Source organism: Punica granatum, chromosome 6 (genome assembly GCF_007655135.1).
Source record: "Punica granatum isolate Tunisia-2019 chromosome 6, ASM765513v2, whole genome shotgun sequence".
NCBI classification, from domain to species: Eukaryota; Viridiplantae; Streptophyta; class Magnoliopsida; order Myrtales; family Lythraceae; genus Punica; species Punica granatum.
In genome coordinates, this window is record NC_045132.1 from 17,206,149 (window position 1) to 17,278,237 (window position 72,089).

General features: G+C 37.6%; 4 protein-coding genes across 4 annotated transcripts in view; 3 read left to right on the top strand and 1 right to left on the bottom strand.

The window, feature by feature from the left end:
- The first annotated feature begins 25,490 nt into the window (after positions 1-25,490).
- LOC116212205 (endoglucanase 17) lies at positions 25,491-28,892 on the top strand. Its single transcript, XM_031546775.1, is given in 13 exon segments — positions 25,491-25,602; positions 25,605-25,690; positions 26,014-26,149; positions 26,152-26,219; positions 26,694-26,778; positions 26,781-26,893; positions 27,006-27,098; positions 27,352-27,391; positions 27,394-27,471; positions 27,474-27,511; positions 27,643-27,776; positions 27,872-28,007; positions 28,010-28,892. Coding segments are annotated over 13 exon segments (1,479 nt in total). The 3' UTR covers positions 28,370-28,892.
- Positions 28,893-31,763: 2,871 nt separating this feature from the next.
- On the bottom strand, positions 31,764-39,189 carry LOC116210517 (sucrose synthase 3). The gene is given in 17 exon segments (XM_031544401.1): positions 31,764-32,095; positions 32,367-32,505; positions 33,425-33,473; positions 33,476-33,668; positions 33,768-34,089; positions 34,602-34,826; positions 35,538-35,704; positions 35,801-35,917; positions 36,570-36,743; positions 36,832-36,927; positions 37,088-37,304; positions 37,405-37,523; positions 37,703-37,895; positions 37,995-38,146; positions 38,460-38,592; positions 38,729-38,869; positions 38,946-39,189. Coding segments are annotated over 16 exon segments (2,433 nt in total). The 5' UTR covers positions 38,827-38,869; positions 38,946-39,189; the 3' UTR covers positions 31,764-32,056.
- A 16,440-nt stretch (positions 39,190-55,629) lies between these two features.
- LOC116210518 (exopolygalacturonase-like) lies at positions 55,630-58,694 on the top strand. Its single transcript, XM_031544402.1, has 5 exons — positions 55,630-55,963; positions 56,648-56,956; positions 57,345-57,634; positions 57,730-57,949; positions 58,201-58,694. The coding sequence occupies exons 1-5, from the start codon at positions 55,757-55,759 to the stop codon at positions 58,432-58,434; spliced, it is 1,260 nt and encodes a 419-aa protein (XP_031400262.1). The 5' UTR covers positions 55,630-55,756; the 3' UTR covers positions 58,435-58,694.
- A 10,065-nt stretch (positions 58,695-68,759) lies between these two features.
- The window catches only part of LOC116211161 (putative GTP diphosphokinase RSH1, chloroplastic), an 8,761-nt gene continuing 5,431 nt past the window's right edge, over positions 68,760-72,089 (top strand). The window contains exons 1-9 of the mRNA XM_031545409.1: positions 68,760-69,098; positions 69,497-69,687; positions 70,896-71,075; positions 71,205-71,270; positions 71,361-71,453; positions 71,545-71,676; positions 71,758-71,859; positions 71,939-72,016; position 72,089. The exon at position 72,089 is cut by the window's right edge and continues 71 nt beyond it. Coding sequence (XP_031401269.1) covers positions 69,074-69,098; positions 69,497-69,687; positions 70,896-71,075; positions 71,205-71,270; positions 71,361-71,453; positions 71,545-71,676; positions 71,758-71,859; positions 71,939-72,016; position 72,089 — 868 coding nt within the window. The 5' untranslated portion in view covers positions 68,760-69,073. The remainder of the gene's footprint in view (positions 69,099-69,496; positions 69,688-70,895; positions 71,076-71,204; positions 71,271-71,360; positions 71,454-71,544; positions 71,677-71,757; positions 71,860-71,938; positions 72,017-72,088) is intronic.

Below are 72,089 nucleotides of genomic sequence, written 5' to 3' on the forward strand. Positions count from 1 at the left end.
AAACCCGAAACCGATAGAAACCTACCATAATTGGTAGGTTTTGGGTAGTAATTTGAGGAACCGGTTAGAATCGATTTTGGTTTCAGTTTCAATTTCACTATACTAAGTACCTAGAACTAGTATCCGAAACCTTTTCTTTTTTTTAAAAAATCTTATATATATATATATATATGTTAAGTATTTCTATATTTGGAATCAATTTTCTACAAGATAGGGTCCAGATACTATAAAAAATACAAGGTCTCGGACTCGCACACCCCTATGAACCGTACTCATCATATTGATAAACTAGATGGTATCATCCTTTCCCGATCAGTCGCTAACCTCTACGGATTACAGCGTTTAAGATATGTATAAAATTGATTTACCAAGAGCTATTAGGTTTGAGGATATTATAATTGTGGATAACTTCCATATATATCACCTATAGTTTTATAAATTGCCACCAACGCCCCCTCCTTTTTTGGTAAACTAACACCCCCTCCTTTTACAACTAGGACATCCATCAACCGTACTTCTACTGATGTGGCAGCTAAAAGCATTTCCAATGGAGGCCTCTCCTAGGGCCATGGCGACGTGGCAACTTTTGAGCACCAGCCCCACCCCCATTTGAGAGGCACCCCGAAGAGGGCCTCATCCCTCTGAGTAGGGACGAGTCCCTCTTTAGCCATAGTTGTGGCAGCCTGTTGCACAACAACTTTATGTATATATATACATATATAAATATATATATTATTGACGTGCAAGAGAGCCAATTGTGCCTATCGCTCTCGCTGTGTGGTATGTAGCGGGCCACCCATTTAAAGGCCAACTTCTTTATACACACACATATATATATATATATATATGTATGATATAAAATATTTTTATTATAAAATTAAAAAGTGTAGGATCACAATGGGGACCAACCATTTGAGTAGAGATCCTATTTTTACTAGGCCCTGTGGCACGGTGTGTGCCCTTAACAGGGACCCAAGGAGAGCCTCCTATTGTAGATGCTTTAATGAGTAGGCGATACAGATACAATATTTTGATGTGACACTATATTATTTTTATTTAAAAAAGATCTAAAAAACCTAAAATAAAATAAAATAAATAACTTAATTGGAAAAATTGCTGGTAAAGCTCCCCTACTGACAACTCACCCCCGAGGTTAGGCCATCGAAGATGCCGATGGTCTCTACTGACCCTGGCAAAGAGCTCGCGCCGATGATTTGGCTCCCTTTCTCTCTGCATTATCAGGGAGAGAGAATGGGGAACACCGATAATGGGCCCCCAATCGGCCACCCAGTGCTGAGATGAAGTAACCGGAGGCGTCGGAAAAATCAAAGAAATAAAATCAGTATTATTCCATTCATAAAATAGATGGTATCATTTTAAAAAACATGGTGTAAGATATGTCTAAAATCGATTCCTATCAGTTTCATTTAATTATAAACTTTTGAAACTCTTAATTTACTCCATGTTGATCACTTGTTACTAAGGAAATAAGCTAATAGTTCATTTGTTCGGCGTTGTTGACCCATCTGGTTAATTACCATGAAGTTCGGCCCGTTATAGAACATCCTGTCTCGAGGCATAGCCATATACGTCATGCGAAAGCATGAGCCTACATTATGACACCACCACATTGTCACTGACAGAGTTGCTAAGAAATTGAACAATCCATTTGCCCCATGTGCTATTGACTAATGAACCAAGATCCGGAGAGATGAAGATGGCATAAAACTCGAGATCAAGGACTCTCTAAACCACTCGATCGGGAGGTGCATCTTGTATAGCTAGATTAACCATCACATTGTCATTTTTTTCGATTATAAGGAAGGTCCATACACCTAGTAAAAATATATAAAATTAAACGAAATAAAGGAATACACATGTGTCACTGGCGATAATTAAATTTAAAACCTCTAGATTGTGAGTTGACATTTTGGCCATTGCACTAAAACTTCATCCTCACTGCATTGCCTTTTCTTTGAGCACACTGCCACATACATAATTTCTTTATTTTACACAGCTCACCTCCCTTTCTTGTATAACTAAATTAATCACCACATTGTCAATATATATATTTTTATCATCATGAAGGTTCACAGACCTAATAGAAATTTTAAAAATTAAACGAAATAAAAGGACACATATATCCTATTAATTAGGACTGAAGTTAAGACATTTCGGTCTCCGATCGGCATCTTAACTACTGCATTTTGACCCCTCCCTCCACCGTTTTCCCATTTCTTTGAGCACATTGCCACGTTCATGTTTTCTTTATTTTACATAGCTCCCCTCCCATTTGGAGAACTCATGGCAGACCGGCAAAAGAAGAAAAAAGAAAGATTATGCAAGGAAATGGTTGGTTGGCAGAGAGAAATCAGAGATTTGCTAATCATCCACTGCCACGAGCACGCCTCCTTTTTGGACTTTTAATTTAGTTATACAAGAATAACAACACGCCACCAAAGATCATGATATCTAATAGTTTTTAATTTACTCTTATATGATTTAGTAATTTCAAGAGGTGGTAATCCTTTTCAAGAAGTGTGTGACAGGACTTAAAGGGCCATCAGTTTCTCTGAATTTTCTATTGATGGTGCCAAGTTCACGGAGTCAATGCATGCGCTAATTATTCAATTTATTTAATATATTTGCAATTAGAGGGGAGAGTTAGAATATTTCATAGCGGGGAAGATATAGTCGACGCCGCTGCTGATCTTTTTTACTTAAGAATAACTGCACACACTTCAGAATATAATACACAAGTCCATAGGATTCCTCCTCCTCCTCCTCCTATTGGGTCCATAAAATTAGAGAATAGCCCCAAAAGGAAAAGAAAATAAAGAAAAGGCCATACTGTGTATATGCATGGGAGACTGTGCAACCTTGACCCGAAAACTGAAGCCGCAGAATAATTCTTTGTTTTCCATTTCATGTCATCATATCAAATTATCAATTACTATCTTTCTTTTTCATCATATATAGATATATGTCATTTAATTATCCTACGAACAATTCTTGCTATCAACTTCTTGCGCACAAACCCAAAGTTGAAGTTGAGCAGCATGGATTTATCGAACAGAAAGAGAACTACATATAGGAGTATGGATGATTTCACCAACGAAAATTGACTAAAAACTTTTATTTTTAGGAGAAAATATATCTTAATTATTCTATTAAATCCCTTTTTTCAGAGACTCAAAAGTAAGAAAGTCTAAACTTTTATGCAGGGTTTGGTTTCGAAGTATGATTTTAAAATCAGATTTTGATTTTCAAAAAAAGTGGTATAAATGGTTATGTATGGGTTCACCTTTTGACGTTATATGAGTTATTTTATTTTATTGTGAAAAAAAATGGTATAAATGGAGCCCACCCTTTCATTTTGTATGAGTTTTTTTTTGTTGTTAGTAGAATTAATTAAAGTGAGATTTTAAAATCACACTTTGAAACCAAACAAATTCAGAATATGATATTTCACTCTTTGTAAAAGTTCATTTTATTTTATCTGTAGCCCATATAATCTAGGGTGAGTTGCCTTAAAAATCATGAACTATTGCTTCACTTTTTAGTACTAAGAATCGCCAATTATTGCTTAAGTTTCAAATCTACCACGTGAGCAAAATGGACAAAAAACTTAACATATGACATATTTGAAACTTAAGTAAGTAATAGTTTGTGATTTTTGGTGTTATAAAATAAAGCTCGTGGTAGATTTGAGACTTCATGCATAGTTCATGATTTTGGGTGCAATTTACCCTATAATATATAAATAATACCTATAGCTCGATTTAATTTCCAACTAAGAATTTCCCATTATATATATTTATATATATTGTAGTGAAATGTCTCACATTTGACCAAGGGAACATGTACACTCGACCAATGAAGGAACTGACAAAGACGATGAACGTTTGGGAGCAATCGAGCACCCTAGAAGCAAGTCTATAAGCTGTGCTGCAGCGATGCACTTGGAGTGCTGCAGCACTGGAAGGCTTTTCGGTTCAGTCTGTTTTGGTGGCAATTGTGCTGCAGCAATGCACTCGAAGTGCTGCAGCACTACAAGGCCATCCGTTCCTAATGGCTACGGTGTATGCGGCAGCACAGTGAGGATGGTACTACAGCACTACTCTATTAAGAGTATTTTAGGAAGATTTTGGCCGAGATCTCTTTCCAATTTTATCGAGTCTTGTTTCTGCTGAAGCATGTATCTTATTAAAATAGAGAGATATCAAAGAGAAAAATATATTGTCGTTCAATAGATTGGAAGAAAATGTGAGAGCTTGGGAAACACTCAAGAGCGAGAGAGCTAGATCCTCGGTGTAGTGGTCTTAGGTGGGAGTAGAGTGAGATTGATATCTCTATTACTTGTAATCTCCGTTCTTCATAGTAAATTATTTCTTGAAACTGGCCGTGGAGGTTTACCTTTCCTCGTTGGAAGGGGTTTTACCACGTAGATCGATCATGTCCTACTTTCTCGCTTTTTCTTTGTTTGATCGTTAATCATCGACATCATAGCATATATAGACAACATATATAGACGGGGCATCGAGCTACGCACTTGGAGTCCATTTCTTGATAATGCTCCTATTAATGGGATTTCAATTAGTTGGCAACTCTTGGGAGATATAACTGTCGCCACTTACCCCATCATTGTATTGCTTTAGTTTTGGACTCTAATCCTGTTTTCCAATTAAAAAACTTGGTACATGTCTTGAACTACTCATAGTGGTCATATCTCCGTATGATTTGGGGTTGAACTACAATCTCTTTGAGGCACCTGTGAATAGGAACAATTATTTCATTATAATATTGTTTTAATATAATATAATCTCTGACTGTCTCAATATTGTTTTAATATAATACAATTTGTGACCGTCTCTATATTGTTATCGGTGTACTTGATCTGTTTTACTGACAAAAGTTGTTTTCTCCGTGTACTTTCACCAATAGCCATGATAAATTCCAAGCAATAAAAAAATAAAAAAAGACTTTTAAAAATGCATAGTTCATGGTTTATTTATTTTTTATATGGATTTTAGTATATATAATTCTTCTACCTTTTCCCTCATAATTTATGCATAACGTCATTCTCAGGGAATATGTAATCCTCTCTTATTGACAATTTGGCATTAATTCCATTTGCCATAAAATAAAGCACTGCATTGCATCAAATATTAATTTGAAATGTGTGACATTGTTAATTGATGAGAGCACTCAACTAATCTAGAGAAGAACAAAAACGAGAAAAAAACGAAAAGAAAGTCAATGTCCAAATGCAGAATTATTATACAAAAATATCATTTCAGGTCCATCCATTAGAGGTGGCGAGTGGGTGGGATTTTCCCTCCCGCACCACCTTTTTTTTTACTATTTTAATTAAAAATATAATATTCTAATATGTATTTTATAAAATTTTTATTTTATATTTTGTATGTGTTTTGATTTTTTAATAATGAAACCGATTATTTTCCCATCAATCTAATGAACACCTTACAAGTTCACGATATAATTATATTTCGGCCACACGTTTTTATTTTTATTTTTTAACAACGAAGGATGTTTGAGCGTCGGCCGACTATTTATATTTCCATATTTTTAATAGTGAAAGATGCTCAAATTTCAATCAACTATTTCCCACGATTCTCATGAATACAGTACAAGTTTACATAACAATTGTAACTCAATTACACGCTTCTTTTTTCTTTTAATAATGAAGGGTGTTTGCATTTCGGTGGACTATTCCCCATGGCTTCATGAACACCCTACAAGTTCACGAGACATATTATAATTTAGCCCCATATAAACACAAGGTGCCGAATAAGGAGCATTAATATTTATGATGTATCTAGACATTCTTTTAATCATTATTTTTGCTAATTTTCTCATATTCTTAATTGATTCTTGAAGTATTTTCTCTCTTTTTCATAGGCATATAGGATAATACACACGTGTCATGCGTGATAATATAAAAAATTGTTAAAGATAAATATATCATAATAGTAATTTATAACAAAAAATAACGATTGATTGAACATCACTAGAGCAAGGAAAATTAAGTTATACGTCTATAGAAAGAAAAATGGCTCAATAAGGGGTAATTTCAAGTTTCCTTTTTTCTTTTCATACTGATATCCTAGGCTAATGTGGGTGTTAAGAAAGAGGAACTCTCTTCTTTATTTGGAAATTAATAAATTAAATTGATTTTATATGTGGTTTCTTGAGAGTTAATAAGTGTTTTAAATACAATGGAGATTTGTTGGTAAATTATACATATAGTAATAAATGTTAGAAAGGAATTTTGAGTACCATATACTTTTTTCAATGAGCACCTTCATGATATATCATAATGGTTTCCTTCTTATTAAAAATATCATATAAATTCTTTTAATATATTTTAATAGCCTAACAAATATTAACTGAGAAAATGGCCTAATAAAACAAAACATAACTTAATAACTATTAAAAATAAAATTTAGACAAAGCATAAAGAGATATTAGCTTCTACATCGTGTAACATATATTAATCAATATACCATGTAAGAAATCTAAGATTCTCTTCAACAAAGAAGACTGTTATTATATGTTGAGATTATGTGTTATATTGAGTATTATGTAAATTACAATCACACAATTATTGACCGAATAAATGTTTACCTACTGCAATACGCAGGCACCTGCCCCTAGTTTATGATCAAAATGTGTATAGCTAGGATAAAGTGATTAAGAGTTGATTTTGAAATGCGGTAGCTAGAGGTTGGGTAAGTAAGAGTTTTCTTTATATTTTTTAGCAAAAGAGTTTTTGAAAAATATTTCAGGATCATGGTTTGGGTAATTTTAGTGACTGAAAATGTAATTTTCTTCCGTAGTTTAACAACTATTTATAAAAGCTACTTGTACTTACTCTTGATTTCAAGTATCAATTTCAATTTCAGCGATTTCAAATTTTCAAACATTTTTGCTTATTGTGGAACCAATGCGTATCTTTCAGTAATTATATTTCAACACTTTTACCTCAGCAACAATACTCTCGAACCAAGCTAAGAAAAGCTTTATTATATTTTATTACCCATTTCTTTACAATTTTTTTATTGAAAATATCACCATTCTAAAAGTTTATCTTCCCCAATCCGTTTTTAGTAATTTATTTTTTTTTGGTATAATGATAAGCAAAGAAATGGCACAATTGAAAGAGAAATTCTCAAACTATAATCAAATTCCTTAGTATATATAAGTGTTTGAACGGGAGTAGCAAAGTAAAACAAACAATGGATCCTTGATATTATACGCATTTTAGAAATTTAGCCTCGATACGACTACTTCCGCTAGTGACTTTGGTTTGGTCTTTTGCCTCTATTATCTTTTGGATGATTGACCCCTTTTCTTCCGTTAATTAGTAACCACTAGTACCGTGTTATTCCTATATCATGATCATGTAAGTTTTTCCGATCATAGGTACAACCTTTTTTCGTCAGTTCTGGAAGTCACTAGTCCATGTTCTCTTGACTGTAAATTTCAGAGGAAGAATCAGCCTTTTGTGGCAGTTTCAAGTGTGAATCTCTGACAATTGCAAGAGGATTAAGTTTATATGCTGAAGATCAAGAACATCAGAAAAGACGGGAACTTATATAAAAACAATAATGTGTGTGTATGTGTATATATATATATGTGTGTGTGCGTGTGTACAAAGAATATATTAGAACGTTATCTATATATCACATCAATAATGATAATAATAATAGTAACAATACGAACACTGCTTTTAGCATGTGGGAGAATCTCAGAAGCACATGACTTTTATGACCCAGAAGAAGAAGAAGAAGCCCATCCACTACCTATCGAAAGACAACTTTCTCCCCTAGAAACAAACACAGCTACTCACCGTCAAACCTTGGTCTCATCTTCTCTGTCTTAATGAGTTTCCCGTTTTAACTTTTTAACACAACCTTTTTTTTTTTTTTTAAGACGTAAATGAACAGGTCGGGAATGACTAACGTAGTAACTATGCAACTCTTCAATGCTGAGAGAATTTTATCTCTTTAACGGATCAATTCAACTCGAATTGAATTAGTTTGGAGCCCATTAGATTTCTGGATATTAAGGTACACGCCAAAAAAAGATTCAATTTGAGCCATAACTATACCAAGTTACTTTTAGTGATTGAAGGATCAACGTGGCAAAAATGCGAAAGGTTAATCACAAGAGTAGTAAAACAATAAAGATTTAGGACTAAAATGATAAAAATGTGAAAAGTTGAGGACCAAAAGGATCTCTTTCCCTCGTTTTAACATTAATTATACACTATCCTTCTAACTCGCGCGTTGTGCGGGCATTTGCTATCCATCTTATTTAAAATTAAATTAGAGCAACTGAAGAAGATCCAATAGAGATAACATCTCTGTATTGCTTACTTCCATAATTAAGCTTCTCCTCTACTGTATTAGTGAATTTATAGGTTGTTATACTACATATATTTTAGAATCATGCATATGGATTGCAAAAACACTAAAAGCAGAGATTGGCTCTATTAGGGAATATCATTCGGCATTAGGAAAGTATTTTCCATTCCTATTTTATGTGCTGTAAACATGGCATGTAATTGTATCCTTGTATATCATGATCACTATATATATATATAGAGAGAGAGAGAGTCATGGCTGCCCGATTTTAGGCCAACATTCTCCAGTATTCCCTAATAGGCTTGATGGTTATATTTGACAGAAAGAGGGAGACTTTTACTTGAATGTCACTACCCATACGCGAATCAAAGAACTGCATTAGAATTACCATTTCATCTAAATAATTCAACCTCTATAACTTCTTCTGGAGAAGTATTAGCAGGTACATATGTTCGAGGTCAATCTAGATGTTGCAATGCTAGAAATATTCCGTCAGAGAGACCAATAAACAATGCCGGTAGATCAGCCACCGACTGCACATGCTCCATCATCTTCCCCAGCAGAGGCTTCAACTCTTGAAACCTTTACCTTTGAATCGTGTAACTGCATTACCTGCATGAATAAGCATACTTAGCATGACATACAAAAAACAAACTGAGATTGGCTGGTTAGCTTCGTAGAAGACATTTTGTTATTAAAAAAAAAGAGGACAAGAAAGGAAATAAACAATGCAGACGTGATGATTGCGAATCGGCAAAGGAAATCAGCCATCAGAGGGTGAAACGGCGTGAATGGTCACGAATATATATATATATATATATATATATATATGAACATGCAGAACTCGATATATTCAATCACCTTATTTTTTTCGGTGGATATATTTGATCATCTTTGCCATGTCCGATTTGCGCACTAGTAATACATCCTTCATTACTTCATGAAGAACGACGCTCATATACTTCATTATAATTATCATTCCGCTCCAAATATCACTTTAATTTGATGGAAGCGTACGTTCAAAACTAGGAATATAAAATTGTTAATTAGAATCCTTTGATATAATGTCTTTAATTAATTAGTATTATTAAGAAAAGAATATGATAAAAACAAACAAATATTAATTTTTTAATTTTACTGAACTATTTATATTTGTAAAACTCGAGATTTGATGATAATTTCTTTTGTATGTGTATATATATATATATATATATATTTATATATAATATCATACATAGAAAGAATTAGACACATTAGCCGTGCATGTGTTTATTCTAGTGTTGAATAACTGGTGAAGTTCTAACGTGTAAAACTGGTACAAATGCGTCGATTCTAAATGATTTAATCAATATAAATATGATCGATTTTCATATGACATCTCTTATACATTGTTACGAGATTCAATATAGAAAATAAGAACATAAAAAAGAAGAAATTATGCATGAGTCATATGGACCAGCTGGATACGCCGATGAGCTCGCCAACTAATATTAATTAGGAAGGGTGAGGAACATCGCACTTCAACACTACTATAACCCATATCTCTTTAGCCCTTTTATTAATGAAGTTATTTGTAAAAAAGAAAATAATTGTTTATTATTATTCCTAGTAGTACGGAATTATGGTTCTGTATTGAAATAATGGCCTCGGCGAATCAAAGGCGCATCGGCCATGTTCTTCTTCTTCTTCTGCCCGAGAAAGCCTCCTTTTTCTTTTCACGAGGTCCTCTCTGCTCCTCTTTATACGAGCATACTGTGTTGATTGATTTTTTTTTTTTTCATATAAATAATTTCACGCCTTTGGCCAAAAGAAAAAAATCTATATCTTTTCGTAGTATTCTATGATTAGCATTATCTTAATCAAATTAACTATGAAGTTAATGCTTGCTGGACATCGGAATAAAGCTTAGTGAATTATCAGGTTTTAACATGTGCAGTACATGGTCTGATTGAAGCACCTAAAAAAGATAATAATTATGAATACGTCCGATGATTAATTTTACAACGAAGGATCACAAGGCAAACTCTCTATTTAAATAGGAAGATATATAATAATGAAGGATTTTGCCTTTTTGCTATGGAGATCTCGTGGAGTGTATATATGCATAGAATGAGAAAGAGGGTGTAGTATGCAATGGTAAACTAATATATTCTCTAGCCTCTAAATCAAGAATTTTCAAGTTTCATTCTTGATTTTTGAACTTCATGTACTCTTTTATTTCTCATTTTTCTGGCATTTCTATGAATGTCCCTTGTAACTTATAGTTGCTTTATAACCAAAAATATATGCAAATGGTATCAGAGTGAAACTTTCTCATTCACACTTCATAAACTAAACTTGGTCAATTATTTCAGAAGTTCGGTGCCCTTGACCAGAATCATAGATTTAGTTTAGGGAATATATGATAAGTTTACATTTTCACTATGACCAGCTAGTAGTGTCTATTCTAACTTGATCTTATATAACACTAGAGAAAAAGCCCACGCGGATAAATTTTCTAAAATAATTGTACCTCAAACTTACGTCTACAATATGAATCGATTTCATAATATTATAACTTTCACCTCTTATTATATATGTAATATTATTTCACCAATATTTGTTTATAATTTTACGCATTAAGATTTTGCTATCTTAGGATAAACTACTGTTAAAAAGTTAAAATATGCTCTTGCCGATTAAACATAGAAATTGGGAATTCGATAGTAACATATAAATATCTTACTATCTTTAATAGAAGTTTGAAAAAAGGAGAATTATAGAACATTTATATCGATGAAGATCGTGTTTCGATAAAATCTAATTAATTGAAGGCATACATTGTTCATCTTGTGAACTATTTTGATCTTTTAATGAAGCAAAATTATATCCTCATAATTTAACTTCTCTCTCATGGTTACTGCAATAATGTAGCATTTATAATGGGAAGAACTAAATTAATATAACCTTATTATACATAATTTTGTCCAATCTTGTGTCTATTTGAATTGGAAGAATATCGGTAAGAAAGGACATAGTTATAAAGGTGGTATTAGAGATATGAGGTAGGATTAAGATTTTAGGAGTCAAATTGAGAAAAAGAAATTGGAAGAAATTGAAAACAATATCAATGTTTGGAGAGTAAATTATACAGAAAAGTTGAAAAAAAAAATCAAAAATAAAAAATTTGGTAAAGGGAAGAATGGTCATTGAGCCACTTGTCACCACATGAAGAGTTCCTTTTTGTAACTTTTCTTCAGATTAAGTATATAGATATAGATATGCTTAAAACTCTCCATTACTCGAGCGGTTAATTTTTTTTAATTATACGAAAATTAGGTAAATAACGATAGAGATGTTACTTATGTAGAACAAGGAATTAGATGCGTAAGGACATGCTGTGACGATGCGATGAAAGTCACTTGACGGAAGACATATATATATATATATATTATGCAGATGCCAGTGCCAAAGATCTTGGCAAGATCTTCCTTACCCGTATATATTTCTTGAACCAATGGAAATGAAAGAGTACGTACTGTCATGCGTATGGGCACGAGTTGAACCTTTTCTGAATGTCTTAATGAACTTTCTTTCAAGATCTTTGGCATCAAACTCACCCATGTTAGTGCTGGCCCCCTTTCCTCCGACATGTTGAACACGACTTCTTGGGTCTCTTCCCCCGATCTTTTGAATTTTTCGATGTGTTTCCGAGCACGGCTTGCTGGTTTAGAATGATTCACTGTAATTGCGCTCACTGAGCTATTAGAAGAGGGGGCTTTTCTGTCCTCTACATTCTGTAGAGAATTAGAGGCAAATAGTTTTTGCAGGAAACAGATAGTGAATTAACGATAAGTTGTTTCCTTCATACACCTGATGGAAAATGATCCGTTTATTGTAGATCAACTAAAGGCCACATTTTTCCCTTTGAAAGACCACGAGTATTCTCAATCTGTTGGCCGAAACCAATTGTTCATAGGCATTGGCTTGGCCTTGCTCATGAAGAGTTTCCAATGAAAATTTTGAACCCCTGTTGTATTGTGTGTCTTGAATTTTATGTTTTCGACCGGATTTAAAACCTGGCTCAACTTAAAGTTTAAACAAGGCGATTAGTGGACTTTCAATGAAGGTGGCAGAAGTGAAAGGGCCTTTATTCGGCTTACTAAGAGAGAGAGAGCTTGTAATTTGATTTGGGGCTTGGCTTTTGTTCTTGGGTCTCCACACTTAGTCCTCCAACAATTGTTTCTCATACTTATAAAAAGACAATAATAATAATAATAATAATTTTTAAAAAAAATTTGTTGCTCATTGTGAATTAGACGAATTGCCTCCTTTTGCCCATGGACGTATGGTCAGCACGCCCCTCTAGCCCAAATCACCTATATCATCCGTCCATACTTCTCTCTTCGCTTCATGTTTATTACTCATATTTCATTCCATTTTCAAAACTTGTCATTGAGTCACTTTCTCACAGTTTATAAGGGCTATAAACTGCATTGGATCTTAATATATAATTACAAGTACAGCCCACTATCAGCACCTAATTTCGATCCATTGGCTCCGAGGGGGGGGGCAAATTGTCATTTCTCAATTATCACATTTTCTTAAAAAAATTAATTAAATTAAATTAATTTAAATTAAATTAAATTATATATGTATTAAAAAAAAAAAGATTTCGGGCAGGCCGGGCAGCGCTCGCCGGCTGCCCGAGATCCCCGCCGGCCCAAAACCCCCAAAATCGCGATTTCCGCGATTTCCGCCAAATCGGTCGAAATCTCAACGGAAAAGGGGAAGAAATTGCAATTAAATAAACAGAAATAGAATTCGGATAGAGAGGAACACGACCCAGCAAACGAAATCGGACAATTGGCTCTCGTTTTGAGGAATTTAGCGATCGGGAGAACTCGGAATTTTCGCCGGAAAACCGCAACTTTTCCCCCGATTCCGACTGATTAAACGCCGGTGAGGTCCCGATCGACCACGGCGAAGCATCGGCGGCGCCCAGAGCTATCTCCCGTGCCCATTCCGGCCGTTGTCGCGGTGTCCAGGGGCGAGAACCGCCGCCCAGAAGCCGTCGCCGCCGCTCCCCCCGATCCCGGCCGCCCTTGGCTAACGGGCCTCGGCCCAGTTCTTTTCTTCGCAGGCCCAGCCCAAGCCCATCCAGGCCCAACTTCTCCAGTCCGGTCCAGCGCTTTTCCGAGCGAATTTCTCCTTCGGGCGGTCCGGTCCGGTCCGATCCGATCCGATCCGATTCATCTGGCGATTTTTTTTATTTTTACAGAGAAGCCCCTCAACTTTCCGAACTAGGTAAATTCTCGACTTAGTGGCATGATTAGGGTTCTATTCATGAATATTATTGCTTGCTTGATGGATATAATGTTAAATGAGTGTTCTTGGGTCGCGTGGGTGATCGGATTTGTCCCGAACTCGATTTTACGAACTTTCTATTTTGTCACATTTTAGTCCAGAGGACGTATTTTATTTTTTTAAGACCTGCCCCGAATTCTAAAAATTATTTTCAATCAAGTCTCGGTCATTTTACTATTTTCTAATCAGTCCTTGAATTTTTCAGAATTTTCTAAGCATCCCAAAGAACTTTTCAAGTTGTTTCAGTTTAGTCCCGGGGCCTTTTTCACCCTTTTCAGATCTGTCCCGAATTTCAAAAATTCTTTTCAATAAAGTCCCAGTCATTTTACTATTTTCCAATCAGTCCTGGAATTCCCAGAATTTTTCAACCATCCTAATGAACTTTCCAAGTTGTTTCAGTTTAGTCCTGGAGCCATTTTTTTGTTTCAGATCAGTCCCGATTTTCAAATTCATTTCAAATAAGACATAGGACATTTTCAGTAAATTTTTTACACAGTCCCCATTTTTTAGAATTTTCAGATCAGTCCCCAAGTTTTTATAATTTTCAAATCAATCCCTGCTCTTTTAAAATCGTTCAATTCAGTCCCCTGGACATTTTGTAAAAATATCCGGCCCTTTTCTACTTGGATCACCCACGGACAATGTATGTGCCCTATTTAAATATTTCATTTTTGTAATTATGTGACCATGTCGGAAATTAGAGTTTATCGGGTGGTCAACTAATGGCTATCTCGACGGCTCGAAATCCGTAAATTAAAGCATTCGGCAAATTTTTAATTAACCTAAGATTCTACATACGGGATAATCGGGACGTTAAATTTGGCTAAATTAAAGCACTTGACTTCTTTAAATGGATTGCACGAATTGATTAATAATTTGTAATCGCGTCGACAGTTCAAGAACTGTTAGTCATGCCCTTTTTAAAATTCACAATTTCAAAAGTACCGAGATACGTACGACGTAATCTTGATTTTCATGCACACACATATTTACCGATTTAAGGGCATGATTACTGGTTCTTGTCCTACCGTGATCCTAGCGTAGGTTTGTGCGTAGAATTGGTCAAAACATGGGAAAACAAATTAATCACAAACTCGGCTTAAATCAAACATGGGCAATAGTTGAATAGAGGGTTAGGTTTTGGGTTTTTAGGTGAAAATACTTTTAATCCGTAAAAGTCATATTGTCGCGATACAGAATAATCTAAAAATAACCCACTCATTCGAGACTTGACTATGGACATCATGTCTGTCGGGTCCGTTAAATGATGCCGAATGCTACATACCCTATCCATCATCCTATTTGTTTGTTTTAGGGTAGGATTTGTATGCCAAGATACCCCGGATAATAATTGATTAACTCACGTAAATTCGGCAATAACAAAATCTCATTGTTTGTTTATTTGCGCTTACTTGTTACATTTTTACACTTATTTGTTATGCTGGTCGAGCCCGATCCTTTAGGATACGATTCACTGGGTCCAATGCCCATAACCTTCGATCACGGGGTCCAATGCCCCCATACAACGAGTGCGCATTTAATTTAATTTTCGGTCTTTTCCAAAATCATACGGTGAGCATGAGTGAAATAATGGCCGAACGCGAACCGACCGGGATTCAGTCATTGTTATTTATCATTTATTTGAGAGAACAATATAAGGGTTTTATGATGCATATTTATTCATGTAATAATCCCGGTCGGAGAGTGGACGGTTCAAGTGTCTATTCGAATTTACGGTGTCAAAACGCGTAAGATGAGCGGAACTTAATTAAGCGGTAATTAAATAAAAAATGGCAAGCCTAGACAAGTTAGAGTATCGATAGGGCGTGCGAGATATAAGCTCGCATGTAACAAAACCCCCGAATTCGGAACCTCGGGTTTCGCAGACCATATGCCTTAGCAATTAGGTGTATCCCGTACCCCTAGACCCAGGCAACTCACCGGCCCTCGACCTTCGGGTCGTAAACAGGTAGTGGCGACTCCTTCTCACGTGCGTCCGTCGCGCGTCCCCAGGAAGGTGGACACTCCCAAGCCGCGTTGCATTTAGGCGCGCGCATGCGTGCCCCAATGAGACGAAATTTGGGTGCGCACACCCACAATCATACTTGTTAGAGATGTCTCTCATCAAGCGCGGAAGATTTGAGAGAGCTGAAGCCTCAAAGACCCGAAAACAAGAACGAAGATTAATCAAAGAGAAGAATGAGGAATCTGTAAAGTGTGCTAAGCACAGACCAGAGTGTGCTTAGGCACAATTTCACTGAGGCACCAGAAATTCGGTGCTGAGGTACTGTATTCCATGTTGAGGCACGAATGGCTTAGTGATAGATATTCTCGTGATTCCATTTTCCGTTTTGGTGCGATTTCATTGTAACTCAAAATTTCCTTAGAGATAGATATTTTAGGATATTTTATTGGGGGATATTTAGAGTATATATCTGATAATAGGATTGTGAGTCTTGTCTATAAATATGGGAAGAGCATTGGAAGACAATTTACGTTGGGTGAATCATGTGCAATCTTCTTGAGAAATTCTCAAATTATTCTCTTAGAGGCTCTATGGTTCATAGAGTAAGAGAGTTGTGAGTATTAAGAAAATTGGAGACTCTTCTTGAGTTGAGTCTTATGGGATTGGGAAACAAGAGTGCGATCTCTGTTGTAATCTCTTGTTTTCGATCTAGTGGATACTCTTACATTGTTCTCGGATGTTTTCCTCGCCTTGATGCTTTACCATGTATATTTGAAGTCGTTTATTTTTTGATTTGTCGTTATTCTAATCTCGTTAGGGCATCTTGTTGCAATAAGTGGTATTAGAGCACAGGTCTCGGAGTGGTTGAAGATGTCAGGCATGAGATTCGAGGCGGAGAAATTTGATGGGATGAATAACATCGAATTGTGTAGGATAGAGATGAAGGCTTTAATGGTGGAGCACGACCTTGAAGGAGTACTAGAAGGAGAGAGTAAGCCGCCCGCGACCCTGTCATCGAACGAGAAGATCATGATGGGTCTCACCAACATCAATATCAAGATAAGGGATGAGGATCAAGCCTTGTTAATGTTGAGCATTCTGTCAGAGTCCCATGAGAGGTTTGTCATCACCAAGCTTCATGGGAGAACAAGAATCACCTTCAAGACATCAAGGTGATGTTTAACTCGAAAGAGTTGCGGAAGAAGGAGACCGGTTACCAAGGGAACGACGATGAGAGAACTATTGTGAGAGGCATAACGGATAGTCCAATGCAGAAAGTCCAGGCAACGACAAATATAGGGGTGACCGAGCAAAGCGATGTAAAAGATGATATTCTTAAAGTTGGAGCAAATAGGGGGACAAAAACCCTTACTACATCGGGTCAGCCAAGTACACTATGTGTTTTAGTAGTCATGACTAAGAATTGTTTACTACTTATCGGTAGACAGAAAGTGGTAGAATTTTTATGGCTGGTGAGACATGTGATATTCGAGGTTGGTAGAGTTGAATTTGAGATATATTATGGTAGTAAGGTAACATTGTTAGATGTTAGGCATGTTCCAAGTATAAGGAGAAACTTGATCTTGTTATGGAGTCTTGATGTTACTAGTTGTAAGTACAAGATCCAAGACGGAGTCATGAAAATATGGGAAGATGCTCTCGTATTAATAATAGGGGTGCTGCTGCAAGGACCGTATGTCTTGCAGGATAAAACCGGATCTACGTCAACAATAGAGTGGACTCCTAAAGAAAAGTACTTGAATGTTCTCCGGTACGGAAGGGTGAACTAATGCAAGGAGTGTACGATGGTTGGTAAGTCCTCGGAAGCCCTCTTAAGAAGATATGTTACTTCTGACGAAGCTATCTTGACCAAGCAGTGTAAAAGTGCATCCCCGGTGAAGGTGGAGTCTTGTGCGAATGCGAGACCTTGGAAGAAGATGGAGTTTAAAGACTTGAAAACACAGCCCATGTTGATAGAGAATCTTTAGATTGGAAGATCCAAGAGGAGACATCATTCTCTATTGAGTAGCTCACGAGCAAAAGACGGGCAGGGAAAACAGTCAACATCGCTGAAAAAAATGGGCTTAGGGAATTAGTGGTTTTGGAGAATGTTGAAACCATTGCAAATTTGGCTTGTCTCATGATCGGTAAAAGTTATGCAAAAATTTCAACGAAGCCCAACGCCCCCGAAATATCCATGGGTGGATTGGACTTGAGTGGCACATACAAAAGTGGAGGCGGAGCCCGCAAGGACTGAACCCGTGAGGGCTGTGATGGAGCAGTCCAGTATGTGAAGTTAGATCGTGGTTTTGGCTCAATGCGAGCCATGGTGAAGATTTGTTAGAGACATCTCACATCAAGCCCCAAAGATTCGAATGAATCGAAGACTCGAAAACCCAAAAACGAGAATGGAGATTGGTCAAAGAGAAGGATGAAGAAGCTGTAGAGTATGCCGAGGCAAAGATTAGAGTGTGCCTAGGCAAAGTTTTACTGAGGCACCAGAAATTCAGTGTCGAGGCATAGTTTTCCGTGCTGAAGCACAAATGGCCAAGTAAAAGATATTCTCGTGGTTCCATTTTCCGGTGCGATTTCGTTATAAATTAGAATTTCCTTAGAGATAGATATTCTAGAATATATTCTTTGGGTATTTAGAGTACATATTTGATACTAGGGATATGAGTTTTGTCTATAAATATGGGAAGAATGTTAGAATACAATTTACCTTAAGTGAATCACGTGTAATTTTCTTGAGAAATTCTCGAGTTATTCTCTTAGAGGCTTTAGGGTTCGTAGAGTAAGAGAATTGTGAGTATTAGAGAATTAGAGGCTCTTCTTGAGTTAGGTCTTATAAGGGGTTAGGAAACACAAATGTGAACTCTGTTGTAATCTCATGTTTTCGATCTAGTGTATACTCATGTTCTATCCGTGAATGTTTTGCTCAACTTGATGGTTTTACCACGTATATTTGGTGTCGTTCATTTTTCAATTTCTCATTGTTCTAATATCGTTTGGGTATCTTGTTTCAACAATGCTTGTATTGGTGTTTTTTTTCCAATGAAGATGGAGCTAAAGCCCCGAAAACCAAAAAGAAAAGGATATAAGATACAAAATCGAGTAAAGAGACTCAAGTGATTTGCATAGAACAAGCAATCTAATGTTAAATAGCTGACGCAACGTACACGCAGTAACCCGTCACAGACCCGTTGATTCGCGCACGAATATCGGAACTATGACCTTCTACTACCTGTTGATTCTACGAATACTAGGAAATAGGCATCAAACTCAAATCGACTCCGATATTGGGCAAGAGCACAAAAGCTCTTAATTTTATTCATTGATCAAAAGACAAACGTTTAGCTCTAGGGCTTATAAAACTTAAATAGGGATTAAAAAAATACCTAAATTGCATAAAAAGAAATAAACTTTCCTAAAATTGCAAAAACATCCAAAAAACGATAAAATGCCCGTTTGAGGCCCTAAACGATAAAATTTGCCTTAAATATCGAAAAATCACGGCGAAGTGAATTTTGCTCCGGATGCCGTTTCCCTTGAGATAGAATCATCATAACCTATTTTCTTCCAAGTACCGATTTGCCACTATTTCTGTTGCATCAATAGCGAACAACTGTGGAATTGGGCACCTCAAGGAAGACGCTTTGGTAAGACAATATCAATGGATAGAGACTACAACATGGAACATTGGAGAATTTATGGGGGCATTAAGATGATTCGATAAAAGAGAGACGAGAAGAGCAAATCATAAAATTAACAAGAACTAGGTACCACACATTAAATTGTGCCGAGTCGATCCACCATGTATATCATTATTCATCAACAATGCTCAAAAGTAAATGGAGTTTCCACTATCCACTAAATACTAGATCAACAAAGTATTGTTAAATATTGTCGTGATGTATTATATATTTATTAATGATCATGATATTTTGTGAAAAACTTATGATAAGTAAAATATATAGAATTTTTGCAATTCTTTTTTCCGAAATTGGATTTACTTTTGAAACTGTATCTTGAGTCTTTCTTACCAAATATTTCCATAATCACCTCATTTATACTAACTTTTATCTATTTTTAATATTTCATAATTAACTTTTTAGTCTATTTCATTAAGTAATTTCTGAAATTAAAAAAAAAACAAAGAGGACACAAATGGAGGGAGTGAGAGGCAATGGGGTACAACCCCATTCTTTGTTCACAAATTATCAACGACCTCACCTAGAGCGGCAATGGCAATTAGCATTGGACTTTCATCACCCCTTCTTTGTTGCCTCTCTCATTTCATGTACAGAGAGAAAGCAATAATAGAGTGGGACGATGGCCGGTGGGGGCCTCGTTGCAGTCACTACTACCGCGAGGTTGTTGCCAATCTTTAGCGTAGCCAACAACCTAGATCAGGGTGGTGGCCTAGGTGTCCACTATTGGAGCCCAAACTAGTTACAATCTCCCCCTTCTTGTACTTCTCGTGAATTAAGAGATCGAAGGAAAGTTTCCAAAGGCGAATGGCACAAAGCGACTTCATCGGTTGATCACCAATAGGGCTGGCAATTCGTGTCGTGTCGTGTCTAAACAGGTTCGTGTCATCAAAATTATAACCCGTACACGACATGATTATTACACGGGTCAGGTTTTGGATACACGAACACGACCTGTTTATATTCGTGTCAACCCGGACACAACACGTTTAAGCCTGTTTATCGAACCGTGTCATAATAGGTACACGTATCCGTACACGACACGATTATAACCGATTACTCGACACGTTAACACGACCCGTTTATTCGATTAGTCCGGTTATACAGACACGTTAACACGACCCATTTATCCGATCAACCCGATTACACGGACACGTTAACACGACCCGTTTATTCGACACGTTAACACGACCCGTTCATTTGACACATTAACACGATTACGAACTGTTTATTCCGAACAGAAATTTCTAAAAATTTCTAAAAATTCATGAGAAATTTCTAAAAATTCCGACCATGCTCATTTCATTCATAGAAATGGATCATAATCTAGGAAGTACAAAGATCATGAGATATAAGTCTACTCTTAAGTCTTAAAAAAAGATTACAATAACATGTAATAGCATCATATCATTGATGCTTCCAAAGTAGGCATTCACCATCAGAAGGAGCACAAATACATATAAATATATATGTTCACAATCACCTTCAAAGCTTTTATCTAATCGTCCAGGCATCTTGGAGAGCTTATCGAAATGGGGCTTGCAGTATAACACTTAGTCGTAGGAGGAGTAATTATTCAGCTGCATAACCTGCCCATGGGAAGAAAACTATATAGCAACTATGTGTTCATTTTCTATTTCTTATGTTGTCGGGTAGGAAGAAATGTGTATTTAAGCAATATCTGAATATATACAGATTAATACTCAATACACATATACATGCATATATAGCAGCTGGGGAATATAATATAAATCATACTGCAGATTAAATCTTTTTTCAAGAATGGTACAGCTACCAAGCAAATTAGTGGCGGTAGAGGCAGCAATGAGATATTAGTCAGCTAGGAAATTTCGGAAAACGTCTTGTTTAATTTCGATTTACATGGATACCACAAGACCAATGCCGTCCATCTACACACATGTTCTGATCGAAGAACTTGTATAGCCTTTCCTCTTCTCTGCCATTAAAACATATGAGGGACCTAATAGAGGTCGCATCTTTATTTAATGTCATGGGACCATATAATTGGGACAACCACTGCGACTTGTATAATCAATCTGGATAGATACATTCTTCCTTCTTTTTCAGTCCTTTTCCAGTTTTCCTTTCCTTTTTTTTTTCTTCTGTTTGTATCTTAGCAGCACCTAAACAACACCTCTAATCAACAACACCTAAACACATCTAATCTTACTTCTGCACAGAATCAACTATGCAGCAAAACAGAGTGCAAAATTGGACGAAATCAAAGATGCAACAAACTGAGTAAAGCAGCGCAAGGATGGGGAATGCAGCGGACGGGTCTGCAGAGCAGCCAGCAACGATACCTGAGGTTGAGGCCGTGCGGTTGAGGTCTCGGTGACGTCGCAACGTCTGAATAGTTAGAGAGGGCTCAACAGTCGACGACTCGAAGGTCGTCGGGGGGAGGTCGCTGCGCTGAGGTCACGGGGTCGAGTGACTCGAGCCGGGTTCGAGGTTGACGTCGTCTCTGAGGTCGGAGAGAGGCTCGAGTCGAGGTTCGCGGGGTCGCGGTCACGGGGGTCCGAGGTCGCAGGGTCGAGCGGCAGGAGACAGGAGCAGGACAGGGGGTAGGACCGCAGGAGGCTAGGAGGAATTTCAAAATTAGGGCATGAACTCTGATATCAGAAAAAATCATGAACTCTCCTCTCGTCCTCCTGTCCCTGTGCAGGAGGAATTTCAAAATTAGGGTTAGTGGAAGGGTATATTGGTAAATTCGATTAGATAAACGGGTTAACGGATTACACGATTAAATAACATGATTAAACACGTTTAAATAAACAGATTTAATCGTGTCTAATCGGGTTATGCGGGTTCAACCCGTTAAGACACGTTTATTAATCGTGTCTAAACAGGTTGAATCCGTTTTAGACCGAATATCAAAATTTCAACATCAACCCGAACCCGTTTAAACTTCGTATTGTATCCATGTCGTGTTATCGTGTCGTGTCAAATATTGCCGGCCCGAAATCACCAACAACTCCAAAGATTACTGGCAATCTCAACGGGACTAGTGGTGGCCAATATTGGATATCCATCGCTCCTCTCTCTTACATGTGTAGAGAGAGGACAAGGAGGGTGGAATGAGCCCGACACCAACCACTACTAGCCTGATGAGTTCTTCAGGGGTTTAAAGATCGCCAGGAACCTCGCCTCCCATGTTTATCTTCGTTGGTGTCGACTATCGTTATTTCTTCTTTGAGTGTTCTTTAAAAATCTTTTTTTTTCTTTTGGTGTGATAGGAATTTTATCTGACAAATATGTCTACACAAGAAGTTTAGATTAAAAAATATTTTGTAAGAGAGTCTATTTTCGAAAATTAGGCTCCCTTTTGCTTCGCGTAAATGGTTTTTTCATGTGAAATGCTCAAATTTTATTCTGTCAAAAGAAATTATAAAACCAGGAAGGTGCCACGTGGATAGGGCTAATTGACTAAGGCAGCCAAAAAGGCATGAGGCGGAACCCAATCAATGCTAACGTAACATAAGTTCTCGTGGCGAAGGGGGCACTGGTCTTATTTGCATTTATTCCTTTCCTCCCCTCGGAATGTCCCTTTTTATTAATGCCCTCTGTTTTGCATGCATAGGGCAACGGCAAGCCCTGAATTGACATTTCACGGAAAAAGATATTGGGTGATCTTACTTCACCACATAGCGTGAGGAAACACCAATCAAAATTGCATAAAACTATAGACTTGATACTAATCGCTCAAATAATTATCATAATTATTCTTTATTAAAAAATTCTTATTAGTTCTTTCTCTCACACGTCATTTGACGTAGGATCATATAAAATTCCTCTCCATTTCACGCCTCCTACTGTCTGCATCTCAACACCCAATAGAAATGGAGTAACTACTTCACGTAACCTTTTATAGAAATTATAAACCAAAGGACAAAACATTATATATTAAATGAAGAAAGTGATGTTATAACAGTTATATCCTATTATTAATCGACCTATACATTCTTACAAATTTAATTATCCACCTAAAAGTGCATTTAATAATTCTCCTAATAGTCATATTTATTTCAAATTAGGAGAATTTTTTTAGGTGATAAATAAAATGATGAAACAATTATTCTTAATCAATGTGGATTGGTTCAAACGATTCGGCACTTATTCTGCTTAAGTAAAGTCACGGATTCGAGTCATTGTAAATATGGAAAATTGAAGTCGTGAGAGCTTTAGTATTTAGTGGACCGACCTGGCTGTACTGGATTAGTTGAAGTTTAATTGGATTTCGCATATCAGGATTCACACAAAAAAAAAAGGGAACAATTATTCAATGAATGAGAAGAGAAATCACATTGGCGCATGAGCATACCTTTTCACTTCTCCTTTTCTTATTCCTTTCTGTCATTGTTATCAGAACCGGACCGGACCGACCGGGTCGGTCCGACCGGTCGGTCCGGTTCGGTTCGCCTAAAAACCGAAATGGCAGCTTTGAACCGCCGGACCCATTGAACCGGCCGGTTTTAAGCAAAATTTCATTAAATCGGCGGCCGGTTCATGGGTTTTTTATGGGTTTCCTATTTAATGTAAAATTGGTTGGTTGTGTAAGGATTTGAACTCATGACCTCTTGCTTTTCATATTAAGCATACTACAAACCAAGCCCACCACTACTTTTTGTTCTTTAAACTCTACTTAAGTACTTATTAAAATAAAATATTTATTTGAAGTAAGAAATATTAAATATAGATACATTCTTATACTATTGTTTATATTTCTTTAAAATCATCATACTTTTATCTTAATTATCATAATTTTTTTAAATATATGAATATTTATTTTATTTTAATAACGAGCGGTCCAACCCATCGAACCCCCCGTTGACCCATAAACCCATGACCCCGTACCCCTTCCGGTTCATCATCCGGTCCGGTTCTGATACCACTCTGGTTTCTGTACTCATGAGTCTCATTCGTAGGAAGACAAAAAAAGTAGATAAATGAAAGTGATATAATGATTTTGTTCTAACTAGAAATTAATACTTTGTTTATTCTATCAAAAAAATTAATACTTTGTTCGGATACGAGGGAAATAGGGAAGAGAAGGGAAGAGGAGTAAAGCATACAACTAATTTTTCCTCTCCTCCGTTTCCTTTCCCTTTGTTTCCTCGATCCATACCAAGGGTAAGAGTATTCCATTTGACAAATCGAATTAGTGTGGGCGACACCAATTATTGAATTATAATCAAGAAATTTTATGTTCAATCTAATCGGTGGATCTTCTTGTACAGTTCACTCGAAGAAGGATAAATTACACTGGTGGTCTAAAATTTTTTACAAATGTTTCAATATGGTACAAAATGTTTTTTTTACTACTTGATGGTACAAAATGTTTCAAAGTTGTTTCAGTATAATATAAACCGTCATCTCGACGCCGTCAAGCCGATGCTGATGGTGCAAAATCGATTTTTTTGGGACATTACATGATGGTGCAAAATGTTTTGAAGTTGTAACTTAATAGTACATAATGTTTTACGTAAGTTACATGATGGTGCAAAATTTACAGTCTTGTAAAGGATGACTTGACGGCGTCAATGGCGAGATGACGGTTTGTACTATACCGAAACAACTTTGAAACATTTTGTATCATTAAGTAGCAAGAAAAACTTTGTGTACCATATTAAAATATTTATAAAATTTTTTGAACCATTAATGTAATTTATCCCCTCAAAGAAAGCATACGAGTCACCAGCATCGATAGCCCGTGCTACGTACTCTGCGTTCTCCGAGATCAACCGATAAATTCTCTAACTAATTAAACTCCCAAAACCGGGAACACTCATTGTTGGTCAGTGTGAGGCTAATTATTTTGTTGCTAACTAGCAGGACGTTACCGGGCAGCTTTCCTTCTCTCTCTCTCTCTCTCTCTCTCTGTCTGCTGCTATAAATTACAGAGGAAGGGGGACGGCGCCTCTTCAGTCCTTTCTGCGCTTCTTAGTCGGAGGGGAAGTCATGGCATGGCCGCTTCTTCTTCTTCTTCTTCCCTCCTTCGCAACCCCACGGTGGCGATTCTCGTGGTCCTCTGTTTGTGCTCTGCTCTGAAGCTCTGCAATGGCTACTACTACACACCATCAACAGGCACAGTTTCGGACACCGCCCCACCGCCCCCGCTTCGCCAGCCACAACTACAACAGGGACGCCCTCACCAAGTCCATCCTCTTCTTCGAGGCCAGAGGTCCGGGAGGCTCCCTTCCAGTCAGAGGCTCACTTGGAGGAGAAACTCTGGCCTCTCCGATGGCTCCGCCGCCCATGTATGTCTATTCTCCCCCATTATGAACAATGTGGAAGCGGGCTTGCCCATCTTCTTTTAATTTTCAGTAAAAAGTGTGATTTTTCCTTCTTTTTTGGGCCATTTTTCTGATGAAAAATGCGTTCTTTTGGTCGAGTGAGTGTATGGTGAGGTGGGTTTGATGAATTTTTCATGCTTCTGAGAACAGAATGGGAAATGGGTTCTGCTCTTTCTGTTGTTTAATCGAATGGAATGTGAAATCTGGTGACATACTCATGTCTCGTGATTGTGTTTTGAGGGAGGGATGTGAATTGCTGATTTTCGGGACTAATTCGGACAATGCAGGTGGATTTGGTCGGAGGGTACTATGATGCAGGGGACGTGAAGTTCGGGTTCCCAATGGCTTTCACCACCACAATGCTGTCGTGGAGTGTCATCGAGTTCGGAGGACTGATGAAGTCGGAGCTCCCGAACGCCAAGCAGCCATACGCTGGGCTACTACTGACTACCTCCTCAAGGCCACCGCCCATCCTGACACCATCTACGTGCAGGTTGCGATTGGCTTGATTTGTTCCTTCCTTATCACTTGATTTGTGAAAGTCATTAAGAGTATACGTGAACATTTTCTTAGATATAATGTAGGGAGGTCTTCTCTTTGGACAATATTAACTGGAAAACTGTGAATTTGTCTAAGATAAATGCTTAGTTTTGGGATAGCTATGCAGATTATGGTCACTGTCAACCAAAATGCGATTATTACTGAGCGGGAAATCTAAGTGCTGTGACAATTAAGTTATGCGAGCTGGGTAGTAATACTCATGGAAATTTGTATAATTAGTGCTGCGACAAAGGAGTCTTTTACGGGGACGGAAAGTCCTCTAATAGAGTGGATGCTGGCAAAAATCCTGCAGGACAAATTAAGCTAGTTGGAAGCAGAACTTAGGTTCGTGTTCATTGTCACTCCTTATGGGAGGGATATATGCAGACTTCTGCGGTTGAAGTTCATTTTCTTTACATGATTGAAGGTAGGGGATGCCAATAGGGACCACGAGTGCTGGGAGAGACCCGAGGATATGGACACACCAAGGAATGTCTACAAGGTTGACAAGAACTCCCCGGGTCTGATGTTGCCGGTGAAACTGCTGCTGCTCTTGCAGCGGCCTCTCTGGTCTTCAGGAGGAGTGACCCAGCTTACTCCAAGCTCCTTGTCAGAAGGGCTCTTAGGGTACGTCTACCTAATCTCGATTAGTTGAATAAGATGAGATTGTACAAATTTCTCGTACTCGGATATCGCAAGAAGCAATGCTAAGTGAGGTTTCCATTCAACTGGTATGCAGGTCTTCCAGTTTGCTGATAAGTATAGGGGACCCTACAGCAATGGGTTGAAGAGAGTTGTGTGCCCTTTCTACTGTTCTTACTCTGGTTATGAGGTAAAGCTAATAATTTGTTTCTTTAATTATACCATCTCACTTTTGCTTTTTATAAAGAAAGTTGATTGACTGGAAGAAACTTTGCACACTAGCCTAGACCCACATCCACATGATTTAAAGAAATCGTTATTTTATGCAACATCAGTAGACTGAACCAATCACATCCCGTAAAATATGTAAACTCAGTACCGAATGTGCAAGATACATATTATCATGTTAACTCTAAGCCCGTGCGTTACTGAAATCTGTGTAGGATGAGCTGCTGTGGGGAGCAGCTTGGCTGTTTAAGGCCACGAAAACCCGATCTTCCTCAAATACATCCAAATCAACGGACAGACTCTAGGAGCCGGAGAGTACGACAACACGTTCGGGTGGATAACAAGCATGTCGGTGCAAGAATCCTTCTCTCCAAGGTCTGTTTACCGTTTGCCTCTTCCTACCTCCAATGTAATACTTTCGTCGATTGATTTCGCGAAAATCATATTTGGTTGTGGACCCTTCAATGAATACGACCGTTTTTACTTGTTGCTGGGGATTCGGGTAGGCATTTCTGGTGCAGAAGCTGCAATCACTTCATGACTACAAAGGCCACGCAGATAACTTCATATGCTCGGTGATACCAGGGGCTTCTTTCTCTTCTACCCCATACACTCGTGGTATTTAACTCTTCACATCTCTGTCCCTCGTTTGTGACGGCTCTATGTTTTTGTTTTTTTGTTTTATGTTTCATTGAAGCTTTTGTCTTGTTTTTCTCTCGGGGAAATTAACGAAAGGGGCCTGCTCTTCAAGATGAGCGATGACAACATGCAGTACGTGACGTCCACCTCATTCCTGCTATTGGCCTACGCCAAATACTTGACATCCGCGGACAGGATCGTTAACTGTGGAGGCACGACCGTCACCCCCCAGCCGTTCTCCGCTCCATTGCCAAGAAGCAGGTGGACTACTTACTGGGGGACAACCCCTTGAAGATGTCCTACATGGTGGGGTACGGACCACGGTACCCGCAGAAGATCCACCACAGGGGGTCATCCCTCCCCTCCATCGCCACCCACCCTGCCAAGATCCAGTGCCACGCAGGCTTCGACTTCATGCACTCCACCTCTGCCAACCCCAATGTCCTGGTGGGCGCCGTCGTGGGCGGGCCCGACATGAACGACAGGTTCCCGGATGATCGGTCTGATTATGAGCAGTCCGAGCCTTCCACCTACATCAATGCGCCTCTGGTCGGGGCCCTTGCATATCTCGCGCACTCGTTCGGTCAGCTCTAATAGAAGACCGGCTCTGGAGTGGAATCTCCTGTTTCGTGTTGCGGACGCCTCGAGCGCATTTACTTAATATATTTCCGACAAGTTAGGGTGTTTTTTTTCTTCTCTTTTCCGTGTGTAGTGTAGAATTTGGGTCGATGGGGTCGAGTCCTTAAAAGAAGGGAAAGGGAAAAAGGACTCGAGCCCCAAACCTATTGAGGGTGGAGTTGGAAGCCTTTGTGATGTGGTCAAAGTGTAGATATGGAGGGCTAATGTAGTGTGGGATAGGGTTAAATTAGTGATTTTATTACTTAAATGACAAGGTCATATTTCGTGCCTAGAACGGCATTTCTTGAAATTATATATTATGGAATTATGGGTGGGGAGAAGAAGTTTTATTTTGATCTTTAATTAGGGTGCTTGTCTTTTTTTTTTTTTTTTTGGTAAATGGGGTGCTTTGTCGTGTAACCTCTTTGGTGATGTTTAATTATAACTGGGCTTTATTGAGTTTGTGTTAAGGATATGTCTTCGGGACTTGAAGTGTGTCCATTTTTCTTCACTTTGCAATGCAATGCAAATATGAGAAGTCTCTTTATTGGGTGAAAAAGGGAAGGGGAAGTAATGCAAGAATAGAAAGAAAAAAGACGTAATATAATAACACTTGTATTCGTCTCGAATTAAGGTTATGTTTTGGTTGATTGAAATTGTCAATCCATTCCGAATCTGTTCCGCAAGGAACAACATTTTTCGCGTTTCGTTGCATCCGGAATAGGAATAGCAATTTCAGATGAACTCTCTCATCCTCCATAGGGGGCATGGCCATTACCCACTCCACTATCCCCCATAGCAACTCTTATCGGGAATAGATATTAAATCTCCATCTTGTACTTAGCTCAACCCCTTCACTGTCACCGTTCAACCGTTACTGCTCTCAAGCTCCACCATCACTGCCCGCGGCTTGCCACAATCTCGTGAACCATAGGTCCGACCTTGAGCCACTCAAAAGGTTAGATCTAAGGTGGCTCAAGAGCCACCCAGGAGGTCCTCCACGCGATCCAGTCTCGAAGTCCTCACGGCAGGGCCGTCGATTGCTACCGTCGTCGACGACGACAATGCTGCCACCTTCGCAAGGCTTCGACCGCTAAAGACGACTTAGACGCAAAGGCGAGGCGGAGATCGAGAAAGCTGCCACCCAGGAGGTCGACCTCACTCCATTCGCGAACCCCCTAGCAGCGGGGAGCCATGTACTATTCATCTTCTTCATGTTGAAGAAGATGAACAATGCATTTTCTTTCCTTTTAATTCTATTTAATATAATATTTTAATATTTTACAAAAGGGGTATTCATATCTTTTTATCTTGTTTACATTGTATTCTCGGTTTTCACCTTTTTTCTATTCTGTCCAACCAAAATAAATAAATTTCATCAGAATTTCTATTACATTCTCTGTCAATTCTAATCCATGTCCAATCTATTCTGTATCAATTCCATTCCAGTGAACCAAACGCAGCCTAAGAGATTTCATATTCAAATATTATTGATATAAACATACGAGTCCTTCTTAGGTCATCTCAGGTATTGAACCATTAGAGAGGATAAAGAGGGGGATATATTATTTGCAGAAACTTATATATATCCTGATAAAATTATTGCAAAGTAATTGTGCTATGAAATTAGATTGTCCCTTTCGATCCGGCCTCCTACGGGTACAAGTTATACCAAGAATCCCATGTTGTCATATGAGACTCATAACAATGAAACAATTACTGCAGGATTGAGTCTAACGACGTGTTGACCGTTGACAGGGCGAGGGGTTTTTTTTTTTTTTTTTTTTGTGGAGGGGAAGGCATGTGAGATTGTTGGGAGTTGTCGAAAAGCTGCCCCCTTTGGCCATTGGGCAGTTTCAAATGTCAGACATCTCAGACCCGAGTCAGAGCCGAGATGGCTTTTTCTCGCACGAGATGTATGAGACCACATGGACATGGACACAATAATTAAAAAGAATATAATGATATCTATAATCCAAAGGAAGACATTCATCCTTCGAGGCCATGGTCCTTAATTGGGGTTCATTGATTAATTAATCAGAGTGACAGTTGATTAATAAGATTATCTTATACAGTTAAGTCCTCCAAAATTTTCTATGTAGTTATCCGACATTAGTACGGGACATTGGCGCGTCTACGTAGTGAGGACTTAGGATCCGAGGAATGTCTTCAAAGATGGGCTACCGGTTAATGCATCGCGAATCAAGGGTGCGTATCTGCCTCCCAAAGTAGGAGGGTTTGGGAGACGAGTTTAGACATTGAAAATTCTATGAGAACAAGGAGACAATATGATACATTGATATTTCAGCTTCAGTGTTTAGTAATTTCACACATACTATATCGATTTAGCATATTTACTATTTATGATGGACTTGTATTAATCACGAATAATAGAGATACCAAACACTTAGAATGAAATATTAAACATTCAAACTGAAAATATTAAATGTATCACCGTGAATCTTTGTCATGTTAAACGTATCAATTTAAATTTATTGCTATATTTTGGAAGAAAAATGACGAGGCATAATAAGCTAATGGAGAGCACGGGGTCGATATTATCATGTAGTTAGATTTCGAGGCATATGGTACTTATTCGTGCAGGAACGGCAAAGGATCGGGGGCTCGCATGTTTAGATCACGTCGGATGTATACGCTTTCTCAGGCGAAGAAAGGTAGGAGAGGCCACTCGAAGCACTTCATGGATAAGGTCTGAACCGACGCTCGAATAAAATTAGTCTTTAACTAATGAGTAGAGAATCGCTGTGTCTTGCAAACAGCACTGGGCCGGTATCTCGCAAGCAGCCCATTCCTGGGCCTCAGCATCTACAGAAGCCCAAGACCACTTGGCCCAACAGCAATCCATTATGTCTGCTGCAACTTTGAAGAGCCAGGTCCATGAAATCAAGTCAATGGGCTTACTGAAACCCGAACCACTTTCCTCCTGAATTTGCTGGGACCTGTAAGAGGTTCGTTCGATTTATGAACTTGTACTGATGTTGGTACGAACTGACACTCGACTTCGGTACATCGGCGCATCAAGTTCTCTCATCGGTCAGGTAGGGCCAAACCAGCTCTGAGCTCCAGAGAGGAAATGGCCTCGTGCGACCAAGTAGGATCCCCAACAAATTTGGCCTGAAATTTCATCACTAAGGGCAGCGTCCACGTGCCACTAATTCACTACTAATATGTTGATATCAATTGAGAAACTGACGAGCGAGTTAAACACGAAATGTTTCTTCAATTATTGCCCCGTGTGGCACCGATTTCCGTGTGTTGACGATTAACGATCACAATGACTTACTAGAAATAATCATATGCATATTCGGCCAGTTCCAGAATACACTCGCTAGAATGTTGTGTCTAGAGATTTTTGGAGCATAAAATATCAGCATCAGCCATTGGGGTACTCAATTAATCCACAATATGCGCAATGGTTTCATTCAATCCAGTCTTCACATATGAACTATACATATAGAAAGATCAGTGCTTCTTTCTGCCATATATAATGGACTTTGCGAAGCCAGCTCGCCCCCAGACACGGATTCTGCCGCAGGCACAAGGTTTTAAGCTTAACTTTTATTCATTTGCTGCTAATTCATAGTTTCTCATGCAAACTCACCACATAATGCATTGTGCTTCGCGATACCACGATGTCTCAATTCATTGTGACTCGTCTGTCGCCGAGGGAACAGATTTTACCTGAAATAGAGCACGGTTACACAGTGATACATAAATCCGTCCTAAAGGGATACACGGAAAGCTACTCTACAGTGTAAACTGATTTTACACCCCTGTTCACAAGGGCTGGCATCCCGGATTATTGGGGTACAGGTCATAATTATATACGATTAATCAGGCCATTCCTACGAAAATGAGTGGTCTCCACTGATAATAGCACTGGCACCGAGCGTACAGAATATCAGCTTATAAAAGTAGTGTTTCAAATTGTGATTGTCTTGATAGTTCTTACCAATTGACGGAACTTGAGGATGTAGAACATCTCAAGGTATCGTCGAATTTCACGTCTCTCGAGCTTTGAAACATACTTCCAGAAGCCATAGACACCAGCAAGTGTCATCAACCTCTCGGAATAAATCTTCCAGGTATATCTGCACGACCACATAACACAGCTCAGGATAGCTCATGGCCACAGACAATCACTGTTACAACGAATTGGCAGTTGATAAAATGGAGGATGGGACTCTTCTGGCCTGAACCAGTGAATTTGAGCGAATTGAAACCATGGTTTTGTACACTAGCTGAACGATATGTGATTTCAATCCTCATGTTCACTTGTGGAACCCCAAAAAACCAACTTCTCTTTTCCTCCTCATAAATATCTAAGTTTTTACTCTTAAGGTTTGATGAAAGTAGATACCAACAGCCCGTTTGATTTTAGGATTAGTTTTTATATTTTTTAATTTTAACTTTAACTCTACCTACTACACACAACAAAAGTCAACAACACAACTATTACTTTTTTCATTTTCTTTAATTTTTTTAACTATTCAATTCAATTTTTAATACTAAATTCTCTCAATTATTCATTACTTTTTCACACTTTTTCTCATAATTCAACGATACAATCATTACAACCCAATTAAAATCAAAACTCAACTCTACTTTAACTCTAAAACCAAACACACCACAAATCACACAGATGGCTCTACTACGTAATTGAATCAGGGGAATATCATCAAATAAAGGTTTATAAGTAAAATTACCAAAGAAGGAAAACAAACGGAGATTGAGAGGTGAAAAAGTTACCTCATTAAAAAAATTAACTTATTAAACTGTGTGTTAAAAATAACTCTGTTCGTAAAAGGACGCATTTTCAATTTGGAAAAAACATAACCACAGTACTTGGTTCGAAAAAGGACGCTTTTTCAAATGCTGGACCTCAACCAGAGCAGTATCTCACCCACCCCCCCCCCCCCCCCCCCCCCCCTCCTGTTCTACCCCAAGTTGAAATGTGAACTTTTGCACAAAGACAAGGGAAGAGGGTCTTGCAGATACGGTTCTACTGACCTTTCGAAGATCCTCTGAAGCCCGCCATCAGATATTTTATTCCACTGAGTGGGTCCTCTTTGCACTGCTGAAAGAAATCTGCCATGAGAGTGGCAGCTCTATCAGGATGGTAAGGATCAATGTGGAATCCAGATATTCCGTGCTCGATTATCTCCGCAGGACCACCATGACAGGTGGCAAATGTAGGAAGGCCACAAGTCATGGATTCAACGACTGTAAGTCCAAAAGCTTCATAGAAGGCAGGCTGCAAACAAGGAGCATTGGAGAAGAAGAGTCATCCAACACCTCATCATACATAGCGACAGATAAAAACGAACTGATGAAGTTCAGAATAACAATCCACCTGAACAAAAATGCCTCTTGAATCAGCTATGTATCGATATAACTCGCCATTGCGAGCACGATTTGTTTGGGCTGACATCCACCGAAATTGGCCATCTAAGTTGTATTTCTCCATAAGGTCGTGCATCTTTTCAATTTCTGCAATTTCTTCTCTGTCTTTGGACTTCTTCACATCATTATAACCAGCAACGATAACAATATTTGCCAGCTCCCTCAGCTTAGAGTTCTTAGCGTAGCATTCCACCAATCCGGTTATATTTTTAACACGATCTAACCTAGCCATCGAAAATATCATGGGCTTCGACCTATCACTCAATGTTCCACTGCAACAGTAAAAGCGAAATGTCAAAAAGCAATTACATAGGATATCGCATTACAAGCATAATAAAATTTGTTGCAAGAGTTCCATGCCACCATTCTGTTCTGACCAAACCCAAGAAGGCATATTAAATATGTTGCAAGAGTTCCTTGCCACCATCCTGTTTTTAAAACCAGTAGACATCTTTCAAGAAGTCAAACATTCAATAATTTTCATTATCACTCACATGATATGCTAATTTTCGATTCTATTTTGATATTCGATATGAATTGACCATCAAACAGGCAAATAACAAGAGCAAAATTACAAACTGCCAAATTGGTCATGCACCCAAATAAATTGAAATTGGGCTGATAAAACAAATATGAATTGGTTTTGATAGATTTACCATCTGTAAGGACTACATAAAGAAGTCAACCTAATTCAAATATCCATAAGAGATGGGACAATGGGTACTCATTGGATGGCAACAAGGATATCACAGACACAGCAGAATATATAAGATAACTGACTTACATGTGCTCATCATTTTGTTCAGGGTCATACAACAGCTTCTCAATCGAACCATGTAATGCTGTAAGTCTCTTGCTCTTCTCGGAATATGGAAAGTAGATGGACATATCAGCACCAGGAGAGACGATATTGAACTTCGGATCAAACACATCAATTCCATGGACAACTCGATAGAGACCAGGAAGGGTGAAAGCAGAGTGGCTTTCATACTGTCCAACGGTATCTTTCCTGAGAGAAAGCTCATAAATCAAATAACAAGCAAGGTACTATAAAAATGAAAACATGATAAAACAGGGTTGATAGAGCCAAGCAGACGAAAAATTTTATCTTTAGAAGCACCTGAGAACAGTATAATAATTAAATTTGCTTAGTAACGATTTTCCATAGCTGATGCAAGGAAACAGTAATGTAAATAAGCTTGCTTAGTATTGCTTTGTCACAGCCACCAACAAAATGAAGTGAGCTATCACCGATATAGACGTACTAAACTCGTACATCTACCACTACTAGTTGCCCCTCTGATATCTGCTGAAGATATCTTCAAATCTACTTTCAAGATAAGACCCTTGGTAAATACTGTTCGAAAGCCACTTTAATTGAGCAAAGAAATCCCACATCAGCTAGTTTAAAGAAATTTACACGATATACCATGGGGGTAAAGTCTAAATTCATGGGCATATATTTCGAGTCAGAAATTGTCAGAGATGGATCCGCAGAAAATGAAAAATTCGTCAAAAGATACCAACTGTTTGACATCTCATTTCATGAAGCATAGCACGTCTACCCTCAAAAAGGAAAAAGTACTAGCAAACTAGTCAATAAAACATGCCAGTTCAAATTGGCCACAAGTGGAAACAAGAATTAATTCTATGATAACTACACTCCGGTGCCCTGATAAAAGTAGCAATGTGATATTGTGATGGGGGGAGAAAAACTTACGTTCCAGCAATCTCTTGGTAAGTACTGGTGATAATAAAATCAGCGTTATTCATGGCTAATAGGTCAGCAGTGAACTGACAGGAAAAGTGGTACTTCTCATCATATTTTTTCCAATAGATATCTGAATCTGGATACTTTGTTTTCTCCAACGCATGGGCAATTGTGCACTGCAGATACATTAGTCAAGGAAATGCATAATTAGAGTGACACTAAGTCATTATTATTATTATCTAAATATGATGAGAGCAGGAGAAAGCTAATACCTGTGTAACCCCCATCTTGGAAGCCAATAATGAGGCGACAAGATTTCCATCACTATAGTTCCCAATAATAAAATCTGGAATTCCTTGTAGCTCGGCAGTAATTTCATTTGCTGCATCCTGATACAATGCCAAAACAAATTAAAGAAAGAAAGACATTTCCAAATAAACAGATCTGATTGTGAAACGATTGCTTGGTGGTATTTTCACTAATGGGTGACATAAAAGTTGCAAATGAGGAAAGGTGTGGTGGAGGACTCTGCAAGCCGCAGAAGGAATGCTCAGTGCATCATGAACCACGTTGAGCAATGGCAGTCACTCTGGTGAGCTAAAGTTAACAGAACGAGTTCTCATAATGACGGGGAGTGAAGTCTCTATTGATGCCTATGGTGATACAGCAGGGCAGGGCAACAATGATAATCGGATATTTAGGTACATTTACCGCGTCAGTGATCTAGGGTTTCATTATCTATGATGGCCATTATTAGCAGAAATTCCCTAAGATTACAGGGAGCTGAGGGAAGCTACTCCAACGTGTGGGAGAGAAATGACCAATTACCACCTACATCGAAAAAGCTGTCATTGATGGCTCAGATAGAATAATTCTTCAATGCTCACTCTCAAAGACATTAATGGTAGCAATAAAACAGTGCATAAATAATCAGGAAAAACATTGATTCACTAGCTCTAATCCTCGTGGTAAATTCAAGTTAAGACTTATTATCATAAAGTCATGAAAACTCATTTAAGAAGAAAAGGGAGAAAGGGATACCGAGGCAAAAGTCTCCAGATAAGGCCAGATATCAAATCTCGAGATCCACTGACGCAAGATTCCCTTTTCTGATCTGAAAGGAACTCGTAAAATGTGTGTGTGCTCAGTTCCACTGACTCTTTCCATTCGTTGATTGCACGTAGTTCCTTTTGCATCAGGTATTAGCCTAGTAACCTGACAGATACAGTAAAGAGTTAGTAAAGACGGGATAAATCAGTCAAGAGACAATATGCTTGCTCCTTTAACAAAGCAATAGACTTACTATTAGAATCCTTGGAGTTATATCTAATCCTTGCTTCCGTATTCTCTCGAGCATTTCATTTTCAAGAGCCCGTACTTGATCCAGTATGTAAACAACCTGTACATGAAGAAAACAAATCATTAAGATGATATCAAAATGAGTAAACGTCACGCTATACTTGCAGTGGTTGATCCAACAAAGATGACAAACCCAATAATTAGAGAGCAGAAAATATGACAGAATCATGCTTTATCTCAACTTTGAAAGCAATCACTACCTGTCCGCCAGTGTCAGGCAATCCCAACACATTTGCTTGTCCAAAGTACCCATGTATAGACAAAATGACCACATTGAACACCATAGGGATCCTTCCAAGAAATGTCTCTAATGTAGCGGGATCAGGAGCCTGTAGGATATCCAAGAGAAGGTGCATCATCTCGAGCACCCTTGATGCAGTGTCACCCCAACCTTTCTCAAATCCCATACCTTGTAATCTGCGCCATAAATCAGATACAATGTTTTACCATGTGACCCCTGAACTTTACATGTCATAAAACTAAATCCAAAAGGAAATTAGCAACTGAGAAGTTATACACATATTCAAACTCAGCGAACGGTGCATCAGGAGGAAGTTTAGAAAGATAATCCTCTGCCTTTGCCAGAGCGGACTGAAGCCTCGGAACGCTCTGTATCCTATCATTGAGCATCAAGGTCTGCATAGATAATATAATGAGAATCTGTTATACGGAGCAGTCTCTCAAAAGAAAAAAAGTCCGTCATCAAAGAAGAATCAGAAACAACCCAATGGAGGTGGGGCCAATACAATTCAATGATGCTTCAGTAAACAAGTGACATCTGATAATATGATCGCTATCCATGTTGCTAAACTTACATATCCCTTATACTTGTGCGCCCGAAGGAAATCAAGTAACGGCTCCAAACAGTCCTTGTTCCGAAACATGATTGAAGAAAGGTGGCGGTTGAGGAATTGAACACCATTGCCGATGGATGAAGATCGATTAGGACGGGGAAAAGTTGCATTGAATGGCTCAAAGTCCAGCTCGAGGACGAAACCTTTTGAAGACCTGCCATATACCAGAGAGCAAAATCATCAAAGCCTAAAATTAAGAGCGAATCTTGTGTCATATAATATGAAGTTTGAAAAGGAAAGAGAAGTTGCGTACTGCCCATCCACAAGCTCTTCTTTAAAACAAAGATATTCCGAGACTGTCAATTGCTCAACGTTGAGCTCAAAAACATTAACACGGACATATTCCCAAACGCCAGGCCTCGGACGGATCGCAATTGCCACAAAAGGAGGCAATACGATGGCTTCCTATCACCAGAAATACACTTTTACATCAGAAAATGACCATTAAATGTCAATGTTCAGACAGTGAAATCTTCTTCGGATATCTCTAAACATATGTATACATGAAAATCAATCCTGCCACCCTTCCCCACATGACAAATTCTCATACAACATAAAACTCATCAGAAGCCGTGAATTTAAGCATGAAAGCAAGTTGTGCGGTAACAAGCTTCCTGTTGCCGGAGAGCCAAAAGTTTCACCGGCAAGTCTCAGTTCCCGTCAGCAGGCTATGATCTGTAGTAACTGTTAAGAGGAGCAGCAGAGTGGAAGCGGATACCTGCGCGCATCGGAGGACCTCGCTGAAAGGGCCATCCTTGAGAGCCTTCTTCGACTCATCATCGCCGATGATACCCTCGAGCTCGTCCAGGAGGTGATGCGGTTGCAATATCGCCTTCCCCTGAGCCACATACCTTCAGAGAAAAAAAAAGAAGAAGAAGAAAAGCAGAGAAGCAAACCCAACAAAAAAGCAGCTTTAATCGCTCAGTAATTTTTAAGAGGAGAAAAGCAGCAGAGGATCTCAACAGAAGGAAGATGGGGGTGCAGAACCTGGAGAGAAGAGCGATGAGCTCGTTCCGATGAGCGGAGAGAGTGCCCTCGACGCGGTCTCTCATGCTGGGGATCCGAGTCAGCTTAGGGCCCGACATGACTGAGACAGAGAGTGGGCGTTCGCCGCCGGTGCAGAGGTGACTGCGGAAGTTCTCGACTGATCAACCCAGTAAGTAAGGAACGAGAGAGGAGGGAGGGACGAAGAAGCAAGTCGTGCCTGAAGAGAGAAGAGGCTGGGGAATTTGATGATGGTGGGAGGGATGCTCCAAGCTCAGTGGCGTGTTTGAACAGCGTACGATCGGATTGGACACCAAAGAAGAAGAAGAAGAAGAAGAAGAAGAAGACAAACGGGGGCGGAGGTGTTGGCGCTGCGAGAGAGAGAGAGAGAATTGGTAGTTGCGCGAGTGAGACGTTGGTACTGGTAACACTCGACCCTTGGCTCTCGTTCTTACTTCTTATTTTTCTCTCTTACTTCGTTTGTTTATATTTTTGGATGTGGATCACCCCACGTATATAACGTTAGTCATAAGTTATTCGATATTTGTTTTATTTTAATAAGATTTTGAATTCGAGTCTTGTAAATTAAAAAAATTTACGTTAAGAGAATTTTATCTTTAGAATAGCTAATCAGGCTCGATTGCATTAGTCGAAAGAAGGTGCACACCGAAAGAAAATCTAATCAAAACCGATCGATTTCACTTCGAAGCGAGATTTGATCAAATAAGGAAATCTTTCACAATCATGAATTATTTTTTATTACAGGACTCGAAATCGAAATTTTGAATGACGAGAGTCAATTAATGCAATTGACTCGAAGAGATAACTTTATTTTTTTATTGCAACAAATACTTATAAATTTAGTACAATAAAAGATAAATTTTAATAATTATGAATAATCACACCCCGCAAATTAAATTAGAAACTCTTGATCGCCTAGCGGACAGCATACGCCACTTTATTATATCTCTTGTTTGACGAGATAAGGTGACTTTTATATGAAGCACGGATATGTTCCGGTGGCCCAGCCGCAGGTTTTCAATTCCCAAATTGTGGGTCCAACCTCCAATATGAGCTCGTAAAGATAAGAGGGCTCATGCACCCGAAGTACGTACGTAATTTTGTTTTATGTTTTCCTTGGTTCGATAATATGCTCCTAATTATTAGTGTACCAACGTCACTAATCTCATTGACGGCGTTACCAAATTCGTATGTAATCATAATAAAATCAAGTAAATTTTAGAAATTTATAGCTGCGTTATTAAATTATAATTAAAATCAATTCAAATGATTTAACGGTTGTTCTATTAATTTTATATTCGAGTTTTGTGAATGAAGAAAATTAATGTTGAAAAAATTTTACCCATTCGTGTACCGAATTGAATTAATCGAAATCCATTAAACTTTCATATGGTGATGTACATATCGAAAAAAATTATAACCAGATATCTTCGCAATATAATCCTATTCTACACTGAAAGTGAACTTTTCTATCAATATTATATTATATCAATCACTTTTTTTTTTGGCTGGAAATATTATATCATATCAATCACTTGAGAAAAATCATCCGCATTGTCCACATTTGTACATAGATCATCCAATCACAACCATTTCTATGATAGTTGAGTTTTGCAACCGAACAGCTTATGTTTATTGATGAGAATCCCACCTTAGACGATTAATGAGAAACTTCTATATAAGTAATATGATGAAATTCGCCTGTCACTTTAAACTTCTGGACCAAATATGATCTTACCCACTTACATCTGTTGCTTCACTCAATAATGCATCCATTATAATAAAATTATAGAAAGAAACAACATGAGATCTCTGTAGTTCATGATAGGCATCGGAAAAAAATCTCTGTCAATTCATGAATGGGTCACATGTAGTTAAAAGCTTCCTCGAGTTCTTATCCACTAAGATATTCTATCATGAAACAGAGGCTTTGTTTGGCAAATGAAATTTTTTTTAACTCTCTCTAAACTCAAATTATCTTTAATTTAATAACATAATTATTATTTTTTCTCTTTTTCTTCAATTTTTTTTATCTTAATCACCATTAAATTTAATTTTTAATATTAAATTATCTCAAATATTCATTACTTTTTTTCACTTTTTCTCATTTATTTGCCAAAGAAGACCTGAGATTCTCATCCTTCAAAAAAATATTTAGTGAGATATCACATGTTATGTGGTGGTATAACTCTCAATTAACAACTGGCATATGAAAATAAATATTGTTATAGTTCATAGAATTTTTTTTTCTCCATCTTCACATATATCGATTATTGATTTAATTTTATAAAATTATGTGATTGTATAATACTCATCCTACATTTTCCCATCATCCTTAGCCAATAGAAAAGCTAGCTAGAGTAGTTTTGCAAAACCTACACAATTGTGGTATCTTGGTAGTATATTCCCTCTATTTGACTAGGGAACAAGAAAAGAAAATGGCTCGTGGAGAATAATGATGTCGTTTTCTGCTTTTTCAGTCTTTCTTTATCTTTATCTTAGCCAATCCATATGTGTCCTCGTCTTTTTTCACTAAAACGGGAGCATTAGATTGTTTGGTAGTCAGACTCGATGATTCGACGGTTTTGGCCCCAACTTATTTTTGGTAGTGAAGGATAAAATTCATTAAAGATGAGGGACTATGACCCCTACACCTAAGGGTGGCGATTCGTATCATGATGTGTTTATAAATGTCTTGTCTAAACGAATTCGTGTCATCAAAGTCAGTACTCGTATACGACACGATTATTAAACAGGTCATGTTTCACACGACAAATTTATATCCGTGTCAACTCGTACACGACACATTTAAACCTGTTTATCGAAACGTGTCATAATAGGTACACGTATCCATACACGACACGATTATACCCGGTTATCCGAACACGTTAACATGACATGTTTATCCAACCCGGCTAACCATTCAAAATTAGGGTTAGTGGAAGGGTATTTTGGTAAATTCAGTTAGATAAACAAATTAATAGGTTACACGATTAAATACTTCTAAATAAACAGGTTTAATCGTGTATAATCGGGTTACACAGGTTCAACTCGGTAAGACACGTTTATTAACAGTGTCTAAACGAGTTGGACCCGTTTAGATCGAATACCAAAAATGCCCAACCCGAACTCGTTTAACTTTGTATCGTGTTATCGTGTCGTGTCAAATATTACCGATCCTATCTACACCACTAGCACGGTGGTCTAGTGGTTAAACTCCAAGTGTTTCACTTAAACATCATGAGTTCGAACCTCAATGAGAATGTAGAGCTCGCCACTATATGGGTGTATTATGGGCTAACAATGATCGGCTCATAATGCTTGATCCAATAGGTCTTGGACTTAATTCACTAGTGTACTGGTGGGACAGCGGTGACCAAGTTGGGCTAAATCTCAACGAGCTATGGCGAAAGGAACATTTCGTGACGGTCAGGTTTCCTTAGTTATGACAGCTACAGTGGGCTAATTTGACCTGACTTTTTTTATTCAGCTAAAAAAAAGAGGGACTATGACCCCTACAGTGAAAAAAAAATCCCTGACAACAGATAAAACTCGGAAAACATGGAATAGGATAATAAATAGATGACGAAGATGGTTGCCAACGACCATTTTTTGTGAGAAGATCAGTGCAGCAATTTTATCTCTCTCGGAGGACATGGCCCAACCTGATCTTTTCGAACTTGTTACCTTTTTCAATGGAAGCATCGAGTCGCCATTAATAAGGGGAATCCAATAAGAAGTTCGGAAATCCCTCACTCAATATCCAGTCCTTCAATAAAAAGGCATGTAAATCAATGTTGTGATTGTATTTGTTTGGATTTAATTTTAAGTGCTGAAATTTTAAGCATTTAGTCAAATAAGTGCTTGGTTGATTACATAAAAATTGTTTGATAAAATTAAGTGTTGAAAGTTTAGAGTTTTTAGCGCAATGCTCTCATGCCAGCCAACTATTTTCTTTCTTTTCACTTTTAACCCCTATCTTTACTATTAATTTATTTTTATCATTTCTCAAATTAAAAAATCCAAAAAAAAAGAGAAGTAAATCGAGATCCAGGGAAGGGGGCGGTGGTGGCCATTGGTTCCGGCTGGCACCGCCATAATCGAGGTCCCGGCGACATTAGGGGTGGCCGGCGACCTTCAACAATCCAACAGAATAATACCATTTTCAAGAACCGAGAGTAAGGACTATGCACAATAGCATCAAATATAGGAACTCGACTTTTCTTTGGTTTAAGCCTCACGTATGACATCAATCAATCCAACGAAGTAATATCTATAACAATCCAACAACCCTACAATAATCCAGCAGACTAATACCACTCAGATGTTCAAAACAAAATATTGAACCACGAACATGTTGGAAATTATGGCTAATGGGTGAATGAGGAAATTGCTCACGAGCTAATGACTCTTGATTTTCTTGGCGGTTACAAGAAATGAATGGATTGCATTCATGAATAATCAAATGTCATTAACATATATATTGAATATATGTTAATTATTCCCATAAATGGAGAATAGGAAGAGTCATATAACGGATGGAACCTATAGTCTATAAAAGGGGCACACGGCAAAAAGAAAACAAGAACAAGAGAAAAAAGTCTCCTGCCTTCCATTGCTTCCTATAGCCGATTGAAAAACAAGAAGAAAATTCGACCTCAAAAGTGTTCACGCTTCTCTTCGAGTTCGCTGAAGCGTTGCTGTTTGTGCTGCTGCTTCGCTTGTTGCCGTTTTATCCTGGGAAACGATTGTCCACGTAACCTCAAGCACCCAGGAGGGGATAATTCTGTTTCAAGGGGTTTGTGTCTAACACAGGACTCGGCTCTCTCTCGTATCTTTCGGTTTCGCCTTTGTTTCGGTTTGAATTTCCAAGTTCCTATACTAATGAAATTAAGTTAATTTGATAGTATTCTATTTGTCCGAATAGCTATTTGAATTATCGTTCAATTTTGTGACTTATTAAGGCTAATTAAATTTACGTCTTACACTCTTGAAACAGAATTTTGTTATTTGAACGATTCGAATGGCGTCGGGGAACGATGGAGATACGACCAACGGAAGCCAGACTACTGGCTCCGGCCCTGCTCCTATCTTGCCTAACCATTTGGTTAGCCAAAACGTGGCTGCTCCCTCGATGGTCCCTGTGAACCATGTCGAGAAGCCCGAGAAGTTCAATGGGTTGAACTTCAAGAGGTGGCAGCAAAAGATGCTATTCTACCTCACAACTCTGAACCTTGCAAGATTTTTGACTGAAAATGCTCCAACCCTATCTGTGGGGGAGTCAGATGTGCAGGCTCTCAGTGCGGTTGACGCTTGGAAGCACTCCGACTATCTCTGCCGGAATTATATCATGAATAGTCTTCATGATTCCCTGTATAGTGTCTATCAGGGGTTTAAGACGGCAAAGGAACTATGGGAATCCTTGGACCGTAAATATAAATCAGAGGATGCCGGTGCGAAGAAATTTCTCGTCGGACGATTCCTCGATTTTAAAATGGTGGATTCAAGGACCGTAATGAGTCAAGTGCAGGAATTGCAAGTGCTCTTACATGAGATTCAGGCTGAGGGAATGGCTCTAAGTGAATCCTTCCAAGTGGCTGTTGTCATTGAGAAACTGCCTTCTGGTTGGAAGGATTTCAAGAATTATCTGAAGCATAAGCGAAAGGAGATGACAATGGAAGATCTTGTTGTCAAGCTTCGAATTGAAGAAGACAATAAAAACTCTGGAAAGGATCTCATCCTCCCTGCTGCTAAGGTAAATGTCATGGAGCAAGGGCAAAGCTCTAAGAACAAAAAAGGCAAGAAGAAGCTGGATACGAATGGAGGAGTCTTCAAGCCCAAGTTTCAGGGGAAATGCTTCAACTGTGACAAGAAAGGTCACAGATCTGCTGACTGCAGGCTCCCAAAAAGGAAAAAGGATCATGAAGCAAACGTGGTCAATGAAATGGCTCGAGATGTGGCAGACATCAACCTATCTGCTGTGGTTTCAGAGGTGAACCTCATTGGGTCCAACCCAAGGGAATGGTGGCTTGATACCGGTGCCACCAGACATGTGTGCTCAAATAGAGACCTGTTCTCTATGCTCGAACCGGTCACTGGGGAAAGGATCTATATGGGAAACTCTGCCCATTCTGCTGTTGAAGGTCAAGGAAAGGTAGTCTTAAAGATGACTTCAGGAAAGGAGTTGACTCTGAACAATGTATTGTACGTACCTGAGATTCGGAAGAATTTAGTCTCCGGGTCATTGCTGAACAAACATGGGTTTAGGATGGTTTTTGAGTCGGACAAAGTTATTCTGTCCAAGTCTGGAATGTACGTAGGAAAGGGATATGTATGTGACGGGCTTTTTAAGCTCAATGTAATGACCATAATCAATAAGAATTCTGGTTCTTCTGCGTATTTGATTGAGTCTCCTGATTTGTGGCATGGAAGACTAGGTCATGTTAATTATAATACTTTGCGTAGATTAATTAACTTGAATCACATACCTACATTCCAAATTGATTCACGGCACAAATGTGAAATTTGTGTTGAGGCAAAATTGACAAGATCACCCTTTCAAACGATTGAAAGGAACACCGAGCCACTAGATCTAATTCATAGTGATGTATGCGATTTAAAGTTCGCAACAACAAGAGGTGGTAATAATTATTTTATTACCTTTATCGATGATAGTACAAAATACTGTTACGTATATTTGTTGAAAAGCAAAGATGAGGCCATAGAGAAATTTGTTCTCTATAAAAATGAAGTTGAGAATCAACTCAACAAGAAAATCAAGAGATTGAGGAGTGACAGAGGAGGCGAATATGTAACGCCTTTCGGGGAATTCTGTGCACAATACGGAATTATACACGAAGTGACTGCACCCTATTCACCTCAATCGAATGGTGTTGCTGAACGCAAAAATCGCACATTGAAAGACATGATGAATGCGATGATATTAAGTTCAGGATTACCTCAAAATATGTGGGGTGAAGCAATATTGTCAAGCAATTACCTATTAAATAAGGTGCCTTGAAAGAAAAGGGAAAAGACACCTTATGAATTATTCAGAGGTAGGAGATCATCCTACGACCACTTGCGAGTGTGGGGGTGTTTGGCAAAAGTAGTCGTTCCGGCACCAAAGAAAGTAAAGATCGGTCCTAAGACGGTGGACTGCATCTTTATTGGCTATGCACATAACAGTAGTGCTTATCGATTTCTTGTGCATGAATCTAAGATTCCCGATATACACAAGAACACGATAATGGAATCAAGGAATGCATCGTTCTTTGAAGATGTATTTCCATGTAAATTAAATGAGGTATCGAGTTCATCAAAACGAACCTCGTGCACTATGAATGATGGACTTCATGACGTAGATCATGAAAGGCAGGGTTCGAATGAAGAGATTGAACCTAGACGCAGCAAAAGAGCTAGAATTGAAAAATCATTCGGGAATGATTTTCTGACATATTTGTTAGAAAATGAACCACAAAGCTATGCTGAAGCAGTAAATTCCTCTGAGGGACCTCTTTGGAAGGAGGCAATCAAAAGTGAAATTGATTCGATTCTGCGAAATCACACTTGGGAATTAGTGGATCTCCCCACTAGTTGTAAACCCTTAGGATCCAAATGGATCTTTAAAAGGAAAATGAAAGCAGATGGATCCATTGATAAGTACAAGGCCAGGCTTGTAATTAAGGGATACAAGCAAAAGGAAGGCTTGGACTATTTTGATACTTATTCTCCTGTGACAAGAATAAATTCCATTAGGATGATACTTGCAGTTGCGGCATTGCGTAATTTGGAAGTTCATCAAATGGATGTGAAAACAGCTTTCCTAAATGGAGATTTAGATGAAGAAATCTATATGGAACAACTCGAGGGGTTCGTGGCTCCAGGAAAAGAAAGGAAAGTCTGTAAATTGGTCAAATCATTGTATGGGTTAAAACAAGCGCCAAAACAGTGGCACGAAAAATTCGATAATGCAATGATTTCCAAAGGATTTAAAATCAATGAGTGTGATAAATGTGTATACATTAAAGAAACAGAAAATGGTTACGTCATTTTATGTCTCTACGTGGATGACATACTCATTGTTGGTAGTGATGACAGAATGATCAAATCTACGAAGAATATGTTGAATTCAAGATTTGATATGAAAGATATGGGACTCGCTGATGTGATTTTAGGAATTAAAATCATGAGAACATCAGATGGACTAATTTTGAGTCAGTCACACTACATAGATAAAATTCTGGAAAAATTTACCAAAAATGATTCTGGAATTTCAAAGACTCCAATAGACAATAATCTTCATCTATCAAAGAATAGAAAAGAGAGTATTTCTCAGTTAGAATACTCGCAGGTCATTGGAAGTCTGATGTATCTGATGAGTTGTACTAGGCCTGATATTGCATACTCGGTTAGTAGACTCAGTAGATATACGAGTAATCCGAGTGGAGACCATTGGAAGGCAATTGTCAGGGTACTCAAATACCTTAGATACACTCGAGATTACGGGCTGCACTATACCAGATATCCAGCTGTCCTAGAGGGATACAGTGATGCGAATTGGATATCTGATATGACGGATTCAAAATCCACTAGTGGATATGTGTTCACACTAGCAGGTGCAGTAGTTTCATGGAAGTCCTCGAAACAAACTGTTATCGCTAGGTCCACAATGGAATCTGAGTTTATTGCTCTGGATAAATGTGGAGAAGAAGCTGAATGGCTACGCCATTTTCTAGAGGACATTCCTCAATGGGAAAAACCTGTGCCACCAATTTGTATCCACTGTGACAGTCAAACGGCAATTGGAAGGGCACAAAGTAATATGTATAATGGTAAGTCTAGACATATACGTCGTAGACACAACACCATTAGACAACTGATCTCAACTGGAATTATCTCTATTGACTACGTGCGGTCAAAGGATAATATAGCGGATCCGCTAACCAAAGGGTTAAGTAAAGAACAGTTTGAGAAGTTGTCAAAGGGAATGGGTCTAAAGTCCATTAGAGGAAAGGTTTTATAGCGGACACCCAACCTAGCTGACTGGAGATCCCAAGATCTAGGTTCAATGGGACAACCAAGTTATAGAACCGAATTAAATCACTGTGAGGGAGAAAATCCCTGAACCATTCCTTGATGAAACAGTGATAAACGGATAAGGCTAGCAATCTAAATTGCTTTAATGATATGTGAAATCACCTATGTGAGAGAAAAGTGGGGCCGCTTTAGAGGAGAATTTTTATGGACTTAATTCTTCAGAAACTCTCGCAGAACCAGAACGGTGTTCCATGGCAAAAAAAGGACACAACTATGAGAACTGAAGGAAGTCAGTTGAATCTTGTGTGAGGTGTGTAATATCTTTACACAAAACAGTGGAACAATTCAAGGACATCGTGTCTATTGGACTGCTAGTAAAGTACATGCATTTTCACAAGGGAAGGTTCAAAGGTGGTGACACCTACCTATCCTATACAGGTTCAACTGGTGAACACTATCTACGAGTCGAAACAAAACAATTTCCATTCATGTGGGGGATTGTTGGAAATTATGGCTAATGGGTGAATGAGGAAATTGCTCACGAGCTAATGACTCTTGATTTTCTTGGCGGTTACAAGAAATGAATGGATTGCATTCATGAATAATCAAATGTCATTAACATATATATTGAATATATGTTAATTATTCCCATAAATGGAGAATAGGAAGAGTCATATAACGGATGGAACCCATAGTCTATAAAAGGGGCACACGGCAAAAAGAAAACAAGAACAAGAGAAAAAAGTCTCCTGCCTTCCATTGCTTCCTATAGCCGATTGAAAAACAAGAAGAAAATTCGACCTCAAAAGTGTTCACGCTTCTCTTCGAGTTCGCTGAAGCGTTGCTGTTTGTGCTGCTGCTTCGCTTGTTGCCGTTTTATCCTGGGAAACGATTGTCCACGTAACCTCAAGCACCCAGGAGGGGACAATTCTGTTTCAAGGGGTTTGTGTCTAACACAGGACTCGGCTCTCTCTCGTATCTTTCGGTTTCGCCTTTGTTTCGGTTTGAATTTCCAAGTTCCTATACTAATGAAATTAAGTTAATTTGATAGTATTCTATTTGTCCGAATAGCTATTTGAATTATCGTTCAATTTTGTGACTTATTAAGGCTAATTAAATTTACGTCTTACAGAACAATCCTAGCGACGCGAGGCTCAAGCTTGAGGCCTACCCGGCTGATCACTAGGAGGATCGTTGAGGCTTGGAAGTCTATTTGGATTTAGTGGCAGCCATGGAAGTTGAGACTCATTTGGATTCAATGGTGGCTACGGAATAGGACGTCCACTTGGATTCAATGGAAGCAAATCCGGGGGCCCGGTTGGATTCAATGGGGGCTCGAATTAGGAGGCTCGTTTAGATTCACTGGCGGCTACAGATTTGGAGGAAGACGAACTCGATTTTGAGAGTTTTGGAACAATCAAACTACAAGTTCATGAAGCATGGGTGTTATTTCCAGTCGTTTATTAGCGGGCAAGTTAAGCGCCAGATGGATTTCTCCCGAGTATGGAGTGAGTAGTCCTTCCAATATCTTGACCAGAAAAAGCCTTGCAATCCATATTATTTTGTCATTCCTAAGTTCATTTAACGTGGCAAGCATCTCCCCTTCAAGTTGCCTTATTTCTCCTTCGACATTCTTCAAATTCGAGGAGAGAGTAGTTTGAGCCCTTATACTCGCTGCATATGCAAGTTGCTTGCAGCCCAAAATTATTTCATAAAAAGTACAGAAAGACAATAACCCACTATCGTGGATCCTCTGAATGGGCAACCTCTCATTAAAGTTGATGATCTAAATGAAACAAAAATACAGTTTGGAGCTTCCCTTGCTCCATGTCCTAATGTTCTCATGCTTTCTTTATATGAGGAACCAAAATTCTAACTCTTAGTATATCAGCATAACTTCTTTAATGGAGTAAGCAAACTTTTGGGGGAAGTTGACATTTCTATTTTGCTATCAAAACATGAAAATAAGCTAAGCAAATCAAGGAACTAAAGGAAACGCGTCGAGGAACGAATAAAATCTCATGGCACTAACAAAATTTCCCTAATTTTAGGCATTTACAATGAGCTCCAAAACCTATGACTAGGAGAAAAGCACAGATAGACCTCTGAGCAAAATTGGCAGAGAGGAAGAGTATATTAGGAGAATTAAAGCAACGGTTACAATTCTAGCAATCTTTTTATATAATAGTATTAGATATATTCTTTAAAAAATAATAAAAATTGCATGGCTACTCCCCAACAAAATTACAAAAAAGTGCAAAAAAGCAACCCCTTCACGATTCTCATCTCGACTTCAGTTTTCCCAAATTCTTACCCCAATACACTCATGATCTCCCATAACTGCCCCAAGCACCAACATAATCCACTTATCTCGCCTAAAACTGTCATCCATAACTATCCATTAATCTTGCCAAACAAATTCTTCCCACAGTTAGCTATATCTTCCCATACCACTTCATTCCACAATAGATAACCGTTTCGCTCTTTTTCTGAGTTCAACACATGTCATTCCATAGCTTCTAAGAATCTGCATCTTCGAGTTTGCTTTCATCAAATTCTGACTTGCTAAATCCATTGCTTCACATACGACTCACGTACGATTCAAATTCTAACTTGCTACATCAAATTTTAACCTTTCATTGCTTCGTTCTATTTACTTGTTTATTTTCGGTTAATCTGTTCTGAAGCTTGGTCGTCTTCTCTGTACCCCCTAATCCAGAAGTTGAGGAATCAGTACGAGCTTCCACACCTCCAGTTGGACTATCATGTTCTCTGAGCCTACACAATCTCAAAGTCAAAAAACTTGCTGGAGATCGGTTCATACTGCGGCGTTTCTGCTCGCAACATCTTCGAGCAACGTAACAATATATATTTCCCTTCTCAAATTCTTATGACACTAAGCAGATCCATTTTGGTGAAAAACTCTATCAGTTCGTAAATTTATTTCTATATTGTACGATCGTTGCGAACAATAATTTGGTTATAAAGTTCATCGAATTACTTTTGTTATAGATTTATCGAGTTCTTCCATCTTTGGTATCTTGACGTTGCAGCCATAAAGTTATTGTACTCACCATTGGTATCTTCAAGTGCGCACTAAACTCCCATCTCAGTTCATAAATTTATTTCTACTATGTACAGTTGCTATGCAAAATAATTTTATTATGAAGTTCCTATAATAGTCATGCGGTTTATCTCTTTTTTTTTCTTTTTAAAATAATATTTATCGGGTTCTTCTACACTTCATAACTTCCGGTGTTGCCATAAAAAGAATGGTACATATCCTTGGTATCTTCAAGAGTGATCCCCAAACTCCGATGTCAGTTTGTAACTATATTTCTAAAATGGATGATCGCTCCGAGCAATAATTTGCATATCAAGTTCTTATACTAAATATGCAGTTCATATAATTTTTATACTAATTATGCAGTTCATCTATTTTTTTTCTTCTTACAGGGTTGTTCCATCTTTTGTATCTCCAAGTGAGAGCTATAAACGAAAAAAATCGTTTTCCTATTAGAGAAAAAATTTCTGCAATTTTTATTTTATTTTTTTATGCACTTTTGGTTATACCTAAAGTGGTAAAAGGATATCAAGTATAATATTATAACTAACGAGAACACCAGTGCTATGCTGCGAATAAGATATGCAAATTCTTATTATGAATGTTATATTTTTTTAAGTAGATTAAATTATATATTGATTCATAAATCTGCCATGTAAAAAAATATCATTAGTTATTATAAAATATATATGGTTTCTTCAATAGGTTCAATACCATCTTCATATTTGAAATATATGTACATATGTATATATATATGCTCATTTGCAATAATATATCATAGCACGTCATTATATCAAGAGCATCTAAAATGTTTTATTAAATTTTTTTTTAGTTTAACTCATCATTTTGCTCCTACTAGTTGAACATTTTTCTTCTTGAGATGTGAAATGATATTGAGAAGATCGGATGAATGAAAACTATTGGCAATAACGTGAAATTAGAAAAGAAAAAAAAGGTGTACACTACAAATGTGAAAAAGGTATAATTTTACAACGAAGAGGGAACATTAAATGGCAAGGTTACCACACATGTATATTTATTTGAGGAAAAATTGCATCGTATATCCCAACCTTTACATGTTGTCTTAGTTTTATTCCAACGTCGATTTTTTTTTCTGAGGCATCTTAACGTTAATGGTTTGGTGTCAAATCTATCACGTCGTAAACATTCCGTCCATTTTTAATGGAAATGCTGACATGTCGTATTAATTGCTTGACTTTACTGATGTGGAGAGTGTGTGAGTCTCAATACAAGAGAAAAATAACACCATGAATCCCAACCTTTTAATATTTTCTCAATTTTATTCAGACCTTTTTGTTTTTTCTCAATTTTATCCCAATCCCTTCATAAATTCTCAAATTTATCCAAATCTATTGGGATAATATTGAGAAAACAATAAAAAATTGGGATAAAATTGAGAAACTATCGAAATTGTGGGATAAAATTGAGAAAGTATCAAAAGGTTAGGATAAAACCGAGAATCAACAAAAATGTTGTGATATATGGTGTAATTTTTTCCTTATATCGGGACCCACACATTCTCCATGTCAGCTCCGTCAAGCAATTAACGAGTTTCGTCAGGCATTTCCGTTAAAAATGGACAAAACTTTTATGGTGGGATAAATTTGAAACCAAACTATTAACATTACGATACCTTAGAAAAAAAAAATCTATGTTGGGATAAAACTAAGATAAGATGTAAAAGTTGGAATACATGAAGTTATTTTCCCTTTATTTAAGCATTTTATTTATCCATTAAAAAGATAATATAAGAACCCATGTGTAATATATCTTTCAATTATCGAATTACCTAAACTTTCGTCATTATCAAGAAAAAGAATTTTCTTTTCTAATTGATATCATATTGAAGAATGTTAAAATGAAAAACAAAAATAAATGTATTTTCCGTTGCTGGGACAATATGTTCTAAAGGGCATAAATAAAAATAAAAAGGCAAAACTTCAACAACTTGACATTGGCTACTATAAACAGGAGTTTTAGTTTTTCATACTAGGAAGATGTGAGTCCAAAGTCGCGGTTTGAAAAATTTTTCGAATTTTTCGATTTATTATAGTAGTTTGTGTAATAATATTATATTGTATGAGTAAAGTTTAAATATTTCCAATTAGAATGTCATTGTCGCAATACAATAGGCCTTAAGCGGTTCATTAATTTTAGGTAAACGAACTTTCTTGCAATAGGTTCAATATTTATTAAAAGAATACCATGGCCAAGACCAAGTTAATACCAAATAAGAATTAGTTTCAGTCAATATGTTACCTTAACATTAGTTTCACCATAAAAATAAAGAACCCTTCAAGCATCACATATTAAAAAAGACTACTTAAATTGGTGAAAAAATTGAAATATACTTTTTATCCTTTAATGGGGCAACCTCACTCGAACCTAGATTGATAGGACATAGAAGACTTTTAAATATCAAGTTGTACACACCAAAAAAATCACAACTAAAAAGAGGCCTATTTAAATTGGTTACGAATTGACATATGCTTTTATCAACATTAGTTGTATTTAGGTGAGCTACGCTTGTTATCCTTAAATAAAGCATCAAGTGTAAGTTATATGATTGGAGAAAATTTACGATAATGAGAGGTTTATCCCTTAGTGGGTCGAGCATGCTTGGATCTTGATTAACCGTAGTATCTAGTCAACTTCGAAATATCAAGTAGTAAATACCAGAAAAAGATATATATATATATATATACATACTTAAATTTAAAGAGAATTAATAATAAAAATTATAAGAAGAAAAGTTTTAACTTATTTTTTTTTAAAAAAGAAAAAACCTATCCACATCCCTTTTATATTTGTGGCAAATGTAATAAAAAATTTATGGCAAATAATAATTAAAAATGGGAAAAAAATGAGAGGGATAAATAACTTCTATATATGAACAAGAGTTTTAGTATATTAAGATGATAGATAGATAGATAGATGCTTGCAGTGTTTTCTTTTTTTGGTAGTGTTTACAATGTTTTTTTCAAAATTTTGAATTTTTTAATGAATTTTCTTTGATTTCTAAACTTTCTCTAATTTTTTAATTATGTGGCATGCAATGAGCGGTGCCACGTATGTAGATGTGGGCCCACTTAAATGTCCGTGAAGTCCATGTCACCAAATGGACAGAAAACGTTATCTGAGTTGGACAGCTTACTATATTTGAAATAAAATTAAAAATTATGGTACTTTTACGAGACAAAACTTAAATTTAATTAGACCTGAAATAAATATAAAAACTATGGCTTTTTAATGTGATTTTCCCTAGAAATAATCCGTCTTAAACGTATCTTCACAAATCGACACTCTCTGGCTAGTCTCTCGTTTGTTCTCTAGTGTATCTATCTATTCTATTTAGAAATAGTAATTTAATTTGGTCTTCTAGCAAAAGAGAGCATGTAGCTCAGTGGGCGCACGCTTTTACGGATAATCAAGAGGTTTAGTGTCGATACTCGTTATGAGACTATCTGTACCATTTTATTAACTATTAGAATTTTTTTTTCATTGTACGTTCATATATCTTCACTGTAATTGTAAAATTGGGTCAACGACCAATTTTTAGTAGAAGGATATTTTATTTTATTTTATAATTATGAGGCGCATTCGCTCTACTAATTTCGCGGTTCACGTGAACACCTGTAAGGCCACGAGATAGATAAGCTCGGGCATAAGCTGTGGGTGGACGGACATGGAATATTCATCTGCATGATTTTTTTGAATATTTTAATTTTATCTCATCCTTGGCTGTAGGCTTTTTCTTTTTTTCTTTATCTCTGCCCCGCAAGTAAAGTTCTCCTATTTGGTTTCAAAAAAATAGATTTACGACAAAACCAAACGACACAGCCAAAACATACGAGCATAGGTTCTAGTCTGCTTCGAAGGATCGGACCATTGCCCAACTATGTAGTTGTCTTCGGCGAGCTTCAGTTTTGGAAAAGTAAAGTTTTCATAGTTAGTTTCAGAATAATGGATGTACGACAAAATTAAACGAGATAGCCAAAACATACGAACATAGGTTCTAGTCTGCTTCGAAGGATTGGGTCATTTCCCAACCACGCAGTTTTGTCTTCGGCAAGCTTCAGTTCTGGAAAAGTAAAGTTTTCGTATTTAGTTTCAGAATAATGGATTTACGACAAAATTAAATGAGATAGCCAAAACATACGAGCATAGGTCCGAGTCTGCTCAGAAGGATCGGACCATTGCCCAACCATGTAGCTAGTTATTGTCTTCGGAGAGCTTCAGTTTTGGGAATGTGAACCTTATTGATACATTGTTACTTGCACCTTGAGATGCTTATTAATTTTGCAAAAGAGAAGTCTATTAACGAAGAAGATCGTACGATCAGCATGACCGACGAACGTGAAAATATAGCAAACTCTTTCAAGTTAAGGGCATGCACTTTATCTTTGGAAATCCATTGACCTGCAACCCGATATATATGTCTTAATCCAATCAGTACTTCTGCTAATATTAGAGAAAATTTATCCAATTGGGGGAAAAAAGAAAGTGAGAGATTTTAGGAAAAATTTCGGTTGTCTATTCGACGGCTGCAGAGCTCCCCGCTTTGACATTGAGTGATGGCCCTACGATGATGATTTGCAGTCCTATGTTTGTGGAAAGTCAATCACTATTCATAGGACAAAACGGAAAAAGACCCACCTGAATAGAAGCGATTTTCTTGGAAACAAGAAGTCCCCAAAATGGCCAATTAATAAAAAAAAATTGGTACAAAAAGGAGAAATTCTCTTCTTGAATTGAAAATCCCAAAATCTCTTAGGAGCCCTTTGGCTTTGTTTCTCTATTACGTAGTTACTTTTGTTGGAGTTAGGGAAACAAAGCCGCAGCTGAGATCGGAGAGGCCTGAAGGTCACAAATTTAACTATAACATAATGGCATTCCCGAGGAGATTATTTCGGCCTAGCAATGTTGTTGTGCTAGGTTTGGCTCTCGTGATGATGTCTCGTGTGGCCGAGGTGGCGGCCCGTGGCAAAATCTACAGCCTTGAGCCTCGCCGTGGGCTTCTTCAAGAGGCTGGAGTTGTCGATGTTACCAGCTTTGGCGCCAAGGCGAATGACCCCCTGTTTGACAACGCTCAGGTAACACACAATGATCATGTACTCAACATCATCATCGTAATAATCATCATCATCATAAAAAGGTTTACAAATGTATACGGCCGAGAAAAACAAAAACAAAAAGAAGTATACAAATGTATACAGTATTTTTTTTTTTTTTGGGAGATTCGACTTGTAGATGTTGTTTATGAGAGCAAGTAGGGTTGCTCTTTAGATATGATTTAGTCCCTTGAAATGATTTAGCAAAGAATACGTATGCGAAAACGTAAATTGATTTTTTTGGGTGAAATACGAAATCAAAGTTCGAAAATTAGAAATTTAGAACCAACCAATACAAAGATGGGCTAAGATGACCCCTATAACATCCTCAAACAGCCGGTACTCGAGCCTAGTAGGGCAGTTACTTAGCCAATGAATTCCTATAGAAAGCCTAAGCGCAAAGTTTTGAAAGAGTTTAATCCCGCCTTTTTTTTTTTTACTCGTCGTGTGTTTGCTAGTTTTACACTTTGTCAATCGATTAAATAATTGCATCACATAACATATTTATGAATATATTATTATAACAGAATGTATATTACATTGTTGGTTGGGAACGGTCAAGGTTGATTAATATTTGTTAACGAGGATCACGATGATTTTTTTTTGGGAAAATATTTTACTATACCATAATATTAAGTGAAGTAATCAGCAGTTGATAAAATGCAGGCATTTATTGAAGCATGGAATGCTGCATGCAAAGGACCCGGGCCAGCGAAGTTGGTGATCCCACCAGGGTCGTACATAACCGGGGCGGTCGTGTTCCAAGGCCCATGCACCTCGAGCCCGGTCACGGTCGAGGTCCAAGGAACTATATTGGCCTTGCCTGACCCCAGCGTGTACACTAACGGTGACTGGTTCACAATCGAGATGGTCGATGGTATCGTGTTCAAGGGCGGAGTCTTCGATGCCCAGGGCCAGAACCTCTGGCAGTACAATGACTGCAAGAGCAACCCCGATTGCCAACATCTCCCAGTCGTAAGTAACATTTCTACATTCCTAATAGTTATAGCTATAGCCTATACCCGACCACCTATCGCAATATTTCCTTCATCCAGTAACAAAGTCGAATCATATAATTTCTGAATCTTTCTTCTTATTCGTTGGATATATCGGTAAACTTAACTATGCTTCTGCAGATCTTATCATAAAGCAGATATTCTTTTTCAAATAAATACAGTTTAGTAATTGACTCGCTTTAGACCTGAAATAAAAAGGTTTGAAATTCGATCATTTTCGATGGGACTTCCTATTATTTCATCTCCCTTGCTGAGACTTGCTTAAAACCAATATATATCCTAAAAAATTTATTACTATTACCTTTTTTTTTGGGTAAATAGCTTAATTTTCGTTCCTATGGGTGCAGTCCATTCACTTAAACAAAGCCCAGAATGTGGCCATCGATGGGGTGACCTCCCTTAACAGCATGGGCTTCCACGTTGCCATGACATTCTCGTCGAACATCACAGCCACCAAGCTCAACCTGACTGCTCCTGGTGACAGCCCTAACACCGATGGCATTCACATCAGCACCACCAGCTCCGTCAACATCTCCGACAGCTTCATCTCCACCGGTGACGACTGCCTTGGCATCATCCAGGGTGCCTCTGACATCTCTGTCACCGGCATCCAATGCGGGCCTGGCCATGGTATCAGGTAATAGAAATATTCGTAGTGCCTCCTCGAACCTCATGCCTTCCCCGAAAATAGCATTAGAGAATTCTTATTTTGACTGTGACTTATGGTTTTAGCATCGGGAGCCTTGGGAAATACCCCAACGAGCAGGACGTGAGGGGAGTGCACGTCAAGAACTGCACGCTGACCGGGACCACGAATGGAGTGAGGATCAAGACCTTCCCCGGCAAGCTGCAGCTCGAAGCCTCCGATATCGTCTTCGAAGACATCGTCATGAACAATGTCGCCAACCCGATCCTCATCGATCAGTACTACGGCTTCCATCAGAAACTCTCGGTAATACACACATAAAACGCTGTACCATTTCTTATATTGTCGAACTGTTGCAATAAAAGTTTTTAATAAGACATAAGAAAAACGTGAAAAGAAAAATTTAGGTATACAAGATGATTAAATTTTCTATCCTATTAGCTTGAACTTTCAAGTGAATACGGATCCAATTGCTTATAGACACAAACCAATTTGGTTTTGTCGTTCTTTTCGATACATGATCTTTAACTTCTTCTTATCGGGGTTGCTGGGACTAGGCATCAAGGGTGAAGGTGCACGACGTCCACTTCAGGAACATCAGGGGTACCTCTGCCTCGCTCGTGGCCGTTTCGCTTGCTTGCAGCTCGCTTTTCCCATGCGAAGGCATCGAATTGGCCGACATTGACTTGTCCTACACTGGAAGGAAGCCCCTGCCCATCTCTGCTTCGTGCACCAACGCCAAGCCCACCTTCTCCGGGAAGCAAAACCCCCCTTCTTGTGCTCTCATCTAAGATTCAATCCGTCCATGGATCGACCTATCAGGTTGATTAATTGATGATGAGATTGCCATTCTTTCTATTCCTCAGCGTTGGAAAACAGGATATAAGGAAATGCAAGGAAAGGTGGGAATAAAAGGAAAATTCTTTTATGCCAATTTAAGGGCATGATGATGATGAATATCATCGCGGGCTTTATATCAACATTTCGAGCATTCCTTTATAATGTAGATTGGGAAAGAATGATTCATATATACGAAAAGTTTTATTTTATAGTAGCTTTGCGAATTGAGTCAGGTGATGAGAATCATGAGAGCTTACTCGTCCAGAAAATAGTAATTTGTTGGCAACTATTACGCGTATGTACAATTTTCAACTATAATTTGGCACATCTTCGTGATATGTCGACAATCTCTGCAGTAAGATGAGCAAACTGGTTTAGATATGGTAACTTGGCGTGCTAGGACGTTCTATGATATCTGTTTTCCATGTGCCTTTGCCTGTATTCCTTGAAATTAAAAATATGAAAAATGAAAAATGTAGTTGGGCCATGAAGTATATCGACCTTGGTGAGTAATCAAGGCATGTACCTGCTAACAACACGAGGTTCATTTACCCAAAATATATATATTTTTTCGGTAGAACATCATATTTTTGTTTTCAGTTGGAAAAATAATAATAATAACGTAACTAGCTACGGCACGTCCACGTGAAGAAGGACACATATGTATCCCCTTTTGTTTTATTGTTTTTGCCAAATATAAGTTTTTTTCAGGTATGCATGGCATTTGGAAGCTCAAAGAGCTTAAGCTGAATCGGCTTATTAATTATAAAGAACTTTCAATTATTAATTTTCACAATTCACAAGATTCTAAGACATTACTTAAGAGAAATTATTGCCAAACCTATTGAACCAATCCATATATATCGGCAGGTGTATATATATAACCCTTTTTTGTTAAATAAGAATGTAACATATATGTGAGTTTTGAGTCACGAGTGGGTAGTGATCGTGTTAACACTACAAGAAAAGTAGCCTATTGCGACGCTTTTTTGGACCTGTGGTCACGCTTTCAAGTGTCGCCTAAAGTCTTGCGATGCTTGTGGTTTGTAAGCGTCACATTAGGCACAGTCGCGATAGGTCCAATCACATTATAATGAAAAGTGTCGCAACAAATCGGCCTAACGTAACGCTTAATAAGCATCGGCACATGTTTAACCAATGGTGATGCCTCATTTGCGTCACCAAATGCCAACCTTTGCGGATGCAAACAAGTCTTTGTTGACTTTTAAAAGCGTTGCCAAAGCCTTGCTTTCGCCGATGCATTTAAAAACGTTCGGAAAAACAAAATCTAGGTTGACATTAAATAACATCGGCATAGTTTTTTTAAAAAAAAAAAAGAAAAGAAGGCCTGAGTCGACGCTTTTGAAGCATCGTACCACGTCTTAATTTTTTTCAAAAAAAAGGTAGTGATGGCATGTTGTCAAAAGTTAGCAACATGATGTCAGCTTAACTCCTCCCACGAAATTGAAGACGAAACAAAAGCCACCACAATTTAACAAAAATCAAATTAATATTGATAGCTTATACCATGACAAACAAAATCTTTACAATAGGTTCTCCCAACCATTCTCAATCATCATTCAAAGAGAAAACGAATTAGCTAGCACTCAAATAAGAAAAAGGAATTCTCAAGGACAAATAAAAGGTAAGAGAGGAGAAGGGAAGAAAACACAAAAGGAAGCAACAGCTGCTCTACTTGCAACTCCTCGTCGGCATTATCATCTTCCCTCCGACTATTCCTCCTCCTCCTTTGCCCCTAACCCCTCACCGAGAATATTCCTCAACAACCGGTGTTGTTGTTGCTCTTTCTTGACCTCCTCCTCAACAGCAAGAATCGGTGTTGTTATTACTCCTCCTTCTCGGTCTCCTCCTTGACATCTTCCTTCTTCGACATCTAGTGTTATCGTTGCTCCTTCTTCTGGCCTCCTCCTTGGCATCGTCCTTCTTCGACATCCTTCCAGTTGCTATTCCTTCGATGACCACACCTTGGTGCAAAGAACTCAACTAGTTTTGTCCTCTCATTCTGTAGACCAAAGCGCCTAATTGGAGAAGTTGAGGGCTCTTAAAGGCCTAGAGGAGCCGATGATTCTTTGGCCTTTAGGTCTCAACTTTGCTGACGCTTTTTCAAGCATCGACAAAGGCGCGACCTTAGCCAATTCTCACCTTAGGTGACGTCCAAAAAGTGTTGCCTAGGGTTCCCATTTTGCTAACGCTTACAAAAATGTCACTTAAGGTTCTCTTTGCCAACGCTTATGGTAAGCGTCACCAAAAGGGTACTTACGTGACATTTGGTGAATGTTGTCAAAAGGGAACCTTTGGTGACGTCTAAACCACATTGGCTAAGATTACTTTTGACCGACGCTTAAAGAAACGTCACCACTGGTTTCACTTTGCCGACGCGTCGGCAAAAGGGATCCTTTCCCAACTATTAGAAGTGATGCTCTGGAAAACGTTATACAGTCTCTCTTGCCAAGCTTTGGCGACGCTTTTTAAAGCGTCACAAAGAATACGTCACTAAAAGTATGTTTTCTTATAGTGATAATCTGATCAATCTCTTATCTATTAATATTAAGAAAGTTGAAAAAGAATATTACCACGTGCATGATGTCCACCAAACATATGGCCGACACTTCCTTGGAAAATTATGTAGTAGGAGATGCTCTTCATTGGAATGGCATATTCTTAACCATAGCAGACAAAAATATATAAGGAGTGCAAACAATCCAATATATGCTTTTGATCACAATCTCGTTCGACTTTCATAATGTTAACTTCGACATAAATATTTCCTAGTTTTCTCTTACACTGTGTATCATGGATCTTAAATAAAATGATCCTATTGAGTTATGTAGGAGAATACATCGTAAGACTTGTATGGATTATATGTTCAACTCTATCACTTTCCCCTGAAATTACAGGGCAATCACTAAGATATATAAATTCGTTGATGGAGTCATAAATAATTCATATTTCAAAAGAATTACGGTCTTTCTAATCTTGAAATCTACATCATTTTTCTTTTATTTAAAATTTAAGAGTTTGAAATTCACTACATGAAAAGGTACTACTTCTTCCCAGACTATGTATACATACACACACTCGAGATCATGTCATGTTATACACGGGATAGCACCTACTTCTAAAAGGTTTATTAGTTTTTATTATCAAAATAACAGTAACGAAAAACTACCATTTGATTATATAAAAGTTATAATTAATAATAGAATTGTTCGGGGATACTCTATTTCTTTTTTGGTACCTTCATCAAAATTACACATAATTGGTCGTTAATAATTTCAACGGTTAGTTTTTCTTTTTCTTTTTTTTTATTGGTTATGTATGCTTGGAGACGGGCAAGCATCTAGGAAGATGCCCATGCTACTACAGTTATGTTATCATTTTATGTTGCATGAGATATATTTATTATGGCATAACTGTATTTCAAAAGTTTACATGCATTGAATTAAATAATATAAATTTCAAATAGTATTTGGTCACGGCTTAAATAAATGGAGAATTCTAAATAACTAATCATTAAAAAAAATTCACGGCAGTACAAGCAAAAAAAATACATTAACTAAATATTAATTACAGGTCCATCAATCCCAGAGGGCGAGAGGCCTGGGTTTATGTGGCCCCCTTTTTTTTTAATCTTTCCTATAATATATTAAAACATAAAAGACAAACGTACGTACGTGGCACGGAGGATTGCCCTCAATTCTATATTTTGGTCAAAGAATCATCATAATATACGTAGATATATGTGGTTCTATCTCGGGGCCAAAAGAGCACCTGAGAATGTCCGATCGCGCTAGGGCCGACTCCCCATCTTTAATTGTGGCATGCACGGTTGTTAGGATTGCAATTCTGTCTAGTATCGGAAGAGAGTCGTGAAATCGAGGATCGTAACATAGGATCTGGAATCGTAAGATTCTACCTATAATTATATATATATATATATATATATATAATTTATCATTTCGTGTCCATTACAACTCCTATTTAATATTAACCGACTTTTATCTATCATAAAAAAAATTATGTTCATACGATGTCAAGTTCTGAAAAGGCCAATCAAACAATAAATTATTAGAAAAACACATGCATCGTTCACAAATTACCAAAAAGTAAAATGACATTATCAAATAGAAGTAACATGCAATAACAAAAAAAAGAAAAGCATATCACCCATCATTGAAGTCATAGTGAAAATCATCTTCATTAACACCGACATCGTCATCATCCTTAGGATCAAATTCATCTTCTCTCGGCAACTACAAGTCATCAACTATGGCACTTAGGGCCTGACATTTGAGCTTAACATGCATGGGCTTGGGCCAATTCTTTAAAAATTACGTTTAGTGTAAGATCGTTAGAATCGCACAAATCCTAATACCTTAGGAATCGGATCGAGATCTCACTAAAATCCTACAATTTAGATCCTCAAAGTAAGATCAGGATTGGAAACTTGCCCATGGATCGTAAGATCCTAGGAGCTGACTCGAGATCTTGACAACCTTGCATCTGGATGTAATACCAACATTTCGAACATCGGCACTGTACTCGGACAAACGCCATAGCATCGCTCTCAATGATGGCCTCGCGTGCAGCCTCGGCTTGGCCTACGACGTTGTTATGGCAAAGTGGGCCGTAGTTACTATTCAGGGTGCACAAAACTTGTCGGCTGAAGCAGCCATATCGACTGTGCAAATTGCCTTTTTAATAAATTGATCATCAGCTGAAACTTTGGTATTTGGTCCTTTTTTAGCCAATTTGATTGAGTATTATTGGGCTCAGATTGTGAGCTCAAGATGACTCCAATTGCTTTTTTCCCCTGCGGATCAGTAATGAAGAGTTACTCTAATTGCATCCAAAAAAATATTATTTATTTTTTATTCTTTGTATCATATAAATAAGTGTATTCTCTATGTTATTTAATGAATCGTTCTTTTGAATCAATATATTCTATTCTATTCTATTCCAGTGATTTTGCCTTACAGGCAACCACGTATGTTTTATCTCTTCCTCCTCTTCTCACTATTTGAGATAAAATTTATCAAAAAGGAAAGTAGCGTGAGAGAGTTTCCTATAGACTCAATTTTTTCTAGGCTTCATTTGAAAATGAGGTGTTGATTGAATAAGTGCATTTTTTTAAACTGATTTTAAGCAAAAATGTTTCGTGAATTATTTCACAATCATAATTTGATTGATTTTAACGGTTGAAAATGTGCTTTTCTCCAACAAAATAGGTACTTATGAAAGCTTTATTCTGTAGTTCAAACATTAATTTTAATTTCAATTGATTCAAATTGTTACACCCCAAATAAATTTTTCGGGTAAATTTTTTTGGTGAAATTTTTTTTCAGTGAAATACCTCATAAATACTCTAACTTATTCTAAATCAATACTTATTTTTCAGTAATTATATTTCACCATTTTTACATTAGTAACAACACTCCCAAACCAAGCCTTAATACAGTTTCGTGTGAGGGAGAAAGTTTAAGAGTGTTTTTTTTTTTTAATAAGGCAAGCTTATGGACTTATCCAATGAAATAGAAATTCTATAATTAATAAATGATGAAGGTAGATCCATCAAGATAATGAAACCAAGAATCTCTGCTTTAACTGGAGTTAGATGTGAAAGATTTATAACATTAAATTGTCAATTTCGTGCTTTTGTTTATATTGGCTAGAATAATTTTGTAGATATAAAATTGAAAAGTAAAATGAGACGCACGGAAGTCTAGAAGTATAAATATGGATGGTATAGCTTAAAAGAGACCCAAGTGTGACACATGGCTCTAAGACAAATATATATCCAATGCACAATCGCATGGCTCATCCCCATTATTAAATTGTAAAGATTTGCTGATAGATAAATGCAGACTTCATGTATGCATAACAATAAACTGATGTTGGATGCGTCATCTGTATATTAAAATATCGATGAGTATGATTAAGTCGTAGAAGATCGCAATTGCAACTTGAAAGATGTATAGCCAGTCCTATGCCGACACAAGTTTGGGAGTACATAGATGCTACCTAAGTCCCTTAATTATTATTCGCTGCATGTTTTCCTTTTTTTTTTTTCATAGTGGACCATGATATTCGAAAGTCTAATTGGATCCCGACTAATTCAGTCGAGTCGGATCGACCTATTAAGGGATAAAGCTCTCATAGCGTGAATTTTCTATATTCACAATGAGTCGAACTCGAAACTTTACTTAAACGAAATAAGTGTCGAATCGCTTGAATCAATTCACGTTGGTAGCATGTTTTCCATCTTCCCTCTCGTAATTATATAAACATATGAAACGGTATAAAATAGACGAGCCAATCGCTTTGCCTATGTGAAGTTCGATGATGTTGCTCATAATAAAATAACATGCACCTTGTAACTTATTGACGTGTGTGTGCATCTCACAGATATCCTTCTCGTGTATTTTTTTTTTAATAATCAGTAATTCTTCTCATGTACTTGTAAATTTATTTATTTAACGTATTGAATTTTATCACTGTTGCTAGCCAGCTCGATCTCGATCGTATTCTTTTGCCGTATCTAGAACAGTGTTATGCCTATTTGATTGCCTAATAACTACTTGCCTTCTACTTTGTAACATTTGGGCCCTATACACTACGCTATGCTTGGTCAGCCGGAGAAGATATGATATAGGAGGACGATGGGAGAGGATTCAAATCTTAAGAATTAAAATTATTCTAATAGGATTAGCATATCAAGGTAAAATGACATGGATGCTCTAACTTTTTTTTTTTTAATGGATGCCTTAATTTTCTTATTTTATTTTGAAATATTATTATAATAATAATAGTAGTAGTAACAGTAAGAGTAGTAGGAGGAGGTAGAGGAGGAGTAGTAATGTTTTGAAATTAAATTTAATTTTTTTTTAAAAAAAAGAGGAGCGAAATAGTGCATAGAATGGGGAGAGGGGCGCCAATGCTCGGTTGCCAGCCACCACGTCCACGGCGAGTTCGTCGGCATTCCCAAAGGTCGCTGGCGACCTCGATTACACACTAGTGGCCTTCGTCAAGCCTCCATCGCCTTCGATTGGTTTCCCCCATCTAGCAACCTCGAAGAGGGATGGGGGACCAATCGAGGGCTATGGAAGCCTGACAGCGGCCACCAGAGTGCAAGAGAGGTTGCCGGCAACCTCTGGGCCCCCCTCAGTCGCCATCCCTGAGCAGGCTAGCAAAATTACAGTAGTAGAATCCAATGGCATGTTTTGAAAATTTGAAGAGAAATTAAAGATATTTTTGTTCTTTCGCTGTATTTTTAATCCTAATCTAGGCTCAACCTGGTCCCCGAGCCGAATTTAGGCCTTAAGGAGTAATCATGTCCAATCCTTCTCGACTTCTTATGTATCATCAAACACCGGATAAAGATTTGATAAATCCTACTTTATATCCGGTTTGTTAAAAGCGCCATATAATTTGAACACTGTCATCTTACAATTATTATTGGTGATTGTGTTTCGTGGAACATGCCATCTGTTCGTTGTTCTGTCCAGTGTCCTTCACCACCCCCCCCCCCCCCCCCCCCCCCCCCTCGATGTAAAAGATTTGGAATTTCATTTTGGTAAATAGGGCATATTCATTCTTTCAGTAATAATAAGAGGTATAAGGAAACTCTTTTTCGCTTTACATAAGTCATTAAGCAAAGGAGTTTTTGGAAATTTTTTCTTTACTTAAGAAAATAAAAAAGAGAACTAAAACCTAGTATAATGAAAAAAAAAATTTAATAATTAATAAAGGTATACCTGTAGTCATACTAGGTATTGAACTTGTGATTTCTATATCAACAAGCGAGGTGTGACACTGACTTTTTGAGGTGAGGCTTTTAATTAGATCTTCTTATCAGATTTATATGGTGGGAACGGGTGAGAATGGCTCTTTTCTGGCATGATTAGTGGATTCTTAATAAGCCACTTTCAGAATATTGTGCCAAGGGCTACCTGTGCTTCACAACTATTTAAGTTCGATTGGTTCTATTGTGCACCAGATGGTGGGTCTCGTTAGATCTATAGAGTGCGGACTATTCTCAATTTAGAAGCTAAGAGTGTGTTTGGATTCGCAATAATTTTCAACTCAACTCAACTCCATTTATTTTCAATTCAACATCACAATCATTACTTTTTTTTTATTTTTAAATATTTTTAATCATTCAATTCAATTTTTAATATTAAATTCTCTCAATTATTCATTACTTTTTCACAATTCAACAACACAATCATTATTTAATCATTATTTTCTCTCAATTATTTATTATTTTTTCACACTTTTTATCATAATTCAACAATACAATCATTACAAACCAATTAAAATCAAAACTCAACTCAACTCAACTCTCAATCCAAACACACCCTAAACCTGAGACGTCACTGGTTGCTACAGTTTTTAAATTTTGATTTACTTAGTTCTTAATGATTTTTTTGGATAAGTGTGCTTATATGTTTCTTACTTGATTAATGAAAGTTCTCAACCCTTATCCAAAAAAAAAGTCATTAGTTTTATTGGTAAATTAATTCTTTTAAATTCTCACACATTATTATTTTATTTAAATCCTTATTCTAACTTTCTCATAAAGGTTATATTGTTCCCCAAAAATCTCATGTATCTTTAAAAGACATACTAAAAGAATCTATACTATATTTTGATGAATAAATTATCAGAGTTTTATGCATGTACATTATGTTTTCTGTTCAATAATTTTTGTATTTTTTAAAACTTCTATCTATTTTTGAATAATATTTTTAATTAATCCGACGCAATTCAATCCTCAAATGCTATATTTTATAATTCAAGTATATATACTTAGTGATTTAAATTATTCCAAGGAGCATTGATGGAGACTATGATATGAATAGTCACATATAATATTTTTTAGGAAAGTTCAAATAGTTCTAAAGTTAACGCAATTTTTTTTATAAACAAAACAAACGTAATTAAATTTGAACGGATTCAAAATATAAATCTTAATGAAAACAATCGAAGGCAACGTGCAGACGCCGATTCCGAGGGCGTCGAAGCCTCATGTAAAGGGCGTTCTCGTCATGCATAATGCCTCCTCTTCGTGCCATATTTTAAAATTGGTAGTATTCTGTCACCGTTACCTTTTCCCTTTGACCCTTTGTAACCTCTTCCTTTTGTTTTATTTGGTTATAATCGACTCTTGATTCGTATAGTTTGGTCACTTAGTTATTAATTTATAGTTTGATGGTTGTGGCCTACAACTTTTTTTTTTCGTTTAAGTTTCTTTATGTTATGTTTTTTCTAGGGACAAATTTGGGGCAAACCCCTCTAAGGTTTAGTAAAATAACACGTTCACTACCTATTTTGAAAATAGAACAAGCGCCTAGCTAGATTGGCAGATTATGATACACTATGTGAAAATGTTTGTTGACATGAACTCTATAAACACTTTTAGTTTTATGAATAAACTAAATTTGTTTCTTAGGTTGCATATTTTTCCACTATTTTCATTAGCAAAATACTTCCATAAGGTGTAAGATAAGCTGCCAATTAAGCTAAACTGTAAAGGGTGCACCTGAAATTTATCCTTTTATTATTCGGTTATTAATGCTCTTAGTATTCTCCACCATAAAGCGGCTTAGTAAATTTAATTGTATAGATAACTTCATACTAAAAATCCTTGTAACAAGAGAAACTCATTGAGGTTGCTCCCGGCCTTGGATGTCCTAGCTAAGGTTCGATTTTCGGCCTCTTTCGGGCCAACTAAACGGCCACTAGAAAGATAGTACGAAAGGCTCTCGAGGCTTAAAATATGATCGACGATTGTCACGATACATGCATAATTTAACACATTTTGTATACGTTACTTGCAGTTGGATTCTTGTAGAAGCTTTGTTAGAAGGTGGACATATTTCTTGTTCGGAAATTCAGTTAGGAGATTAGTTGTTCCATGATAGAACTTCAAGCATAAATTGCATCGATTTTATAATAACTAACAGAGCTTGCGGCGTTTTTTTTTTAACCAAAAAGGAAAACAAATAAATTGTGGAATAATATTTAGTAATAAATATAAGTCAATCCATAAAAATGGACCACTGAATAAATTCTTTCAATTACAACTTCCTTCTTTTTTTTTTTTGCTCGGCCCTTTTATTTTTTATTATTTGTTTTTTTTTTTTGGCTTAGAACTTTGTCCTCTCGTTCTCACCTACTTACTGTGAATAAACTCGGGACAAAAAAAGAAAAAAAAGAAAATGGAGAAATAAAAAATATCTCTATCGAACGAACGAATTCATTTGTGTGGCCTCCGCTAAGCTCAATCTCTCTCTCTCTCTCTCTCTCTAGATTATCTCCTCCTCCGCTTCTCCTTCCTCTCAATCGCTGCTGCTGCTTCTTCTTCGGAGTTCATCCCCCGCGGCGAGCTCCCGCTGTCCCGGCGATTGGAAGTCGACGGTCGATTCCGTCGGAGCCTTATGTTTGCCTCCAATCAGCTCCCAGCAATCTGCTGTTCCGAATTCGGTAGAGTGTCTTGTTTGGGAACGTCAGTCGTGGCTTTCTGTGTCTACCGATGATATTGCTCCGCTCAGATGCTTCGCGATAGGAATGGCTTCTGCTTCTTCGATGTCCGGTGAGTTTGGCCTACTGTTAGTGATGAAATGTGCATGGAGTGGTGAATTGTTGAGTTCGCGATGCTGTGTTAGGATTTGCAGGGACTTCATGTAGCTATGAGTATCTTCCACCGTTCGGTTCATGTCGCGTCAGTGGTATCATTGGTTGTGAAGAGCTAAAAATATTGGCTTTCCATGATAGGCTACTTCAATTTGGAGATATGATGCTTAAGCAATCATAAATGAATTCGCTAGGCATTGCTGGAGTGACAAGGATTAAGAATTCCTATATTAAGATTCTGTTTCATTTCTCAATGATAATCAACATGGTGCATATATCGTAGCCATGATTGTCTTCCCTAGTAAGCAGCATCTTGATATCTGCTTGGAATAATCGGAGGTTTGTTGTAATTTTCAGTATCCGTGGAATGTGTCAATATATGTAAGCTAGCTAAAGGAGATGGGAGTGGCAAATACGATTGCAGCGCCCTTTCCTGTGCCTGGAAAGCTCCACGTGTCCTGTCTGGTTTGCTTGCAAGCACAGCACACCCCCCTCAATGTTCATCATTGTTATTCAGGAGGGCTGGGCAAAGGAACCGAATCAGATATGTGAGTGTCTTGACTATCTTTCATGCTTCTTTGCCTTTTTGTGGTATTTATTTAAGACTTCTTAAGGGGATCTTGTGAACTGGTCAAAGAAGTTGAATTGGTTTTCTCAGTACTACTAATGCTGTACAGCTGCGGTTGTTTTTCCAGTGGAATTTTGTTATTTTAATAATATCTTAATTGAGGTTCTGACTCATTTAGTAGCATCTTAATTAGTTTGAATAGATCGGTAAAAAAGAAAATAAGAAGTTTGGATAATGATCTTCAGCTCCATCTTGGCAGTTTCTTTTTTCGATGGATTCAAGCATGCGTTTTCATTTTTTTGAACCAATGCTTTAGATTATTGGAAACATGGCGTTATGCAAGAACTACCTTCTGTGTGGATCATTGCTTTTAGGATGTGCTTAGAATGCAAAAAACATTGTAACACATCACACAAAAAAGTGTTAACCAGTTTAAGCATTTGGATCTTTTTGCTCGGACTCGCATATTTCATCTAAGGTTTACATTTTTGGAACTCAGATGAAAAAGGCTTGGAATTTTTTCAGACACTGGAGACATATGGTTGTATTATAAGTTATTTTCTAGGAGCTTCTTGCAAGATTAAAGATCAAATTTGAGGTTTAAGTTTAATATAGCTGAATTCAGGATCAGCAATATAATTCATTTTTGGTAAAATGAGGAACTGTTGGTCTAGATCTTGACATCTACATCCAGGAAAGAAGGCTATCTTTACTAATATGGAAATAGGTTGAAATTTGACCAGTGATATTTGTGCTTTATTAATTTGACACAATCTACACACAATACTCTATATATTCTGTATCTACATATGGACTAACATACTTGTATGAAGGGATTCTGAATGGAACTAAGCTTTATTGTTTTCTTTGCTTTTCCATCGGACAAGGTTTTCGCGCTTTGAAGCATTTGAATTATCCTTGCAATTCTATCTCTTCACATACACTAGATGCTTGTGTGACTGGACCATCTAGCCTTTGGAATCAGCCAAGCAATATGTTCTCAGTTTTGGGCAGTACTTTCTCATCATCCACGCGACTAACAAAATGAGTTGAACCTGAGCAAGTATACGATATAATCGACACGGACCTTTAGATGCCCATAACCTTGCATCTCTTGGTCATTATTTCCATGTATGACTAGAATCAGAATTGATGATTGATGATTTGCTCGCTTTGTGTGGTTGTCAGAGGTGCGAAGCATTCTGTGCAGGAGGTTGTTACTTCACGGAAATGCCAGAGTTTGTGGCCTTTGGACGACTTTTAAGACATTGCACATCTTCTGTGGCACGTAAAAGATGGCAGCATCATTGTTTATCATCTGGATGTTCGGATTCCTTGGATGAGATTTCTCCTGAGAGTTTGTGGGAGGTACATGTGTCAGACCCTGAACTTTGTGTATTAATCTAATATGATTTTTTCCAAAATAAGCATGTGTTTGCATTTTATCTGAGGACCTTGTGCCTTAATATTTTATTATATGCATGTCTGCACTTGCAGTATCTGAAGCCAACAATTTCATATCTTTCAGCAAAAGAGCTGGAATTGGTTCACAGTGCTCTTAAGGTATGTTGTTCCTTTTATCAAGAATCTAAAGTTGAGTCTGCCCTTTTGAAATGATTATTACATCTAAATTTAGTCTTCTGGTTGTTGCAGTTGGCTTTTGAGGCTCATGATGGTCAGAGAAGACGCAGTGGAGAGCCGTTTATTATTCACCCAGTTGAAGTGGCTCAAATTTTGGGAGAACTTGTTAGTTTTCCATAGCTCTATAATTTTTAAAAATAATAATATTTGAATATACTGTCAGATGCACTTAGAAGTCTAATTTCTGTTCTTCCAGGAGTTGGATTGGGAATGTATTGCCGCTGGTTTACTCCATGACACTGTTGAGGATACGAATCTTGTTAATTTTGAACGGATAGAGGAGGAATTTGGTGCCACTGTTCGCCACATTGTGGAGGGAGAAACAAAGGTGTCTAATGTATTTCTTGATAGTAATTTTACTTCAATTGGTAAAAAAATTAGTCCGATTCCCTGAAATAAATAACTCTAGGTGTCAAAGCTGGGAAAATTGAAGTGTAAGAATGATGCCAACTCAGCTCAAGATGTCAAAGCTGATGATCTTCGGCAGATGTTCTTAGCTATGACTGAGGAGGTAAGCTATTAATAGTAGCATTGGCCAAGTATCTTATTATGTACTCACCTGTCTGGAAACTCAAATAGGACTCTTGCAGGTTCGCGTGATCATTGTCAAACTGGCTGACAGATTGCATAACATGCGTACCCTATCACACATGCCTCCACATAAGCAGGTGGTCTTCTGGCCTACCACTGCCCCATTAGCGAAATTTGCTTCTTCACTAACTTGGTTGTTTGATGTGCAGT

Excerpts from the sequence above, each read along its gene's own strand:
- LOC116210518 (XM_031544402.1), top strand. The coding sequence starts at position 55,757 with ATGGCATTCCCGAGGAGATTATTTCGGCCTAGCAATGTTGTTGTGCTA. Across the intron at positions 57,635-57,729 it reads GGGCCTGGCCATGGTATCAG|CATCGGGAGCCTTGGGAAAT; the intron begins GTAATAGAAATA and ends TTATGGTTTTAG. Across the intron at positions 57,950-58,200 it reads GCTTCCATCAGAAACTCTCG|GCATCAAGGGTGAAGGTGCA; the intron begins GTAATACACACA and ends TGCTGGGACTAG.